The following is a 72,089-nucleotide window of genomic DNA, read 5'->3' on the forward strand; positions in this document are numbered from 1 at the left end:
CAACTATCTAAGAATAACAAAAAATGACAGTGGTTTCCTCTCCATCAACACGCACAGGAAACAACAGATAACAACATTTCTTATTATGGAAAGTCCTAAAGTACTGATCTTTTTGCTAAAAAAATTGTTGCCTCAGAGGCTAACCGTGTGAAAACTAGGCCAAGAAATCGATGGCACGTGATGCAAGTCATAGTGTTGGTTTGGAAAGAACTAAGGAGCTTCTCGGTTTAAATGCTCTTGAGATTGTGGAACTATTGTTGCAAATTCAAAACTATGTTTGAGGGAGATAAAATATGCCAAATGGTGAGTAGATCTCAAAAAAGTTATGTGAAATAAAAAAAAAATCATCTGATTTGGATACTCGAGTCAAAAAATTATGGCCTTTCAAAGTTTTACGGTGACGTGACTATCTATGTGGCACTGATATGACATCAGTTCTGTCAGTCAGTACCAGGACGTATTTGACTGCATTTGTTTGAAAAAAACTTATTCAATCAACTTTAACTCAACAATTCTTTTGTCCAAACAGTCTTACAAGAATGCTTTAGCCTAACATGGGACTTCCTTAATATGAAAAGTGATCTAAAGATATCTTTATTTAAAAAAAAATACAATATAATAAAAACTGTAATTGATATACCTAAGAATATTATCACAAGTAATTTCAAATATCTTAACTAATTGAATCCAGTACAAAATTAATTGATCAATTGTCTGTTCAAGCACACCCAATTTATATTCTTATCGAACTACGGGTGCTTTAATGGATGAAAGAATGGGCTTATGAGAAACTTAGGTCAAATACGTGGAAGATCTGACAAACACATTAGGTCAAATACGTGCAAGATCTGACAAACACATAAATAAATGGGGGACACGGTCGTAAAAATGAAGAGGAACAGGAGTCTTCATGGTTTCAAGTTTCCATGTTCCTCAATCAAACATAACAAGAAAGAAAATATTTGGCGAGAAATTGGCTTAACGAGACGAGACGTTAAATTGGGTAATAAATAGACAGCAAAGAGTCAAGAGTCAAGACACCTACAGTGACAACTATCCTAACTCATACGTATTATCTCTATTCTCTATTACTACCATCTCCCCCGCCGTTAACCCACCGCCAGAGTGTCGCTTCCGCCGTTAAGACGGAGCTGATGATAATATGTCAGAACGGTCGACTGAAAATGACCGTCAATAAAGTTTTGGGCTACGTGCATTTTACCCCTAAGTGGCCGGTGACCATTTTGTCACGTTTTGGCAAAAAAATTATCAGAATGCCACGCGAACAGTAAAATTTCTCAAACTGCCACGCGGCATAATTCGCTACACAGTGTAGCGAATTATGCATGCAAATAATTCGTTATAGCGAAATATGTCACGTCAGAACCAAAAAGTACCATGTGTCAAAATTGTTGAAATTCGCTACCCTATGTAGCGAATTTCAACATTTTGACACATGGCACTTTTTGGTTCTGTGCATTCTGACGTGGCATATTTCGCTACACTGTGTAGCGAATTACTTGCATACATAATTCGCTACACTGTGTAGCGAATTATGTCGCATGGCAGTTTGAGAAATTTTACTGTTCGCGTGACATTCTGATATTTTTTTTGCCAAAACGTGACATTTTGGTAACTGTCCCTGAGTGGCCCACCTTGAGGTCCCACGCCGGCCACGCGTCTTTGTCCCCCTATCAACGGTGACGATGTATCCGAGACAATGCTCGTAATAGTAGACGACAATTGTGGCACGACCTCCGTACGACTTTGGGTCCCAAATGGTGACTCTGTACTCCCGTTGTACTTACAGTGTTTCTTAAATTAAATCAAATTGAAAATCAAAGAAAATAAATAAAAATATATGAATTGAAATAATACAGAATTTTACTTCATTTCAAAAAGGGAGTACCCATTCTCCGAGAGAATTTATTCTGGTTTGAGATCACTATTTTTTAGGTGATTTTTTAGTGTAAATGAGAAGGTAAAATTAGAAAAGAAGAAAAATAACAGAAGTAAAAAAAAGAAAAAATTAGTGTTGTGAGAGAGAGCACCAAATAATTAAGTGGTTCTGGAACATAAAAAATATTTCCACATTCTGCACCTTAAAAAATTTCGCTCAAAAGAACATCACGACTTCATCTTGGAACAGTGACCAAAGTGCCACTGTTGGCCAAAAAATTTACCAGACTGCCACGCCAACAGAAATTTTGCCAAAATGCCACGTGGAATATTACGCTACACTATGTAGCGAAATATGTGTACAAAAAATTCGCTACACACTCTGCATGCTTGTTTATTCTTCTAACTTACGAAGTTTGTTTTGGCAACGGGGTATATGTTGACATAATATTTAATAGTACATAATTCTATGGAAATGGATTGTTCATTTTAGGATTTTATAGAAATTATTGACTACTCTCAAGGATTGACAACATAATTATTGTAGGAGTTACTTCAGAATTTTCAATTATGCTCGGTGCATCTATGGATGTTTTAATCATGATTGTTTGTTGATTCTCTAATTTATTTATGTTCGATTGTGATCGTTCTATTATAATAACTTAGTTGACTCTTGATTATTATTATTTTTATATTAAATTGAAGTTTTCTTCTTTCTTTTTTCTTATTTATATTCTTTTGTTTTTTTTAATGCATTTAAAACTTTCTTTAAATTTTTTTTTGAAGACTCTATACCCGAACCCCCGCCACTAAATGTGCAGACATAAACAAAATTTTCTAGGTCTGCCATTGACTCTTGCTGACGCTGGAATTCCTTGTAGATACACCACCTCATATACCCAATTTCGGCAATTAACTCACGTAAAGGAATCCCAAAGCATGTAACATTTAGGAGACGTTTGGTAGATGATAATTTTTTTTTACATGGGAATCACGATTCCTGAAAATATGGTGGTAAAGTGAGTTTTTCGGGATTATTACCAAAAAGCTGTTTGGTAGGACAAAATATTACAAAGAAAATTGGATAAGTTTTCTAAGTGTATGTTTGGTTGATGGTAAAATATTGCTAGGAATAATGTAACATCTCGTGTATACCCGGTTTGTTTACATGTCATCGTATTAAGCCACACTTAATTAAAATGCGGAATAAACTTTTTCTTTTCAATTATGAAGTCATTAATATTATCCAAGTTGGTTACTTAATCACCTTCAAAATATTGCCTGTATGTAATTGCTAGTAGATAACTATCTACATTGAATAACCTCATAAAATAAATAAGTGAGTATCTAAGTCACAGATCTACAACACGTAGTCCGGACTATAATCCTGATACATTAATACAACTCGAATCCAAATAAGGCATAGTCAAATCAATGTGGCATGGACAACCCACATGCTCATCAAATAAGACAACAAAACCCAACAACAGTCTCAACAATAACAACATGACAATAAATATAAAGCAGGTCAGCATCCAAGCATAATCCAAACATATCAAAATCTCAACTCAGCTCCGGCCTCCTGCCACCCGAGGTCTCAACCCCCGAGTTACCTGAACCTGAAATATGTGCCCCAAACGTGGGGTGAGATCTCTAAACAGAAATCTCAGCAAGACAAGGGGTCCTCAAGGATTTCTCCATCCCAAGCTCACTTACATATGCAATATAAGTTCAAAAGTAGTAATATAATATAAGTTCCGAAATCAGTGCAATGCATCATATAATCATGTCATGTGTGTCAACTATTCTACTGGCCAGAGAAATGCAGGACTTAAATACGTCTATTGCCTACATTTAGTGTAAGTCACTGCTTACACCCACCCACAGAATCACCCTATGGGATGTCTCATACATACACAGGCTTACTGTCTAGGTGGAACAACACATGCATATGATAAGCAGTTGCACAATAATAGCTCAATAGCATCACAAAATCAATACAGGAAAACACATCATGCATATAAATCATCCCCCAATGGGGTATGGTGGAACCAACAATGGCTAAACCGAGGACACGGAAGCTTACCTCTAAGCAATCAATCCAATCCAAGGTCCACACCAGCTCAAAGTCCACACACAGCACAATCACAATCCAAGCTCAAAATAGCAAAGAGGGATGCTCTTGGAGCTCTCTATGAAGCTCCCAAGATTCTAACTTCACTATGCACGAAAATGATACACTAAGAAGGGTCTTTTCTCTTCAAAGATCACACCTTAAAGCTCCAACACTCAAGAAAATGGTTCCCACACCTAGGTTCATGAACTATGCCCCCCAACACTCCTCAAAACAGAACCTAAGAGCTTTTCCTCCTACCCAAGTCTCAACCACACTCAACCATGGTGTTTAGATGAAGAAACAATGGGGAAAAGTGGTCACTTGGAGGTTTTTCTTTAGAGAAATGAAGGTGGAAAGAGGGGAAGACACCAAGTCAGAAATGGGAGGCACAAGGGTCACGTAGAAAGGTTGAGTATCAGCCTAGAGTTATGTGCCCTTTAGTATTTATAGGCGGTTAATGATTAATCACACTGTATTAGCACTAATACCTACGCTTAGCATTTTAATCCCAAACTTAGGATCCTGAACCTAGCCATTTTTCTAGGATTTTTCATTTTTTTTATTTTTATTTTTCGCAGTACTTTTCCGATACGTACTTTTACATAGCCAGTATCAGTTATGGCACCAGTTCTCATTATTTTGACTCCAAACTCGTTATACAAGTCCTATATATTATTCTAGTAATATATACACACTTTTCATAATTTTCTGGGATACTTCATCGGTACGCATTTATACCGTGAAGCAGAACCGATATCTGCACTTTTCGTCAGAAAAGCGACTTTCAAGATATTTAATCACTTATCATAATTATTTAAGCATTATCATAATTATTAGGGTCGAAGCTGAGACACGTGAAACACGTCGCAGATGTTGGCCAAGTTCGGAGGCAAGGCAAGCCGGTAGGCAACAGGCCCTACCCTACCAAGGATCTGGTATGGCCCTATGAATCTCGGGCTAAGCTTCCTCACTCCGAGTGCCCAACCAACACCGGTGACAGGTGAAAGTCTCACAAACACGTGCTCACCTTCACTGAACTCCAATGGTCGATGTTTGACATCGTAGTAACTCTTATGGCAATTCTACGCCTGCTTTAGCTTTTTCCTGATCATCTGGATCTGCTAGGTGGTATCTCAGACAAAGTCCAAGCCAAAAAGCTCATTATCTCCAACCTCAGACCAGCAGGTAGGAGTCCGGCACCTCCTATCATACAACGCCTCGTAGGGTGCCATGCCCAGGCTAGCATGGAAACTGTTGTTGTACGAAAACTCAACCAATGGCAGGTACCTATCCCATGCTAAACCCTGCTCCAAAGTGCAAGCCCTTTACATGTCCCCCAATGTCTGGGTGGCCCGCTCAGTCTGTCCGTTAGTCTGAGGGTGATAGGTTGTACTCAGTCTCAACTGAGTACCAAAAGCTTCCTGCAGCGCCTCTCAGAACCGAGATGTGAACTTCGGGTCCCTATCACTGATGATACTCTCGGACACCCCATGGAGCCTCATAATCTCGAGAACATACAGTCTGGCCAACTGCTCAGTAGTGAAGCTCACCTTCACCGGAAGAAAATTGGCAAATTTCGTCAATCTGTCCACAATGACCCAGATAGAGTCACAGCCAGCCTGAGTCTTTGGCAGTCCCATTACGAAGTCCATGGAAATGCTTTTCCATTTCCATTCTGGAATCTCAAGAGGTTGAAGCTTACCAGACGGCTTCTGGTGTTCTATCTTCACCTTCTAGAAAATCAAACACTTGGACAGATACACAACTATGTCCTTCTTCATGCCCGGCCACCAGAAATTTCTCTTCAAGTCCTGATACATCTTTGTAGCACTAGGGTGTATAGTGAATTGGCCCTTATGGGCCTCTGCCATAACCTCTTTGGTCAAAGGACCTCGAGGAACCACAATCCTCTTCTGGAAAGTCAACAGACCATTCTCATTCCAAGACACACCATCTTGGTTCTTCACATAGTCAAGGCACTCTCCCTGCACCCGCGCCTCTTTGATCTTCTCCATCAATTCATTGATAACATCTGCTGTTTCTATCTCAAGAAGTGAACCCCCAAATAGAGAGGTCACTGTCAGATCTCGAAACTTCTCAATGACATCAATATTACCAATCATCAAACTGGATAGACTCACGGATTCTCGATTCAAAGCATCCGCTACCACATTGGCCTTGCCAGGGTGGTACTTCAACTCAAAGTAGTAGTCCTTCAGAAACTCCATCCATCTCCTTTGTCTCATGTTTAGCTCCTTCTGGTCAAACAGATATTTCAAGCTCTTGTGGTCACTGAACACGACAAACTTCATGCCAAACAGATAATGCCTCCAAATCTTGAAAGCAAAGACAATAGCAGCCAACTCCAAATCGTGAGTCGGGTAGTTCTTCTCATGAGGCTTCAACTGCCTCAAAGCATAAGCAACGACTCTACCAGACTGCATCAACACACAGCCCAGTCCCTTCCCTGAGGCATCTCAGTACAGCTCAAACTGCTCCACAGGATCAGGAAGGATCAACACTGGTGCAGTTGTCAATCTCTCCTTCAACTCCTGAAAGCACTTCTCACACTCGTGAGTCCACACAAATGGAGTCTCCTTCCGGGTAAGGCGAGTCAATGGTAGAACCATCATGGAGAATCCCTTAATGAATCTCCGGTAGTAACCAACCAAACCCAGGAAACTCCTAACCTCAGTAACCGTCTTGGGCCTCTCCCAATCTAACACGGCCTCAATCTTGTTGGGATCCACAGCAACTCCCTCAGCAAAAATCACATGCCTTAGAAACTTCACAGAATTGAGCCAAAACTCACATTCCGAAGGCTTAGCATAATGCTTTTTCTCCTTCAGCACTTGCAACACAATCCTCAAGTGTTCAGCATGTTCCTCCTCCGTCTTGGAGTAAATCAAGATATCGTCAATGAAGACGATCACAAACTGATCCAGGTACGGCTGGAAGATCCGGTTCATGTAATCCATGAACACTGTGGGTGCATTGGTGAGTCCAAACGGGATCACCAAGTACTCAAAGTGACCGTATCTCGAACGAAACGCGGTCTTAGGGACATCTGTTAGGTCAAAGCTTGTTGGGTGGAAAATATATTATGTTGTAGAACGTTCCTCAGTTCATTAAGAGAAAACACACTTGCTCTCTTAATTTTAACCCAAGTGCGCAAGTGCACGCATCAAATAATGAATGGGAGTATTAATGCTCAGATTATCATTCCAACGAGAATAGAACTCTAATTAATGCCTTATACTATTTTACAAAGAATGAAAATGAAAAGAAAAGTTAGTAATTGACCAGTTTGGTCAAACGTTCCTTACTGTCTTGACAAAGTTCCTCAAGGACAATAAGTTTAATCTGACAGCAAACAGTTCATCGCTTTGTTATGTATGTTATCCTTCTTGTTGAGAGAAGGAGCAACAATATTCATGATAGGTTTATAGATACAAGATTAAATAAAGAAAACTACTACAAACAGTAATAACAGTAATTAAGAGACAACAGGGTGGATGGTTTTAAAATAGTTTTAACAGAAGGAACGAATCCACTGCTCCATTCTTAAATAGTTAGTTTCTCTACTCAAGACTCAACATTTTTGTATCTGTTCTAGTCTCTTTACTGCCAACTCTGATTCCTCAGCTTATGGACTAGATGGCTCACAAATTCCTATGGCTCCCTTGACTCCAACAGGTACTGGGTACAGGACCTTTGAGTGAACGAGGTGATCCCTTATTCCTAAGGCAACCAGCAGTATTATTTCCACAAGACTGCCTTCCTCCTCTAGTTAAGCTGTCTGAAATCCCTTTCTTATGGAAGTTCCTTTCTCAGTATGTGTTTAATTTCCATTGATACACAACGAATATAGCTCACTTAACCAGAGAAACGCAAAAGCTGTAATACAAGAGTTTTGAAAATAATTCTTTAAGAACTTTGCAGTTTTTCCATTTCACAGATAGTTTAGCCCATGGCTACTAGTTTAAACATGATTATTCCAAACTGAAGTCCCATAGACTCGAGATTCAGTTCAGAGATAACGAATGGAAAGGAGAGAAATAACACTTGTATTTGAATGAAAACAACTTGATTACAACAAAATGGAAAGTGGAGAATATGGTTGCTGCTCGTGAGGAGTCTCAAGTGGGTGATACAGAATGAAGAAGAAGTGTTGTCACTTAACTAAAGTTAAAACTATACAACTACAAAGAAAACTATAAAATAAACTAAGTGATCTCTTCTTAAGGAAATCGATGGTTGTCTTCGTGCTGGAACGTCTTATTTATAGGCAGAAGAGTGAATGGCAAGCTTGTAAATCCCTTGGAGTTTTTTTCTTGACTGCATGAAAGGGGAAGTGTGAACAGTGCTTTGAGGGGCGCAAGTGGCTGGATGGGACAATTATTGTTGAGATTTGTCTTTCCTTCAGATCTCCCACATGCCTTGCTTTCCTTTTCAGCCAATAGGAACCGTTTATTCCCTGGTGTGCACATTTCTCCTTGGTTGATTGCTGCCCACTTGTGCTTAATTGGAAACTTCTTTTCAACATTTCCTGAAAAGTGGTCAGAAAGATTGAGTAAGTGAAGCAGGTGTATTTAATGTTCCAAATCCGTTCCTCTTTATCTATTTTTCAAAAGATTACATCATCATCTGTTCCCCACTGTGTTTTTGTAGAAAAGATATAACACATGTGCTTTTAATGCTAAAGTTGCTCATCAGATGAGGGAACAGATGGTATTTTGCCATCAAAATGGGCTTAGATGGGAATGAAATCTCATCCCATCAAACACCCCAAAACTAAACTATTGGTTGTCCTCAAAAAGCTCAGAAATAGTGGCTTAAGCTACTCAATTTCAAAGAATAGCTCAACATCAGAAACTTGAACCAATAAGCAATCATGATCTTTTCAAAGATTGAACTACTTTCCACAGGTGTTAAGTAGAAAGAATTTGTTCCAAGGTAAGTGAAGATTGTTGATCTTATGTCTCACTATCACTCAGGGCTTGGTGTTTCTCTATCCATTCCTGGATGTGATTCTTCAAACTTGCTTATCTGCTGCTTTCCTAAGAAAAGCATGTGTCTTTCATTTCAATAGGATTTTTTGTGAGAAGACTGATAGAAAGGTTTAAAATGGAATGGTCACAGGTCTTGGGCCATGGAACATTTTTCAATTTTTCTGTTTTAGAGCTGGATTTTTCTGTTTTGAGGGAACATCTTATCTTTTTTGTACCTTCCTTTATTCCTTTGGAGGAATCTTGTCTGGTATCTTCTTCTGAATTCTTTTGAATGGTTGTTCCCATTTTTCTTTGTTTTCTTTCTTTTTGTCCTTTTTGCTCATTTTGGATTTGTTCCTTGCCCCTTTTTGTTGACCTAGGGATGAGGATGAATGTGTGGGGTTGTGCTGTGGTATGAATAGGAATGGAAGTGTTTGTTTGATTGTGAGGGGGTGAGTGTTTGAGGATTGATCCTTGTTAGTTGAATTCACCTGTTCTTCAGCAGTACTTACAGCATCAAGGAAAGTTTAGAAGTTTCATTGTGGTGACACCTCGGGAATGCTCTCATGAGTAAGTGTATGGCTTTTTCGTTCCTCACTAGTTTTAGCTCACACAGATCAGCATTCCTAAAAAATCTGAAGATTAAATTCACTTCTCTTTTCCTATTTCAAGCATTCAAAATAAAAATAAGAATGATTACTCATTGACTTTGTGTTTCATGCCATTGGGTATTCAAATTTTACAGCCATAATACTATAATTGAAATGTATGCTCCAAACAGTTTGAACAAAAAAGATTTTTCTATTTCAAAAAGGAATTAAATTTTACACTAGGGAACATAAAAGAAAATAAATAGAAAGTGCAGAAAAAGAAATAAAACAAAACAAATAGGAGGGTTTTCTCCTTCTCAATGGGGACATATTTTGTCTAATGTGCTATCCTTCCTAGCACTTGTCTCAGCCTCTCCAGTAGTATCAGTTTCCTCCTGTGTAGGTGGTCTCCTTCTGAGCTGATCTCTCAATCTCCTTACTTCAACTTTAGGGAGCCATTTCTCAGCATCCTTCAGTAGATCACTGATTACTGCCACGAGGTGTTCAATGGTGGATCTCATCATTATCCTACCATTATGAATATGCACAAGCTGCCCTTCGACATCCAACATCCTCATTTCCAACTGATAAATTCTCCTCTCCAGGTACGTTCCAAAGGTCTTGAGAGCTTTTTTGGTTTCTTTTCGTTCTTCATAATTTTTGAGGAGAAGTTTCCTAAGCTGCAGTTCAGCTCTAGTGTTGTACAGGGAGTGAGCATGTATCAGGGAATCAGCTGCTTTTCTGATTTTGTCCCTGACAGCTTGCAAAGTTGGTGTAGAAGGAGCAGCACTAATGCCTTTAATGCTGGCTTTGATAGTGCTGAGAAGTTGTTCTCTCTCTGTTTTCTTTTGTCACTGGAATTGATTGAAAGCAGAAGAGAGTTTCTCCATTCCATTCCTAAGAGCCTTCAGCTCTTCAGTGGTATCAGTCATGTTAATATGAGGAACGGATGGAGCCTCAGGCAGTAGCTTTTCCATCTTTTTCCCCATCATCTCAAAAAACTCAGCAATCCCTATATGGGATTTCCTCCTTGCTGCCAAGGGGATTGCTGGGATGGGGGAGGCTGGCTTCTTCTTCTTGTTGTTGTTAGAAGCTGATGGCTTTGCAGCAGCTGTTTTCCTGGCCACTACCTCTTGTGTGTTTGAGGTAGAGGGAACTGTCACAGTTTGTTCCTCCCTTAGTTGAGGAACTTCCAATCCCTCCTCTTCTGCTAGAGCTCTAGTAAGGGCCTCATCCCCAAAAGTATCAGGACGGATAACAGGGTAAGAGAGAGGGCCTCCCAGACTGATTTTCCAGGGAGCAGTTGGCTTTTTCTTTTTAGGGGATTCAACAAGAATCCCCTTTCCTTTATCGAGTTTCTTTTGTGGCTGAGCCTCTAGCTCAGCCACCTGTTCTTCTGCAGTAGGGGCTGCATCTGTTTCTTCAATTCTCTCTCCTTCTTATCGCCTAGGAGAGGGTTGTTGTGTTCTTGGTGGACGTGAGGAATGAGCAGGTGATGGTGGAGGGGACGAAACGTTAGAAGACTCAGAAGTAGCAGAGCTACTTGGGGATGCCTTCTTTTCAGCAGGTCTTGACGTTCCTCCTTTCTTCAGCCTTTTGGCAATGGGCTCATTGTCCTCACTATCCTCTTCCTGGTTAGAGAGGGTGATGGGTTTCTCAGAGGATGCTCCCTCTGGTCTCTTGGTGCTGCTGAAGGGTCTCTTCCGCCTCTGACTGGAACGGTTTAGGTTAGAAACGTGGGAGAGAGGGAAATAGGGTAGAAGCAGTTGCATTAATGGCTGAGGAGACGTTTGCTTTATCAGGGCACGTTTTCATAATTTGCAATGAGTACAAATTTGATATGGCTGCGCATATGTACATGACTCAGCAGGGACAGGTGTCCCTGTCACTCTTATCTCCTAAGCCAGGGAACGTTCCCTTTGTCTCTTCCTTATATTTCTAAAAGAGAATTAACCTACTAATGTCCTAATGACTATTTAATAAAATGCAAAACTATTTAGCAAAGGAAGTAAGAATATAAAGAAATAACCAATTAGTATTTACTATAATTATTATATATTAAAACACACATATATATATGAAAGAAAATTTTCTCTTCTCTTTATATATAAATATATATATATATATATATATATATATATATTTTTTTTATATGGGGATGTGTGGTTATTGAACCACCCCAAAACTACGTCCCTGGAATGGAACGTATTTCACTTGTTTGGATTGGAGGTGAACATCAGACGTTCCCTCCACTTTTGGGAGTTGTTTGGTTAAGGTTAACCACCCCAAAACTTTGCTCTTTGTTAAAGGGCAAAGGTATCCACTGGGTTTCCTCCCAGTCAGCGCTTAGTTTAATGTCTTTAGCTAGACATGTTACTTACCTCTCAGGTTTCTGGAGAAGATGTTGAGGGAACCTCAGTGTCCCCTGGCAAATGTCCTGGTGTCCTGGTGTTGAGGCTAGGAGCTATCTGTCCTAGGTGGGATTCAATATTGCTGACCACAACATCGTTCCTGGTGACATATTCTTTGACATAGCTTTCAAGGGTATTGATGTGTTGGTCTTTTGTAAGGAACGGAGCATAATGGGTTCTTCTTTGTGGTTTATATGCTTCTTTTCCACTGCTTCTGCCTTGTTGATGCTGCTGCTGCTGGTTGTTGTATGGTTTCTGGTTCATGGGTGGTCTCCATTGTGGATTATGGTTCTGATCCTTCACTATGGTTCCTTCAGGATTTTGGTTGTTGTTGCTTCCTGCATTCTGAGTGTCTCTGGCCTGGGTGAAGTTTCTGTTCCCAAAATTTCCTGTATAACACATCAAGGCAGTAGATGGATAGTCTGTTGAATCATGAAGGTCACCACAGGCTGAGTATGGTTCACTCTCAGTTGCTGGGAGTTGTAAGACTTCCATCCTTGGTTGCTCTTGATCAGCTTTCAGATTCTTCACCTCATTCATCAGTGTGGCCAGTTGGGATTCCATGGCAGTTTGTTTGTCTAATTCTAGCATGCCTGGCTTCCTCACTGGATTCACCTGTCTAGTGGCCATTGGAGACATCTTTTTGCAGTGCCTTATATGATTTCATACCTGGATTCAAGGGTTCCTGTAAAGAAATATCCTCCTACAGCAACGTCTAAATGTGATTGAGAAGTATAATCAATGCCTTCATAGAAAGATTGTAACACTCCACAACTTTTCACCCCATGGTTTGGACATTTTCTGATGATGTCCTTGTAACTCTCCCAAGCTTCATAAAGATTTTATCCATAAAACATTCTAAAGTTAGAGAGTTCTACCCTAACATCAGCTTGACGAGACATAGAGAGAAACCTTTCTATGAACTTGTTAGAGAGTTCCTCCCAGGAGTGTATGGATCATTTCATCCATGTTTTTGCTTTTGAGCCTAGGGAATGAGGGAACAGCCTCATTCTCATACCCTCCTCTGTCACACCCTCAGCTTTGAATTTATCACGAATGTCTTGATAGTTTGTGAGGTGTGTGTAAGGATCTTCTGCAGGGAGTCCATGAAAGACTCCAGATTCCCTTATCATGTGGAATATGATGGGTTTAAATTCAAAATTGGGAGCTACAGGAGGGAGGATTACTCCCCTTTCTGGTCTGTTCCTGAAAGGAGCAGCCAAAGCTCTAAAGTTCTGTTCATGAGGGATTCCTTCATTGTTATTGTTATGATCAGCCATGTTTTCAAAAATATTCTCCCTGAGATTTCTTCTTCTTCTATGTAAAGTGCGTTCTGGCTCATGATCAAAGAAGAATTCAGGTATTTCAGTAGAGTGGTGAAAATTTGTTTCAGACTCTTCACTCATAAACCATAAAACAGATAGTATGAATCAACAAAATATGTGACAAAAATGAAAATGAATTATATAGAGCATGTATGTACTTAAAACAGTAATAAGGACAATGTTTAGTGTATCTATCATCGGCAACGACGCCAAAAACTTGTTGGGTGGAAAATATATTATGCTGTAGAACGTTCCTCAGTTCATTAAAAGAAAACACATTTGCTCTCTTAATTTCAACCCAAGTGCGCTAGTGCATGCATCAAGTAATAAATGGGAGTATTAACGCCCAGATTATCGTTCCCACGAGGATAGAACTCTAATTAATGACTTATATTATTTTACAAAGAATGAAAATGAAAAGAAAAATTAGTAATTGACCAGTTTGGTCAAACATTCCTTACTGTCTTAACAACGTTCCTCAAGGACAGTAAGTTCAATATGACAGCAAACAGTTAATCGTTTCGTTATGTATGTTATCCTTGTTGTTGAGGGAAGGAACAACAATATTCATGAGAGGTTTATAGATACAAGATTAAATAAAGAAAACTACTACAAACAATAATAATAGTAATTAAGAGACAGCAGGGTGGATGGTTTTAAAACAGTTTTAACAGAAGGAATATATCCACTGCACCATTCTTAAATAGTTAGTTTCTCTACTCAAGACTCAACACTTTTGTATCTGTTCCAGTCTCTTTACTGTCAACTCTGATTCCTCAGCTCATGGACTAGATGGCTCACAAGTTTCCATATTCCTATGGCTCACCTTGTTTAGCCGCTTGTAGTCGGTGCACAATCGCATAGTCCCATCTTTCTTTTTTACAAAGATGACCAGTGCTCCCCATGGAGACACACTCGGTCGAATGAAGTCTTTCGCCGAAAGATCCTCAATGTGCTTATTCAGCTCAGCCAACTCTGGTGGCGTCATCTGATATGGAGCTAATGAAATAGGCCCCACACCAGGCAACAAATCTATGGAGAACTCTATCTCCCTTTGTGGTGGAAACTCAGGAATCTCCTCAGGAAACACTTCGAGGAATTCCCTCTCCAAAGGAATGCCAGTGATATTCTCCTGTTCCCCACTCACCAAACCTCCCAACATGACATATCCAAATATCCCTGCTCTCAAGGCTCTCCTAGCCTGCAGCACTGAAATATAAGGCGAGGAACTGGCTGTGGAGTCACACAGAGACATCACCACTCGCTTGGCACAATAGTCAATCATAACACAGTTCTTGGACAACCAATCCATGCCAAGGATGATCTCCAAGTTAGCCATCGTCAACCCAATCAGATCTACCAAAAAATCACGGCCATCCCACTGAAACACGACATCTCGATGTACAATGGAGGTATCACACTTTTCTCCGGTGGCAGTGGTCACCCGCAACGGTGGAGAAAGCACAGCACTGGGCAACTCAAGGCCCACAACAATCGGGGTAGCAATGAAAGAATGCGTAGCCCCAGAGTCAAACAAAACATCAACAGCAGAATCACCAATGGAAACAGTACCTCTGACAAGGTTCGGAGCTCGGTCCGACTGCTACCGATCCAAGGTGTACACACGACCGGTAGCAGGTGGCACGACAGGTGCCGCTGTAGGTGGAAAGGGAACCATCTGAAGTGGAACTGCCTGAACCGCTGCAGCTCTCGCCGTCGATGACAGACACTCCCTGGAGTAGTGGCCCTCCTTGCCATACTGAAAAACATATAATCTGGCCGGTAGCACACGGCCCCACATGAACCTTCCCACATCCTGTGCATCTGGGAGCAGGAGGTCTCGCTGTACTCCCCTGAGTGGAAGTCCTCTTAAACTGATTTGGCACTTGCCTAGCCACCAACTGCTTTCCTTTACCTCTTCCCCCAAACTTCCTGTCTCTCCAGGAAGTGGAACTACCAGTTCCCTTCACATCAGCAACCTTGGCCCTCTTGGCCTTACTCACAATACAGACATCCTCGATGTCCCGACACTGTTGTACCAGTGTCCCAAAATCTCTCGATGCAGCTCCAGCAATGCGATTAGCTATCTCCTTGTTAAGTTCCCTACGGAACTTAGCAGCCAAGAACGTCGTAGTGGGCATAACAATCCTGAAATGTGAAAACTTGACCAGTTCATTGAACTTAGCCAAGTACTCGTCAACTGACATCGAGCCCTGCACAAGCCTGTCAAACTCTCCCTGCTTCCTCTTCTGAGCATCATAAGGAAAGTATCTGCCTAAAAAGCAGTCCTCAAAGAATGGCCTCGTCATGACATGACCCTGCACATCAAAAACATGAGAGGTGTTCATCCACCATTCATGTGCATCGCCCTCCAGCATATATGTGGCGAACATCAACTTCTGCGGGTCAGTGCACTGCATGACTCTAAAGATCCTATCCAGCGCCCCTAGCCATCGCAGCAGCAATAGGATCATAAGATCCATCAAAAAAGGGTGGCTTATGCTTGCGAAAAGCATTAAACCGGCGATCAATCACATCACGATCCTCAGTAGGCTCCAAGTAGGGTTCCATCACCCCGGTAAGAGGAGTGGCACCCTCAACGTGACTCAGGCTATCGTCCTGAAGACTGGGTGAAGGCGGCGACGGTGGTGGTGGTGGAGGAAACTGAACCTCATTGCAGCCATCCCTCATCTCCTCCAACATGACCCTCATCATGGTCATGTTCGTCAGCCGGTTTGCCTCAAGAACATCTTCTGTGGCTTTCTGGTTCGCCTCTCGAATGATGTCCATCATCGCCTGGTTGGCCAATCTAGCAGCCTTCTGATCGGCTGGTCTAGCCGCCTGCATCTCAGCTAATGTAGTCAGGACCGGGTCGGGTTGACCCTCACTAGTCTCACGGTTCCTCCGCGGTAATACCATGACTCTGCACAAGTTACACAAAGAATGAGTTGATCAGGTCCACGCAATGTGATCACACATGCACCATCATAGAAAAACCCAATAGAGAGAACACACCAGACAACAAAACATCCTAAGTTATTGCAATACATACAGGCTTTTCCCTAGAAAGTGCTCTGATACCATAAAATGTAACGCCCCGTGTATACCTGGTTTGTTTACATGTCATCGTATTAAGCCACGCTTAATTAAAATGTGGAATAAACTTTTTCTTTTCAATTATTACGTCATTAATATTAGCCAAGTTGGTTACTTAATCACTTTCAAAATATTGCCTGTATGTAATTGCAAGTAGACAACTATCTACACTGAATAACCTCATAAGATAAACAAGTGAGTATCTAAGTCACAGATCTACAACACGTAGTCCGGACTATAATCCTGATACATTAATACAACTCGAATCCAAATAAGGCATAGTCAAATGAATGTGGCATGGACAACCCACATGCTCATTAAATAAGGCAATAAAGCCCAACAGCAGTCTCAACAACAACAACATGACAATAAATATAAAGCAGGTCGGCATCCAAGCATAATCCTAACATATCATTATAAAGCAAAATCTCAACTCAGCTCCGGCATCCTGCCACCCGAGGTCTCAACCCCCGAGTTACCAGAAATTGAAATATGTGCGCTAAACGTGGGGTGAGATCTCTAAACAGAAATCTCAATAAGACAAGGGGTCCTCAAGGATTCCTCCACCCCAAGCTCACTTACATGTGCAATATAAGTTCAAAAGCAGTAATATAATAAAAGTTCCAAAATCAGTGCAATACAACATATAATCATGTCATGTGTGTCAACTATTCTACTGGCCAGAGAAATGCAGGAACTAAATACGTCAATTGCCTACACTTAGTGCAAGTCACTACTTTCACCCACCCACAGAATCACCCTATGGCATGTGTCATACATGCACAGGCTTACCGTCTAGGTGGAACAACGCATGCATATTATAAGCAGTTGCACAATAATAGCTCAACAGCATCACAAAATCAATACATGAAAACATATCATGCATATAAACCATCTCCCCATGGGGTAATGTGGAACCAACAATGGCTAAACCGAGGACACGAAAGCTTACCTCTAAGCAATCAATCCAATCCAAGGTCCACACTAGCTCAAAGTCCACACATAGCACAATCACAATCCAAGCTCAAAACAGCAAAGAGGGATGCTCTTGGAGCTCTCTATGAAGCTCCCAAGATTCTGACTTCGCTATGCACGAAAATGATACACTAAGAAAAGTCCTTTCTCTTCAAAGATCTCACCTTGAAGCTCCAACACTCAAGGAAATGGTTCCCACAACAAGGTTCATGAACTCATCCCCCCAACACTCCTCAAAGCAGATCACACCTTGTTGTTGTCATGCACTTAACCAGTTCCCTCTAACACCGTGGGAGAAGCAGAGTTGGAAGCTTCAAAACAGGGCACAACTATTGCAAATTTCAAGTATGCTTTGTCTTGGATACTCTATCTACTTAGACAGCCAAAATTCTCCAGCTGACTCACAAAATAAAACACCAAAATTGCTTGTTACGCTCATGAGGTCATATAGAAATGTTTGATGTTAGTGCTAGTGTTAGTTAGGTGTAAAGGGCAATGTAATAGTATTAGAAGTCTGTTAAGCAGTTACAACTACAAGCAAGAGTTACGTTAGTTAGTTAGGCCCAAGTGTGTATATAAAAGAGAAAACAATTGTGTAAAAGGGATATCTGGAGAATAATAATCAATTTGCTCATTTTGTTTCTTTATGTTTTCTTGGATACTACTCTATTCGTCCCTGTTTTCCTTCTTTTATAGTGCAGATTCTTGATTTCTTTTATCATTGGTGCTTTCACCATGAACCTTCATCTTTGTCGAATGTAGCAAGTGATTCGAGATGAAAACAAGAATGAAGCAAGGTTGCAGCGAAGATCAAAATTTATTCTCCAATATCAAGAACTATTGCAGCAAATTCACGCTGCAATTTTGGGTATTGACACATCCTTGATCCTTCCAGCTCCCATTCAGGAACTACCAACGAACCACCCACCTAAGATGATAATACACAGGAATCGGAGCATCGAAAGATTATAACACCTCGCATTTATAAATCATATATTAATATATTAAATGAAGATTAAAGGGAAGGATTAGTGAAAATCCTAGAAATTAGGCTAAAATACAAAGAAAGGGTAAAACGGTAATTAGCCAAAAACGCAACCTAGGAATGAAAAATTGAGTAGAAAGTCTCAAATGATGAAAATAACCCTGAAAATAGATTCAGAATGAAAAATTGAGTGGATAGGCAAGTTTCAGAAAATTCAGTGAATAGTACTTTTACTAGGTAAAAATATCGTGGTACGATTGCACCGTAAAACGTGCCGATTGAGATTTGAGCTCTAGGTTTGGATATAAGTTATAAATGGTGTATAGGACTAGGAAATATGATTTCTGATGAAATTTTACATACATTAGTATGTTTGGGGAAGCGTACCTACGGCGCGCGTAACAGCTTAAAACTGCAGTTTCTCCGAACGTTCAGAAAACTCAAGATTCATCTGATCAAGGATAATTAAAGGACAATGGTTAATGTTAAAAATTAAAGTTTCTAAATAGGTTATGGATTTATGGACGTTTAGTGGAATCGGAGGGAAATTCGAATTAGTTTGAAATCGCGTGAGGTGGCGGTGGGGCCCACCTCACTCAAAATCACTTAAGACACATAAGCATAGGTACTATTCATCATCACCTTCTCTCCTCACCTTCATCAAACCCGCGGCCCTCCCCCTCCCAAAGCCCCATTTTCATTTCAAACTTCATTCTCCTCTAACTCCATCAATAACTAACTGAATCAAGTGATTTTTGACTTGAAATTTGTTGGAAATCACCTCCCAAACACATTGGTGGTATTCTTGAGCCATGAAACCCACTATATTTTGAGAAAAAAACCCCCCAAACCCGCGACCCTTTGGTGGAGATTTGTGTTCATGGAGTTACTAGGAGCTCCAATGGTTTAGTATGTCTTGGAGGAGTCTTAGGCCAAGCTATTGAGTAAGTTTCATCACTTTACATTGGTTGGGTTGTTGATTGGGACTCATGAACCCTAAGCGCATTTTGTATAATTTGTGTTGTTAGAGAGCTCAAATGGAAAATGTGTATTAGATAAATATGTCTTAGAATGATGTGTTGGAGCTATAAATGCAATAAAAATTATTGAGAAAATGTGCTCATAACTTAGGAAATTTTGGATGAAATATCATGACTTTGTGTTGGAGATTGTTGTTAGGAATGTGTAATTGGATTGTTGTATGGTTGTATGATGAAATAATAGGATTGCATGATGTGTGGAGTAGTTGAATTGGATGGAATAATCCTTGGTATATGGCTTGGTGCAATTCGGTCATAATGGGTAGAATGAGGAATGTGATGTTGTGGAATTGTATGATTGGTATAATGTGTTGTTAAATGGTAATTAGAAGGGTTGTGTGATGGTTGGAAGCTTGGAAAAGCAATGGAAAAATATTGGATGGTGTTGGATTATGTATTGAACCTAGAGCGAATTAATTGGCAAAATGATGTTTGAATGATGTAGGATGCAAATTGGCACCTAAAATGACATTGGGGTAACCTTAGGATGCTTAAGGAAAATGAAAAGAAAATAAAGAAAAATATTTTGTAATTTTGCACTACAATGGCCGAACCTACCATGGTGTAGGGGGGGAATTTGACGTTTTTGGATTTTGATAGAATTATCGTGTGTTGATGATCTGTACATGGTCATTGTAGGTTGCCGTACATGGATTTGAACCCCGAACCGTGAGCTCGGTTGGTTGCCCTTGGTCCCGGACCAAGTGGGATTGTGGTGAGTATTTTGGAATCATGCTTGTTGAATTAATAACTTGCATGTGGTTGAATGAATGGAAATTAATCGGGAATGTCCTATGTGTAGGCATTTCTGTTGGTTAACTAGCTCGGGAAATATATTGCATTGGAGCTACGTGGAGAGGATTATACAGGTAACCTCTTGGTACTGGGGCTTGATCCCCTTGTGTGTTCCACCATGCCCGTTGAGGGTAACGGTAGGAAGTATATGCAAATAATATAGGATAACATGATCATGCATATTGTATGTGTGTTGGTACATAAGATGTATTGTGTCTCTAGCCAGTAGACTGTTTGCCTTCGGGCGTTACGGACTTCCACTGGATAGGTCTCTGTGAGGGAGTTCCAGTTGACCTGGAGTCGTGGTGAGTGATCCGGATAGGAGTACACTAGGAAGTCTCGGGTGGTTATGGATGGAGCGTGCCTTGGTTTGATGTTCTGGGAACACGCCTTGGTTTGAAACCCGTAGGCTTATATGCCGAGCCAATAAGCTAGACGTTGCGTGGTTTTGGCATTGACCATTCCAGGTTCGTCGTATTTTGTATCCCTATGCTCCCCTATTTCACTAAATCTCTTGTTTTAACCCATTTTCAGATGTTATATTATATTATTTATATGCATCGAAATGAGCTATTGGACGGAGTATTCTCCAGAACCTCTGGGTTACTGAGATATATTTGTATATCCCACCCCACTTTGGGGGCTTTATTTCAGGAGGTAGCAGTGGAGTTGGAGCGGCGGGCAAGAAGCCCGCAGGATGATTCAGACATAGGATTCTGTTTATTTTGCATTTTGGTGGCCATTGGGCCTAGGCTAGACTTAGGTCATAAACAATGCATAGGATTAGGAGATGATTGTCATTTTGTTCATGACGTATTTTGTCTAAGTTTAGTCTTGATTTATCATGTTTATTTTGGAGTATTTATTATGTTTTACTTGGAGGTTATGGTTTGTAAATTGTAATATGTCATTTGGAGGATTTGTAATTTGTACATGAAGACCTGATGTGACACCCTTCCCTGTATGCATCCAAGGGAAGTGTCTGCTAAAAATCGAATAAAGTCGCAACATTATCGAATAAAATTCTTTTTCCGTAAAAACATTTTGATGTCACAATTAAAAATCTTGTCTGGAAACGGGCTTTATAAAATCATACAGCTCGTTAATTTTTAAAATGGCTTTTGTTGCGCAACTCTGATTTTTAATGGAAACAGCGTGTATTGCAAGAATCAAGTAAATTCGAACTCTCAAGATTACAAAAACTTTCTTTGCTACGAAGAAACTAGACATCTGGGGCTTTACGGTCATAAAAATTTTATATATCAATTGGAGGTCTGTAGCCCCAGAAACAGAACTCGCAAAGTACTCGAAATTTCAGTGTATTTTTCCAAAAACCTCCTGACTTGCAAAAATTATAATAAATCGGGTTTACAAGCTTTGGACATATAATTTGAAAATACACAACTGGGGCTTTACGTACATATAAATTATACCTCATTCGGAGGTCTGTAGCCCTAGAACGAGAACTCGCAAGGTGCTCGCTAAAACAGTTCAAAAATCCGAATTTAAATACAACAGAAATTTGTTTGACAATTTAGATACCAGAATCACATAAGTATCAAATGAGATATAAAAATCACGCCACAACTCCTTTCAAAACAGAATATGCATCATAGCATGCCATTCTTTAAGATACTACATCAAGGTCAAATAGTCAGCACAATCAGCAGGAACAGCGAGTAAACAGCAAGGTTGCCAAACAGCATAACTTAAACAGAATTTGTCATGTGATCATGTCATCAAACACTTCTTCGCCTTCCTGCAATTTTATAAAAATTGAGCCCCAGAAGGGGTGAGAAACATCCCAGTAGTGTGGCAGAAAATCCAGCAATGCAACAATGTTAACTTAAATACCGAATTTCCAAAATTGTCACATCATCAAATAGTTCCAGAACAGAATCCAAAATATAATCAAAGTGCGTATATAACGCCAGAAAACTAATCATAGTGCGTATATAACGCCAGAGTACTAATCAGAGTGCGTATATAACGCCAGAGTAATGTACGCTCATAGCACTGCAGTGCACGTACTACTAACTAACACCGTGGATATTCCATTTTGGCTCCATCATAGGGGAATTCCAACTGTGACCTATGCGGACTGAAGCCAAGTGTCCCATACCCTGGTACCGGAGGGATGCCTATATGATGCGTGCTCAAACATATGCTTACTTTTATTATATACTTCGGTTTACAAAACTGACTGCATAATGTTGTATGGTATGATATGTTTTGTTTCGCACACACATGTCCAAATGCAGTTTTATGATGTTCATGCGTATGACTAAATATCAGAATCATAATTTATATATAACTATGACAACAAAAATTTGAAGCATAGTATAAATCCAAAAAGAAATTCCAACCGTTCTTATTCCAAATCAATCATCATATCCAAACAGAAATTCCAAGAGTTCTTATTCCAAATCAAATTATAATTACCTTCAAACAGATCAGAACAGAACATGAGAGCAACAAATCAAAAATTCGAGTACTAAATTAACAGTCACAAAAGGGTAATCCACCGAACACACACCTCGATGCTTACAGACTTTTAACCAGATATTTTCAAATAGTCCACATTTTAGGATCTTGCGCACCTAACAAACATAGGTACCAAGTCAGAATTTATTACATATACTTCCTATACACCACATAGCTTTCCCATTCTCCTAATTCCTTGATTTACAATCGAATTCCTAGGCTCATAACTTAGTAAGCTTTCAGACCTAAGGGTGCATTACCAATGGTTATCAATTAACAACATCCAAGGTTTCCTTTGCAAGCAGATTCGGTTTTTGAAACCGTGAACTAGGTACTTCCTTTTTTGCTTGCCATAACATCATCCGTATGATTTAGGAGTGGTTTATCTAGATTTTAACATGCTGTCTATAATGTTATTAACACATACAAGGCTTGATTCAAAACAGATTTCATGGTTCTCTCCCTAATTAATTTTTCTGTCTTGAAAATAATTTTACCAAACGTTAACCATGATAAAAAAAATCAAAGTTTCTAAGACATGCATTTACGGTTTTCAGGCCAACAATTAGAGGGCTTCTATTTTCATTTATCATACCACTTCCTACAAGGCTTAGGTGCACTAAAGGCTCAAAGAATGCTGCCTATATCAATTATAAATGTTTACAAGACTTATCAATTTCCCCTAATCCAAGAAACAATCCTTAATTCCACAAAATTACCTTTCAAGCTCCAAAACTCGGGTTTTCTTGCTTGCACCCAAAAATTCAAAATTGTAAGGCTGAACAGAAAAAGAAAGGAAAAGAATTAACCAACTAATACTCTCCTAAGTTACATGTAAAGGCCGAAGCATTGGGTGGAAGGGGAGTTTTGATTGCTCAACAAAATAACAGTGAAGCTATTTCCCAAGCCCCTAAATCGGATTCTGTAGGAATGCATACATCAATAGTCAAGGTTTTTACGGTTTGAACAGAATTAAGGGAAGGATTACAAAACAGAAATTACTTCCTAGAACCTACAAGCTAGCCGAAGCAGTGCATAAGAGGAGAAAGGAAAAATGGAACTCAACTTACCAGCTCACTAGCACACAAAAGACCATCATCGACCAAGGAACAGTCCTACACTTTTCCCTTTGCTCCAAAAAGACCGGTTCCAGCTACATGCAAGGGAAAGGGGAATTCGTTCAGCGCTGTACCAAGTGCATGCAGTGGAAAAATTCAATTAAGACCTACGCAAGTATTAGGGAACAAGAAGACAACAAAAGAAACATCTCACCTCCTTGATGGATGTATACAGCCGAACAAAGAAGGGGAAGAAGAGGATGAGTATGCTTGGGTCTTTGCTATCTCCTTATGGACAAGGATGAGCAAGCCATTTTCTTGGAGTATTCCTTTGTTATGCGCATAGAAAACATGAGAGTAAAGTGGGGCTGAGTTTGATTCAAAAGGAATAAGAAGAAGAAGTCAACATGTTTCTCCTTCATGTTGCGCATAGGTGGGAAGAAGTTGTCATAAATCTGATCCAAAGGTACAAGAAAAGTAAGATAGCTTTTGCCCTTATTGGGCGCTAGGTGGTGAGGGCTGCCATTGACCAATAGAATTTCATGCATGCAGATTTTCTGAGAGATAAACTAAAGGTTCAAGGATAGGAGAGATTTGGGCTGAAACAAGTCCTTCCACAATGGCCTTGGGCTATCGCCCCACAAAGGAAAAAGGGTCTCAAAGTGAATGTCCAACAACTTACCTATCTCATGTACAACCTACTACTTATTATTTTATATGCCTTCTAAGTATTAACTAAGGTTTTCATACTTTATGATTTTTAATCCAACGCATGCATTCACCTCCACTATGGCATTTTAATTAACTTCATAATGGTTCACTTATCACATGTAATATATATTAATTATTATTTCATGTTCCCACTAGTTAGTACTAGGGTTCCTACCTACATTGTAATTAAATGTAATACTACCCCTTTTTAACTAGTGTCTTGAATATGTTAAAATATACACATATACTCGCTTATAATAGCAACAAAGATAATTTTCCTAACTTAAATTAATTCCACTCTAAACATAAATTTAATTCGAATTTCCAGCATGCTTCACACCCCTAATTGCAAGTTATGTAATTTCCTAATTATGCGGGATGTTACACTCTCCCCACCAAATTTGAAGTTTGTCCCCAAACTTCGTCCTACCATTCCGATAACTACATAAGTCATATGCCAAACACAATTGCATTCGTGCAAGACGTTACATTCAGCTAAGCATCTATAAAAGTCATTATAAATTCAGAATCTTACAAACAAACTGGACCTTACCTGTTCATTAGATAATATGTGACAAAATTTTAATCGTACAGAAGGAATAAAAAATTTTCCTAGCTTAATCATAATAAACAAATTTCTGGTTTCTCTTTAAACAACGTCAAAGACCACACTGTAATAAAGATGAAGTACAATCCGACCAAAAACTCCAGTTATCCTTAAATCATAATGAGGCTCACGTTTTTGTTACATAATTAGTTGTTAAACTAGACAAATCCATTTACAAAACACTTCTTCACTATATAACTTTATACTTGATGGTTGATAGAAAAGAAACAGGTACCTAAGTCTCTCCTGTCAGGATCTTTATAAAGACCCAAAGAATCTTAGTCTAGTGCCTAAACAAGAAATGAATCTGGTTCCGTGCCTGTATACATTTGTGATTATCGCTTAACATTATTGTTTATTTTTCTTGTTTCTTATGTGTGTCCACATCAATAACATGCCATCCTCTTATTTATTCACCTGCTATACTTGCCATACTGACAATGCATGTCATTACCTACTAGATGACTCTAGAGTTTTATGCATGATTGGTTGAGAGTTAACAATTCAGTTTACAAGGTTACTTCACAATTGATCCCACGGACAAATTTTTTCAATCTCGAATTAGACAATTTTAAAATGACTAAATATACCTGCCTATTACTTGTGCAAACAGGGGGCTAATTAACTAGGACCTTCAATTACACTTAATTTATCTTCGCAGTTTACATGTTACAAATTAGAATTTCACCCACTTCCTACTTACTCCTTACATATAAGAGAATTCAACTCAATAAACACTTCACCACTAATTACCTGATTTGACAAACATCACGAGTAGAATTCCACAACTTAATAGTCTACAGAAAATCGAGTAAATAAAACAGAACGCATCAGATTCCAAATTACAACGTAGAAGGGTCTTCATAAAATCACAAAATTTCATCACGAGCAGAATTCCAGTAAATGTTCTTATTTCCTAAAGACCTTAATCCATAACTATTGAGGTATAAAAATTTAACGGCATCAATTAAGTGGGTAACACCCTATTCGACTCTATCTTACGGAAAGAAGGAATTACATTGATGAGTAGTGCTTTTGCCTAGCGTTCATGGTTTAGGAGTCACCTCTAATTAAACGCGAAGTACCTGATTACAGTAAGAGAAGAGGAGGGACATATAATGAAATCTGTGTGTTTGTAAACTCTATCAAGGAAGCTGAATTATAAGAACACGAGTTGGGACACAGAGCTTCTGGGGTACTAACTCCTAATTGCCATAATTACATGAGATGTTAAGCCTGTTCGCTTATTCTATAGTTACTGTCTAATATTTTCCTAAAATCATATGTAACCAAGTCTATTCTTTTACAACGTACTCAACAAAACCAAAGTACCAAGCAGTCACATATACAGCTAATCAATTCTATCCTGCTTTTCACACATATCATGTTAAGTGGTACCTCTCATACAATTCGTCAAAACACCCATATGAGGAAACTTCCTCGAGCTTTCCGCTGTCTAGGTACCTCAGATGTAATTGACTCTACTGATCAGAGGATCCATTAACCATGATATGAACTTCTCAATCATTAATACACATTGCAATTCCTAAACAGCTACCAAAAGCACTCCACCAACAATACCATACCATTTACCTCAAATTAGGTTCAGATACACTCCATAACACATCCCACGCTTTAAATCCAGCTTTCAATATAAAAGAGAATTCACAAAATCAAGTGCTCAAAACAGAATTTAACACAACCAGATTCACAACATAGAAAAGTCTCCCTGAAGTAGTTAGATCAGAACATGACTCACACATTCAGATTACATAACAAAATGGATTTCTTGAGCACAGTACACAAACTGAATTTAACTAGATGTCACTACTCCGGAGATTGCATACTAGACGGTTAAAATAAATCAAACGTTTCATAAACTCAAATTCTTACACTCGACCAACAACCTAATTTCAATTATTTTTCTTCATTTGGTATACCTGACAAACCAACACCAAAACAAAAGTTTTCATGTATCCAATTTATCAAACAGACACCACTCACTCTTAATACAACTTAAACACCAATTCATTACTACGTACCATCATATGGTTCTACAAAATTTAGTTTGCTTGTTCCAATTATTCAAGTCATTCCCTAGATTAATTTCCCACATAATTTCAAGCATAGGCACCAAAACTACCATCCAAACACTTTTCATTAATTAAATCTCGGTGCTTGACAATTTGATACTGCCGTGTTACCAAGGAATGTGTTGGCCAGACCCATTCCTAGTAACAGCTGGAATATCATCTCATCAAACACTGGGAGTCGTCAAATTCCATACTTCATTATTTATTCATCGTTCAGGTATTAATTAATTACAATCTACCACACATCAGACTTCTCTCTTGAGGAGGTTTTTGTGCCTCATAAATACTAATTCTACTTTCGTAATGCTAAACAATGAGTGGATCCTACTCACTGCATGGCATACGCGACAACAGACTTAAGATTGAGACACGATTCCCACTTCAAGACAGAATCTCAAATAATCAATTACACAATTAGACAATTCAAACATTTCAATTCAACTGCAACATAGTACAATCAGACAACTCTTGCACAATTTAGTGACAGCAACCATTCAAGTCAAATATTTCAAAGCAGTGCATGGACATCACAACCGATCAGGGCATATGATAAAACAGTACATAATATTCAACACCCGAACCACTTTCAATAACATCAACAGCAAGATAAGTCAATCCAATTGAGCTGATCAAATTCAACTACTTAACCATACTATCCGCATCACTGCATCACTAACCTCTACACATCATGTCGACAGTAAGTTAAATTCATACAATACAGCCTACACTTCAAAAAATCAAACAGTACTTCACACCATTCTCAGGACTCAAAACTGCTCCAAGTAAGTTAATTTTATACTGCTGTAAGTAAACAATACCACAAGATGATTTCAATTTAGCTCAGGATAACTCTAACATTTTTAATTATACTAACTTTCCCAATTTAAAAGAACAATTCAGCACGTGCCAATTATGCTTCAGACAGTCCAATAATTTTATTCTAAGATTCAGCAGCCAGCAAACAATTCCACAGTTAGATTCAGACAGCAACGACTCAGCAAACATATACAAACAATAACCAATGCAGAAATAATACACAAACACCTTGAATCAAAACTGCTCTGATACCATTTAGTGTGACACCCTCCCCTGTATGCATCCAAGGGAAGTGTCTGCTAAAAACTGATTAGAGTCGCAACATTATCGAATAAAATTATTTTTCCATAAAAACATTTTGATGTCACAATTAAAAATCTTGTCTGGAAACGGACTTTATAAAATCATACAGCTCGTTAATTTTTAAAAGGGCTTTTGCTGCGCAACTCTGATTTTTCATGGAAACAGCCTGTATTGTAAGAATCATGTAAATTCGAAATCTCAAGCTTACAAAAAATTTCTTTGCTACGAAGAAACTAGACATCTGGGGCTTTACGGTCATATAAATTATATATCAATTGGAGGTCTGTAGGCCCAGAAATAGAACTCGCAAAGTACTCGAAATTTCAGTGTATTTTTCCAAAAACCTCATGACTTGCAAAAATTATAATAAATCGGGTTTACAAGCTTTAGACATAATCTTTATATAATTTGAAAACAGACAACTGGGGCTCTACGTACATATAAATTATACCTCATTCGGAGGTCTGTAGCCCTAGAACGAGAACTCGCAAGGTGCTTGCTAAAACAGTTCAAAAATCCGAATTTAAATACAGCAGAAATTTGTTTGACAATTTAGATACCAGAATCACATAAGTATCAAACGAGATATAAAAATCATGCCACAACTCTTTTCAAAACAGAATATGCATCATAGCATGCCATTCTTCAAGATACTATATCAAGGTCAAATAGTCAGCACACAATTAGCAGGAACAGCGAGTAAATAGCAAGGTTGCCAAACAGCATAACTTAAACAGAATTTGTCATGTGATCATGTCATCAAACACTTCTCGCCTTCCTGCAATTTTATAAAAATTGAGCCCCAGAAGGGGTGAGAAACATCCAGTAATGTGGCAGAAAATCCAGCAATGCAACAATGTTAACTTAAATACCGAATTTCCAAAATTGTCACATCATCAAATAGTTCCAGAACAGAATCCAAAATATAATCAAAGTGCGTATATAACGCCAGAATACTAATCATAGTACGTATATAACGCCAGAGTACTAATCAGAGTGCGTATATAACGCCAGAGTAATGTACGCTCATAGCATTACAGTGCACGTACTACTAACTAAGACAGTGGATATTCCATTCTGGCTCCATCAGAGGGGAATTCCAACTGTGACCTATGCGGACTGAAGCCAAGTGTCCCATACCCTGGTATCGGAGGGATGCCTATATGATGCGTGCTCAAACATATGCTTACTTTTATTATATACTTCGGTTTCCAAAACTGAATGCATAATGTTGTATGCTATGATATGTTTTGTTTCGCACATACATGTCCAAATGCAGTTTTATGATGTTCATGCGTATGACTAAATATCAGAATCATAATTCAATATAACTATGACAACAGAAATTCAAAGCATAGTATAAATCCAAACAGAAATTCCAACCGTTCTTATTCCAAATCAATCATCATATCCAAACAGAAATTCCAAGAGTTCTTATTCCAAATCAAATTATAATTACCTTCAAACAGAATCAGAACAGAACATGAGAGCAACAAATTAAAAATTCGAGTACTAAATTAACAGTCACAAAGGGGTAATCCACCGAACACTTACCTCGGGGCTTACAGACTTTTAACCAGATATCACCAAATAGTCCATATTTTAGGATCTTGCGCACCTAACAAACGTAGGTACCAAGTCAGAATTTATTACATATACTTCCTATACACCACATAGCTTTCCCATTCTCCTAATTCCTTGATTTACAATCGAATTCCAAGGCTCATAACTTAGTAAATTTTTAGACCTAAGGGTGCATTACCAATGGTTATCAATTGACAACATCCAAGGTTTCCTTTGCAAGCAGATTCGGTTTTTGAAACCGTGAACTAGGTACTTCCTTTTTCGCTTGCCATAACATCATCCGTATGATTTAGGAGTGGTTTATCTAGATTTTAACATGCTTTCTATAATGTTATTAACACATAAAAGGCTTGATTCAAAACAGATTTCATGGTTCTCTCCCTGATTAATTTTTCTGTCTTGATAATAATTTTACCAAACGTTAACCATGATAAAAAAAAATCAAAGTTTCTAAGACATGCATTTATGGTTTTCAGGCCAACAATTAGAGGGCTTCTATTTTCAATTATCATACCACTTCCTACAAGGCTTAGGTGCGCTAAAGGCTCAAAGAATGCTGCCTATATCAATTATAAATGTTTACAAGACTTAACAATTACCTTTCAAGCTCCAAAACTCGGGTTTTCTTGCTTGCACCCAAAAATTCAAAATTGTAAGGCTGAACAGAAAAAGAAAGGAAAAGAATTAACCAACTAATACTCTCCTAAGTTACATGTAAAGGCCGAAGCATTGGGTGGAAGGGGAGTTTTGATTGCTCAACAAAATAACAGTGAAGCTATTTCCCAAGCCCCTAAATCGGATTCTGTAGGAATGCATACATCAATGGTCAAGGTTTTTACGGTTTGAACAGAATTAAGGGAAGGATTACAAAACAGAAATTACTTCCTAGAACCTACAAGCTAGCCGAAGCAGTGCATAAGAGGAGAGGAAAAATGGAACTCAACTTACCAGCTCACTAGCACACAAAAGACCATCATCGACCAAGGAACAGTCCTACACTTTTCCCTTTGCTCCAAAAAGACCGGTTCCAGCTACATGCAAGGGAAAGGGGAATTCGTTCAGCACTGTACCAAGTGCATGCAGTGGAAACATTCAATTAAGACCGACCCAAGTATTAGGGAACAAGAAGACAACAAAAGAAACATCTCACCTCCTTGATGGATGTATACAGCCGAACAAAGAAGGGGAAGAAGAGGATGAGTATGCTTGGCACTTTGCTATCTCCTTATGGACTCACGGTTAGAGGGAGAGATGATGTGGAAGAAGATTCCAGCAATGTTTGTGGTATGCCTCAAGGAGGAGTTACGGTTGTGAGAGGGGCATGAGTGAAGCTTAGTGTGATTCTGATTCAAGGATGAGCAAGCCATTTTCTTGGAGTATTCCTTTGTTATTGCGCATAGAAAACATGAGAGTAAAGTGGGGCTGAGTTTGATTCAAATGGAATAAGAAGAAGAAGTCAACATGTTTCTCCTTCATGTTGTGCATAGGTGGGAAGAAGTTGTCATAAATCTGATCCAAAGGTACAAGAAAAGTAAGACAGCTTTTGCCCTTATTGGGCGCTAGGTGGTGAGGGCTGCCATTAACCAATAGAATTTCATACATGCAAAATTTGTGAGAGATTAACTAAAGGTTCAAGGATAGGAGAGATTTGGGCTGAAACAAGTCCTTCCACAATGGCCTTGGGCCATCGCTCCACAAAGGAAAAAGGGTCTCAAAGTGAATGTCCAACAACTTACCTATCTCATGTACAACCTACTACTTATTATTTTATATGCCTTCTAAATATTAATTAAGGCTTTCATACTTTATGATTTTTAATCCAAGGCATGCATTCACCTCCATTATGGCATTTTAATTAACTTCCTAATGGTTCACTTATCACATGTAATATATATTAATTATTATTTCAAGTTCCCACTAGTTATTACTAGGGTTCCTACCTACATTGTAATTAAATGTAATACTATCCCTTTTTAACTAGTGTCTTGAATCTATTAAAATATACACATATACTCGCTTATAATAGCAACAAAGATAATTTTCCTAACTTAAATTAATTCCACTCTAAACATAAATTTAATTCGAATTTCCAGCATGCTTCACACCCCTAATTGCAAGTTATGTAATTTCCTAATTATGCGGGATGTTATACCTGATGTAATATTGAAGTATGTAATATGATGAAAGGGCAATAGGCCTATTCTAGGGTTGATTTATGTTTTATGTTGCAAGAAGCATAAAAATGAATATTGTGATTGAAATTGATTAAATTGAGGAAGTAAGCATGAATGATGTATAATGATTAACTTGGATATAAACTGTGTGGGTTGTAAAAGCACCAAGGCATTGCTGGTCCTTGTGTGACACCCAATGTTTATTAGGTACAATTTGAGGTCATAGAACACTTTTGCAAACTTTGGGATTATTGGAATAACAAAGGAAACTCTGGCGAATTTTCTAGAAATTGGCATAAATTAGGTGAACTTTGGGAGAGTATATCTCCCTCCACAGAGGTCCGATAGGGAAGTTCCATACTCCGTTTTGAAGCTTCAGATGTCCTCTATCACGTGTCAAAATTTGAGGAAATTCTGGGTTGGGAGTCGGCCTGTATAAGTCTAAGAACTCGGACTGCCCATGTTGCCACTGCACATGAGGAAGTTCTGGAGCGAGATTGGGAAAATTATTTCCGCTTCGTTTCTTGGTCCAATTAGATGTATGATATGTCAAATTGAAGCTTGAGGTGTCTAGTTTATGGTATAAAATTTGAGAGCAATTGGTTGAGTGGAATTTCCAGAATAATTGATTGAGCGAAGGTTGTTTGGAGCTGTTTTGGGGTTGGCTGGTAGATTTACTTGTCCAACTTCAAACGGCAATTTTCGGAGCAAACGAGAACTTTATGACTCGTGTGGTAGCTTCCTAGAAAGTTAATTGAGTCTAGAATAACATACTAAAATATGGGAGGCTTGTAGAATGTGATTTGTCTGCAGAAAATTAAAGACTGAATCATGTTCGGGTAGGTGGAAAATGTAAAAGTCAGATTTTAGCTAAGTGGGTTTATGGGAACCCCTTAGTGAATTGAGAGATGTAATATATGTTATAAAAGTAGTTTAAATAATTATTGCGCAAAGAGTTTACAGTTACGGTCACAGTTTTTATTTATTACACTTTTTATTGTTTTAAATGCTCGCATAATAAACGGAAAAAGTTTACTCGCATTTTTATAATGAATTGCTGTGATTGTAACAACGCTTAATTTCATAATTAATGTTAACAATACCGGTGTACAATGAGCTGTTACATTTTTTGGTATCAAAGCAGTTTTGTTAGGGAACTCTGATAATGCATAACTATATTTTGTGTTGCATAGCTATCTGTGAACTGTTTATGATTAATGTATATGTGATTCCTCAGTGTGGGTCTGATCAGCTCATTCCTTTGTGTTACATGTTCAGATATCATAAGTAGGGCACGAGGTCGCCGGGGAACTCGAGGTGCAGGACCTTTAGCATCAGATCCTATTACTGTAGTTCTGAATGCTCTGCAGGAAGAGACTGCTGCAAATAGAACAATGACCGAGAACCTGATGAAAAATAATCAGGATATGATGCATGCCTTCATGAATGAGATAAGGGCAGATAGGACTCGGCACAAGAGGGATGATTCTCCTCCGCATACAGCTACGGTTACTCCTACCCGTACACATCTGTTACACCTCATCAGGAGGGGAGTGGGGCTAGTCGTCATTCTGAGGAGGCTAGTCGCCATACTACTGATCCTACTTATATCCCAGAGCCTTCTGTGGATCCTACTGTTGTTGCTCAGTCTTCTGGGGTTGCTGGGCAGGTATTTGTTGGTACTGATGAGTAGAGGCTCGTATCTTATAGAAAACACAAACCGCCTGCATTTCAGGGGTCAAGGGACCCGAAAGTAGTTACTACCTGGCTGATGGGGATGGAGAAAATATTTCAGGTTATGAGGTGCCAGGATCCCCAGAGACTACTTTATTATGTCTACATGCTTGAGGGGGATGCCCACGAGTGGTGGTACAATGCATCTCGCCCGTTTACTATTCAGGGGGAATAATTAACTTGGGCATTATTTGAAAGGTTATTTCATGAAGAGTATTTTCCCAGGGATGTTCGGGAAGCCAAGCAGGGTGAATTTGATAAATTGGTACAGGGTACCATGTCTATTGATACTTATTTGGCCAAGTTTAATGAATTGGTCAAGTTCGCAAATTATGGGGGTGTTTTGCCTACCTCGGAATTCTTGTCTGCTAAATTTCAGAGAGGTTTGAATGAGAAGATTGCCAAGAGGATGTCTAATACTGCTGTTAGAAATTTTGCTGATTTAGTGACCCAGTGCAAGAGGGTTGAAACTATTTATGGTAGGTATCTGAAGTCTAGTTCTTCGAGAGAGCAGGATAATAGGAGGACATCTGGTCCTTCTGGAAATAATAACAGAGGTGGCTACCATCAGAATAATAATAGAGGTAGGGGGTTGCAGGTAAGGCAGCCTCCAGGTCAATTCAAGAGGGGTGGTGGTCAGAGGAGTGGGTTCAATGATAGAAATTCTCTTCCGCATTGTGATAAGTGTAAGAGGTATCATCGAGGTCCTTGTAGTGCGGCTCCGAATTCTTGTTTCAAGTGTGGTAAGGTTGGGCATTTTGCCAGAGAGTGTTATAGTAATACTGGGCAGGCTGCGAATCTGTAGGCCTTGCCATCTGCTCCTATGGTTGGGCGTGTTTATACTACTAATGCGCAGCAGACAGAGAAGGCACCTAATCTGGTTAAAGGTACAATTTTTATCTCCAATATTGATTTGTCTGCTTTATTTGATTCGGGAGTGACGCATTCGTTCGTGGCGGAATATGTTGCTAAGAGGTTGGGGTTAAGAGTATCACAGATGATTCCCCCCATGCGTATTACTACTGCTACAAGAAAGGTTAGTGATTCCTCCTTTATTTGTAAAGAGGTTGGGTTTATCTACGAAGGCAGGGGTTACACTATTGATTTGATTATCTTACCCCTCGCCTCTGTTAATTTGATATTGGGTATGGATTGGTTGTCTCAAAATTGCGCAATGATTGATTGCTGTGGCAAGAGGTTGATATTATCTCACGAGAAGCCCTCGGTTTGTCCGTCTCCTTTTCTGTCTGTCTATCAAACCATTAAAGCCTTGAAGGCTGGTGATCTGGGTTATGTTTTCTTGGGTGGATTGGTGGGTGATAAGGAGATAGAGATTTCTAGTATTCCGGTGGTTAATGAATTTGTGGATGTTTTTCCTGATGAGATATCGGAATTCCCACCTGAGAGAGAGAGATTGAGTTCTCTATTGAATTGTTGCCTGGTGTGGGGCCTATCTCTTTGGTTCCATACCGGATGTCGCCACTGGAGTTGGCTGAGTTAAAGAAACATATTGAGGAGCTATCTGCAAAGAATTTTATCAGACCGAGTGTGTCTCCGTGGGGAGCACTAGTTATATTTGTGAAAAAGAAGAATGGAAGCATGAGGTTGTGTACTGACTACCGGCAGTTGAATAAAGTTACAGTTAAGAACAGATACCCATTGTCGCGTATTGATGATTTGCTGGATCAGTTGAGGGGTTCCTGTGTATTTTCCAAAATTGATCTCCGGTCCGGATACCACCAGATCCGGATTAAGCCGGAGCATGTGCCTAAAATGGCATTCCGTTCTAGATACGGACACTACGAGTGTCAGGTGATTCCTTTTGGGCTTACTAATGCCCCTGCGGTGTTCGTGGACTATATGAATCACATTTTTAAACCGTATTTGGACCAGTTTGTAATTGTATTCATCGATGACATCTTAATTTATTCCAAAAGTGAAGAGGAGCATACGGAGCATCTGAGGACTGTGTTGCAGATATTTAAGGATAAAAACTTGTATGCAAAGCTGTCTAAGTGTGAATTTTGGTTATCTGAGGTACAATTTCTGGGTCATGTTATTTCCGCTAGGGGTGTTGCAGTGAATCCAAACAAGATTCATGTTGTAATTGACTGGGAACGACCGAAGACTGTGACTGAGATCCGGAGCTTTCTGGGTCTTGCTGGGTATTATCGTAGATTTAGAGAGGGGTTTTCCACAATGGTACTGCCGTTGACCCGATTGACACGAAATGATACTCCTTTTGTGTGAACCCAAGAATGTGAGAAATATTGTCTGGCTCTTAAACAGAAGTTGACTACTGCTCCTGTGTTGACTCTTCCCGATCCGGAAGGTGAGTTTGAATTATACTGTGATGCTTCAAAGAAAGGTTTGGGGAGTGTGTTGATGCAAGAGAGGAGAGTGGTTGCTTATGCTTCTAGACAATTGAAGCCTCATGAGGAAAATTATCTAACGCACGACTTGGAGCTTGCTGCTATTGTATTTGCCTTAAAAATCTGGAGGCATTTTCTGTATGGGATGAAATTTGCTTTGTTCAGTGATCACAAGAGTTTGAAATATTTGTTTAATCAGAAAGAGCTGAATATGAGACAACGAAGATGGGTGGAATTCTTAAAAGATTATGATTTTGAACTGAAATACCATCCGGGTAAAGCTACTGTGGTAGCAGATGCCTTGAGTAGGAAGTCTGTCAGCGTGTCCCAGCTGATGTTTTGGGATAATGAAGTGATTGAGCAATTATGTGATTTGAAATTGATGGATGTCTTTGCAGGTAGGATGGATGAATTTGAGTGCTTACGGATTGAAAATGAATTACATGAGAAAATCAAAGAAACTCAGATACGGAACAACAGTATCAAGTATTTGAAAGGACATAGGGGCATATCTTTGAATGAACAGAGATTATTAATGTATCAGGGCAGGATTGTTGTGCCCAAGGGGTTAGCAGAGGAGGTAATGGTTGAGGCCCATAAGGGTCAGTATTCTGTCCACCCAGGTGCCACAAAAATGTATCAAGATCTAAAAACTAAGTTCTGGTGGCCTGGGATGAAGAAGGATGTTGCTGAGTATGTAACAAGGTGCTTAATTTGTCAGAAAGTCAAGATAGAACATCAGAAACCTGCTGGTTTACTTCAGCCATTGGATATACCAGAGTGGAAATGGGAGAGCATCTCTATGGATTTCGTTGTTGGTTTGCCTCGGACTCAGGCTGGTCACGATTCAATTTGGGTTATAGTGGACAGGCTTACAAAGTCTGCACATTTTCTGCCAGTGCGAGTGGACTTCTCTACGGAGAAAGTAGCAAAATTGTATATGAAAGAGATTGTAAGGCTCCACGGGATACCGGTTAGCATTGTTAGTGATCGGGACCCGAAATTTACTTCTCGCTTTTGGGGAGCCTTGCAGCAGGATTTTGGCACTCAGCTCAGGCTGAGCACTGTGTATCATTTGCAGACTGATGGTCAGACTAAGAGGACCACTCAGACACTTGAGGATATGCTGAGAGGTTGCACATTGGAGCAGGGCACAGCTTGGGACAGGTACTTGTCATTGGTGGAATTTTCTTATAATAACAGTTTTCATTCCAGTCTGGGCATGGCACCGTATGAGGCATTGTATGGACAGAGATGTCGTACTCCTACTTGTTGGACTGAGGTAGGTGATAAAGACAAATTTGGGCCAGATTTTATGCAAGAAACTACATCACAGATTAAAATGATCAGAGAGAAACTTAAATAGGCACAGAATCGGCAGAAAAGTTATTATGATAATAGACACAGACCGCTAGAATTCGAGGAAGGTGATCATGTATTTGTGCGGTTATCTCTAGTTACGGGTGTTGGTCGTGCATTGGGCGTGAGGAAGCTGAGTCCTCGGTTTATTGCGCCGTATCAGATAATGAAAAGAGTGTGAGTGGCCTTTCAGCTTGCCTTGCCCCCACAGTTGTCGAATTTGCACGATGTGTTTCATGTATCGCAGCTGCAACGTTATATTCTGGATGAATCACATGTGGCGATACTGGATGATATTGAGATTCGAGAGAATTTGAAGACTCTTGTTGGTCCTATTGATGTCCTTGACCGCAGTGAGAAGAGGCTGAGAAGTAAAAAAATTCTGATGCTAAAGATTCAATGGGAAAGACGTACACCTGAGGAGGCTACTTGGGAGCGGGAGGATGAGATTCTCCAGCTGTATCCTAAGTTAGCGAACAGTTATGATTTAATTTTGCGGACAAAATTTCAAAAATGAGGGGTGAATATAACACCTCGCATTTCTAAATCATATAATATATTAAATGAGTATTAAAGGGAAGGATTAGTGAAAATCCTGGAAATTAGGCTAAAATACAAAGAAAGGGTAAAACAGTAATTAGCCACACACGCAACCTAGGAAGGTAAATTTGAGTGGAAGGTCTCAAATGATGAAAATAACCCTTAAAATGGATTCAGAATGAAAAATTGAGTGGATAGGCAAGTTTTAGGAAATTCAGTGAATAATGTTTTTACTAGGTAAAAATACTGCAATACGATTGCACCGTAAAATGCGTCGATTGAGTTTTGAGCTCTAAGTTTGGATGTAAGTTATAAATGGTGTATAGGACTAGGAAATATGATTTCTGATGAAGTTTGGGGAAGCATGCCTACGGCGCGCGTAACAGCTTAAAATTGCAGTTTCTCCGAACGACCGGAAAACTCAGGATTCATCTGATCAAGGGTAATTAAAAGACAGTGGTTAATGTTAAAAATTAGAGTTTCTAAATAGGTTATGAATTTACGGACGTTTAGTGGAATCGAAGGAAAATTCGAATTAGTTTGAAATCGCATGAGGTGGCGGTGGTGTGACACCCTCCCCTGTATGCATCCAGGAGAGTTGTCTGCTAAGCGGATTAGAGTCGTAATGTTACGAATAACTTCTGAAATTTTGTTTTTAGGCCTCGTTAAAATTTTGTATTCAGATCTGGTCAAAAGAAATTAAAACAGTGTGAAAACTTAGTGAAATACATGGCTTGCTGAAATAATCATTTTCCTGAAAACCTGTCTTCGTGCAAAAATCATAATAAATCTTGCTTTCAGAATTTCATTGTAAACTTTATATAATCAGAAACTAGACACGTGGGGCTTCGCGCGCATATAAATTATAAGCAATTCGGAGGTCTGTAGCCCCACTAAATATAACTTGCAAAGTGCTCGCAAAACAGTTTATAAAACTGCATTCAAAACCTTAAGAAATAGTTTTCGCAAAACGTTTCCAGAATTTTTCCAAAGTCCTAACTGATCATAAAAATATTAAAACAGTAGCCAAATCCTGCTTCTAACAGTAACCCAAACTTCACAAAATGTTACAATATTACAGTCATCCAACAGACAACAGTTAACAGCAGAAATCCAAACAGCAGCAGGTAACAACAAAAATCCAAATAATAACGTCATCAAATGCTTTTCCGTCCTCTTGCAATTTTGTAAAAATTGAGCCCCAAAAGGGGTGAGAAAAATCCCAGTAGTGTGATAGCAAAACCAATAATGCAACAATATTAAACTAGACACATAATTCCAAAACAGTCGCATCAACAGTAAAATTTCGTATAGCTGCTAATCATCATCTTATTGCGTATATAACGCCATGGTCATGTACATTCATAATAGTCATGTTAGTGCGTATATAACGCCATTTCCTTGTACATTCATAGCACCGTCGTGCACGTACTAACATACACAGTGGATATTCCATGATGGCTCCTCAAAGGTGAATTCCAACTGTGGCCTATGCGGACGGAAGCCAAGTGTCCCATACCCTGGTACCGAAGGGATGCCTATATGATGCGTGCTCAAACGTATGCATATTTATATAAATATTCTAATCCATGAGCAGCATGAAATTTGTGCATGTATGCCATGATATGCTTTACACACAAACAAGAAACAAATGAATTATGAGGTGTATATGCATGACTAGATCATTATCATAATAGCGTATATTTCAGGCTGCCACTTAAAAATTCCAGCTCATAATAAAACTTCCATCATGACAAGTCCATAGTCAGAATATTCGTATAATATTTAACAACATAATCATCAGGCACATGTGAGCAACATTTCACAACTCTACACACTAGTTAATAGTCACATTAGGTAATACCACCTAACACTTACCTCACGTGTCACAAAAATTTACCAGGCAGCAGCGAAAATAGTCCAAGGTCCTAAGCATTTTGCGCACCTAGTATATCAACGTACAAATCAGAATCGTTTTCCATATTAATTCTTATACGCAGCAATGTTTTCACTCCTTTCTACCCCAAAATCCCAATCGGTTTTTCCATGGTTTCTTTTACCAACAAAATTCCGATTTCAAAACTAATTTAAACAGCAAGAAAATTCAAGTCTATTATACATGCAGTATCGATTTAAGCTAGTACTAAGTGCACAACATTTAATCGATTACGTAGTCTCCCTTACAAGACCTATAGTGCGCTAGAGAGAGTCGTCGAACAAGCTGTCCAATTATTTTATTACATGCAAAGCTATGTCCGTTAATCTAGTTTCATAAAATAGTCTAACCAGTAATGGGGGTCATTTCCTAAACTCCAAGAACGATTCTAGGACATGCATACAGCAAGAGTTTACGGCTGGAGCGAAATTAAAGGAGAGATTACAAATCAGAAATTGTAACTTCCTATAACTTGCATGAATTTAACTCAACATGCCAACTAGGTCGAACCATAAAGGGATGAGAAATGGTTGGAGATGACTTACAGTTTCTTGGCTCTTCACACCAATGCTTCCAATCGGCCAAAGAGTCGACCTTCCTCCCCAACGTTCCAAGAACTCTAGCTCACGCACATGTAACGGAGGAGCTGACTCAACAGAACAGAACCTCATTCAGTCAAAATAATCATCCACGAGAACCGATTGGCGTGTGTGTAGAGAGGAATAAGGAGAATAGAAAACACTCACCTCTTTGAAAGAGGTCTTCGGCCAGCAAAGAAAAGAAGAAGAAACGTTGAACTATCCTTGCTTCCTGCTCATGGAGCTCTAGGTTACAAGATAGGAGAAGAGGAAAAATGGAGTATTCTAATGACAACTAGGTTGGTGGGGTTCTATGAAGGTGGTGACGGTTTTAGCAAAGATGAATGGGATAGTTTGTCATTTTTCATGGTGTCTCTACCCTACCAAAGTTACGGTTTTTAGGTGGAAGGAGGAGATGGAATGGCTGAGTTCTTTGTTTTGATTTAGTAAAATTAGTCCTCAACTTATTCTCCCACACATTCAGCGCCTAGGGGAGAAGGATGAGTGTTTGAGCTGATTTAAAAAGCCATTAAGATTCAGAAATGTACTAGACTCCCTCCCCTTCCAGCGCACAAGGAAGTGTTAAAGAGGGTGTGGGATTTCTGCCCCAATGGAGTCACATGCAAACTGATCGCACCTCTCATAATGGTTGCATGTTTAGAAAGCTGAGCACACTTGACTAAGTTCACAAGAAATCATAATTTCTACCCAACCAAGTAACATGCAATCTGACTCACACTCCTCCCATTGGCTGCATGTTACAAAAGCAAAACTGAATGCTAAACTAGGTCCACAATCAATCAGATTGCTTCCCTCCCTTCCTAGCGCATGGAGCAATGGAAAGCCAAGTGGCTAAATTTTTGCCATGTGTAGATCACTAACCAATCAAGGGCAGCTCCTGAAGGATTCTTAAGATGAGGTTAGGATAGATAAAAGATTGGGTTGAACCTAAAATGCTTCTTAGGGCCTCTAGGCCTTCGGCCATCACATGAAAAGGGACCAAAAATTATGAGTCCAATTGTTCCATTGCTTTATGAGTTAGCCCACTAGTTTATTAATTTCCAAGTCACCTACGTATTATAAGGCTTCCTATTTGTTACACTTAAATCGTTCCTATATTTTTAACAAAAGTTTCAAATGCCTAAAATAAATAATCACCGTAATTGTAATTCGAATAATTCCCTAAATCAAATTAGTTCCAATATAGAGAAAATAGTTATATAATTTGGAAGAAAAAGCATATATTAACATATAATTCGAAATTCAGACATGCATCCATATTCTTCATAACAATTATATATTTTTCCTAATTATGTGGGATGTTACAGGTGGGGCCCACCTCACTCAAAATCACTTTAGAAACATAAGCATAGGTATTATTCATCATCACATTCTCTCCTCACCTTTATCAAACTCGCGGCCCTCCCCTTCCCAAAGCCTCATTTTCATTTCAAACTTCATTCTCCTCTAACTCCATCAATACCTAACTGAATCAAGTGATTTTTGACTTGAAATTTGTTGGAAATCACCTCCCAAACACATTGGTGGTAGTCTTGAGCCATGAAATCCACTATATTTTGAGAGAGAAAACCCCCAAACCCGCGGCCTTTTGGTGGAGATTTGTGTTCATGGAGTTGCTAGGAGCTCCAATGGTTTAGTATGTCTTGGAGGAGTTTTAGGCCAAGTTATTGAGTAAGTTTCATCACTTTACATTGGTTGGATTGTTGATTGGGATTCATGAACCCTAAGTGCATTTTGTATGATTTGTGTTATTAAAGAGCTCAAATGGAAAATGTGTATTATATAAATATGTCTTAGAATGATGTGTTTGAGCTATAAAAGCAATAAAAATTATTGAGAAAATGTGCTCATAACTTAGGAAAATTTGTATGAAATGTCATGACTTTGTTTTGGAGATTGTTATTAGGGTTGTGTAATTGGATTGTTGTATGGTTGTATGATGTAATAATAGGATTGTATGATGTGTGGAGTAGTTGAATTGGATGGAATAATCCTTGGTATATGGCTTGGTGCAATTCGGTCATAATGGGTAGAATGAGGAATATGATGTTGTGGAATTGTATGATTGGTATAATGTGTTGTTAAATGGTAATTAGAAGGGTTGTGTGATGGTTGGCAGCTTGGAAAAGCAATGGAAAAGTATTGGATGGTGTTGGAATATGTATTGGACCTAGAGCGAATTAATTGGCAAAATGATGTTTGAATGATGTAGGATGCAAATTGTCACCTAAAATGACATTGGGGTAACCTTGGGATGCTTAAGAAAAATGAAAAGAAAATAAAGAAAAATATTTTGTAATTTTGCACTACAATGGCCGAACCTACCATGGTGTAAGTGAGGAATTTGATGTTTTTGGATTTTGATAGAATTACCGTGTGTTGATGATCTGTACATGGTCATTGTAGGTTGCCGTACATAGATTTGAACCCCGAACCGTGAGCTCGGTGGGTTGCACTTGGTCCCAGACCAAGTGGGATTGTGGTGAGTATTTTGGAACCATGCTTGTTGAATTAATAACTTGCATATGGTTGAATGAATGGAAATTAATTGGGAATGTCCTATGTGTAGGCGTTTCTGTTGTGTAACTAGCTCAGAAAATATATTGCATTGGAGCTACATGGAGAGGATTATACAGGTAACCTCTTGGTATTGGGGCTTGATCTCCTTGTGTGTTCCACCATGCCCGTTGAGGATAATGGTAGGAAGTATATGTAAATAATATAGGATAACATGATCATGCATATTGTATGTGTGTTGGTACATAAGATGTACCGTGTCTCTGGCCAGTAGACTGTTTTCCTTCGGGCGTTACGGACTTCCACTGGATAGGTCTCCGTGAGGGAGTTCCAGTTGACCTGGGGTCGTGGTGTGTGATCCGGATAGGAGCACACTAGGAAGTCTCTGGTGGATATGGATGGAGGGTTCCTTGGTTTGATGTTCTGGGAACACGCCTTGGTTGAAACCCATAGGCTTATATGTCAAGCCAATAGGCTGGATGTTGCGTGGTTTTGGCATCGACCATTCCAGCTTTGTCGTATTTTGTATCCCTATGCTCCCCTATTTCACTAAATCCCTTGTTTTATCCCATTTTCAGATGTTATGTTATATTATTTATATGCATCGAAATGAGCCATTGGGCATAGTATTCTCCAGAACCTCTGGGTTACTGAGATATATTCGTATATCTCACCCCACTTTGGGGGCTTTATTTCAGGAGGTAGCAGTGGAGTTGGAGCGGCGGGCAAGAAGCCCACAGGATGATTCAGACATAGGATTCTGTTTATTTTGTATTTTGGTGGCCATTGGGCCTAGGATAGACTTAGGTCATGAACAATGCATATGATTAGGAGATGATTATCATTTTGTTCATGATGTATTTTGTCTAAGTTTAGTCTTGATTTATCATGTTTATTTTGGAGTATTTATTATGTTTTACTTGGAGGTTATGGTTTGTGAATTGTAATATGTCATTTGGAGGATTTGTAATTTGTACATGAAGACCTAATGTAATATTGAAGTATGTAATATGATGAAAGGGAAATAGGCCTATTATAGGGTTGATTTATGTTTTATGTTGCAAGAAGCATAAAAATGAATATTGTGATTGGAATTGATTAAATTGAGGAAGTAAGCATGAATGATGTATAATGATTAACTTGGATATAAACTATGTGGGTTGTAAGAGCACCAAGCCATTGATGGTCCTTCTGTGCCACCCAATGATTATTAGGTACAATTTGGGGTCATAGAACACTTTTGCAAACTTGGGGATTATTGGAAAAACAAAGAAAACTCTGGCGAATTTTCTAGAAATTGGCATAAATTAGGTGAACTTTGGGAGAGCATATCTCCCTCCATAGAGGTCCGATAGGGACGTTACATACGCCGTTTTGAATCTTGAGATCTCCTCTATCACGTGTCAAAATATGAGGAAATTCTGGGTTGGGAGTCGGCCTGTAGAAGTCTAAGAACACGGACTACCCATGTTGCCGCTGCACATGAGGCAGTTCTGGAGCGAGATTGGGAAAATTATTTTTGCTTCATTTCTTGATCCAATTATGTGTATAATATGTAAAATTTAAGCTTGAGGTGTCTAGTATATGGTATAAAAATTTGATAGCAATTGGTTGAGTGGAATTTCCAGAATAATTGATTGAGCGAAGACTGTTTGGAGCTGTTTTGGGGTTGGCTGACGGATTTACTTGTCCAACTTCAAACGGCAATTTCCAGAGCAAACGAGAACTTTATGACTCGTGTGATAGCTTCCTAGAAATTTAATGGAGTCTAGAATAACATACTAAAATATGGGAGGCTTGTAGAATGCGGTTTGTCCGCAGAAAATTAAAGACCGAACCATATTCGGGTAGGTAGAAAACGTAAAAGTGAGATTTTAGCTAAGTGGGTTTATGAGAACCCCTTAGTGACTTGAGAGATGTAATATATGTTATAAAATTAGTTTAAATAATTATTCCGCAAAGAGTTTACAGTTACGGTCACAACTTTTATTTATTATGCTTTTTATTGTTTTAAATGGTCGCGTATTAAACGGAAAAAGTTTACTCGCATTTTTATAATGAATTGTTGTGATTGTAACTGCTCTTAATATCATAATTAATGTTAACAATATAGGTGTACAACGGGCTATTACAAAGATCAACACCATCTGGGTACTGACGCTTTGAGAGCAAGATCAACGCCATCTTCGTTGGATCAAAAACTTCCGAACAAGTTCGCAAGAATGGAGTTGTCAAATTTCAAAGGCACAAAACTTCATACCAGGAGACCTAACACGGTACGAAGTGAATTGCAATCATCATAATATTGCTCACAACCATCTCAACCACTATTTGGGTCTAGAGGCTTCTTCACCCACCATGAACCCAAAGTGTTCGACGAAAGTACACACAAAAACCATCTGGGTACTGATGCTTTGAGAGAAAAATCAATGTTAGTCTTTGTTGGATCAAAGATCTATGCAGGTTCCTCCAAGAAATTCTGATGTTCTTTCAAAAGAGAGTTGTGCCTCTGTTCTTGGTGCTTTAAAAAATTCCCCACCTGGTTCAAAGGGAAATGATGCATAGAAGCCTCTTTTCCAACCCGACGGCCCCCACATTATAACATCTCACATAATTGAAAATGCATAATTATGATTGAATTATGGATTAGAGGGTTTAATTGGTGAAAATCTTGAGTTTCGGGTGAAAATACATTCAAAGGGCAAAATGGTAATTTGACAATTACTGAACCCTAAATGGGCGTTAAAACGCGCTTACACCGAAGAAAAATGATAAGTCCCCTGTTGGAGAGCGTTGTAACGTGCAAATGAGCGTTACAACGCGCAAAGGATACCTGTGGTGGGCGTTATAACGCGCAGTTGGGCGTTATAATGCGCTATAGTGTATTTCCTTCGGGCCTCGAGTGTTTTAACGCGCTATTGAGCGTTTTAACGCGCTACCAGAAAGAAAAATGGGTTCGATGAGCGCGTTGTAATGCTCTGGAGAGCGTTAAAACGCGCTACCCAAAATCAGCTCAAACATAGTTTAGTAAAATTTGCATAACTTGAGCTACGGTGTTGAAAATTGAGCGCAGTTTGAACCCACGCGTAGCTAACGAAGAGAGCTATAACATAATAAGAGATTAGAATCATAAGGGAAGTGTGGAATTAATTGCGTAGTAAGAAAAAGAGTGAATACACTAGTGCTGAACATGAATAAAATAAGTTTTTAGCTTCATTGGTTTATGGGAACCACTTAGCATCTTTAAACGTAAGTTGTATGGTATTAAGTTATAGTATTCGTATTTCCGCAATAAGTTTTGAGTTAGGATCACAATTAGTAAAATGTCTAATACGATTATTTTAAAAGTACAAATGATATTAAAAAGAAAAAGTTTACCCGTAATTTAATTAACTCAATTACTGTGATTGTAACTGCGCTTAATACCATATGCAATGATAACATTACCAGTACGTAACGGGCTGTTACATAAATCATCAACTAGACTTAAGCAAAATATGACATGAGCAAAGATGACAATATGTATAATCCTAAATCAATATACAATGTTCATGCCCTAAGTCTAGCCTATGCCAAAGTGGCCTCAAAATGCAAAAATCCTCCAATCTCCAAGTGCTCATCATGTGGGCCTCTTGCCCACAGCTCCAGTACCACTGCAACTACGTGAAATAATGCCCCAAACACGAGATGAGATATACGAATATATCTCAGTAACCCAGAGGTTCTGGAGATCACTCCGCCCAATGGCTCACTAAGGTGTAAATCAATAATGCACTATAACAACCAAAACAGGATAAAGTAAGGGATTTAGTGAAGTAGGGATGCATAGGGAATAAAAATACGATGAATCTGAAATGGTCGAAGCCAAAATCACGCAACATCCGGCCCATTGGCCTCAACATATAGCCTACGGGTTCTGGTCCAAGGAAGTGTTCCAACTGGAACTCCCTAACGGAGACCTATCCAGTGGAAGTTCGTAACGCCCGAAGGCAACTATCTACTGGCCAAAGACACGGTACATCCTATGTACCCAATATACATACATATATGCATGAGCATGTTATAACACATTATCAACATACACCTCCAACTACTACCCCCAAGGGGCATGATGGAGCATATACAAGGTTAACCCTAGTACCAAAGGATTACCTTATTGAAGCTCCCAAGCTAGGCAGCTCCAATGCAAGTTTTACCGTAACTTCTTCCACTCAGAAATGCCCAAATCCTTTTGGTCAATCCTCAAGGATAACGTCCGTGGGAGGCAACCTACAACGATCACACATAGGATCATCAATCCACCTGTAAACCAAGTTAAAACACAACATCAATTCATGCTCATCCAACCAAAATTTTCCTAATATTCTTATACTTAACCATCATAATCTAAGTATCACAAGCTTTCCAACGATATATCATAAGCCTTATTTTGATAAGTACAGCCCAAGATACGTCTGCTGTAAGTAGTAAACTGAAAACCCAACGTCACTAGAACAGGGTCGCAGACTATTTATTTATTCTGGAATGATCTACCACCCAGTTTATTATGTAATTTTTATAAAAAATACTAGACATCTTAATCTTTAATTTGACACAAGAATCGTTCTGTTTCGTTAAGTAACGAAGGAGATATGAATTTCGCAAACTCACTGTTGCTTGCTGTAAAACTGAAACGAGAACGAACAATGCCCCTAATTCTTTTTGAAAACTGTAACGTGAGCTCATAAAATTCTCATATTTTAGGACAAGAAACTAGACGTCCTAAGCTTCAATTTGGTACCTCACAAACGCCATTTGGTTAAGAATTGATTGAGATATGATTTTTCTAAAACTAAGGTCACTACTACGTAAAATTCTGACAACACTTAAAACCTTTACATCCATACATTTTTTTTACACCATAAAATGTCAAAGTAATTTAAACTTTGTTCTCTCATCACCATAGCACATAACATACCTTAATCTTTCATGACAAACTCTAAAACAATCTCATAGCCTAATTTAAAGCTCAATGGCCTAAACCTACATAACAAAAGGAATTTCATGCATTAATGCAACTTCTAATCAATGAACCATAATCTTACCACTAAAAACATATTATTAACTTAACATAACATCATTAAAATCATCTCCATGTATCTTATTCATGCTAGGCTGAATTTTTCATTTAAAGTTCATCAATTTTCTTATAAACTAGTTACCATTTTCTTCACTTAAATCCTAATAAAATCATTCCAATTTCATGATTCCTCTTAGGCAATACATCAGACACTTGATATACATAATCAAACACATAATTTACCTATTTTATCACATGATGACCGCTTTGTCTAGTTTAAGGTTTAATGAATTCTCTTTCAATTTTTTTATCACTTGAACCTTCATCAATACAAATAATATCTTTTATTTCATTTAGCCATATTATCAAACACTTGGTGTGCTTATTTTTACACACAAAATTTGGACCATATAGAATCCATTAAACTCATCCCTTTGGAGATTTCAATCATTCAACCAAAACTTCATCAATTAATCCCACTTAAGGACTTGAAAACAATCAATATTTCATCATACTATAACATAAATAACATGATATTAACTTCACAAACTCAGCCCCCAATTTCATAAACCTAATAATAAATCCATGTAATTTAACTAAGGAAAGGTAGTTTAATTACCTTAAACACCACTAGAAGACTACTACTTCGATTTTACTTCAAAAAGGCATGAAAATCCATCATCACACCAAGAGGACAGCTTGATATGCGCATGGAGAAGAGAAGAAAAGCATCTTCATATGATCTCTTCAAGAAGGAAAAAACACAAGATTTTACTCTTCATTCACTAAGGAATCTTTTTTCTCAATGGAGCTAGATGATTTAAACACTAGAATAACATGTTCTCTCATCACCCTTCCCTCCAAGCATGCCTCGATTTTGAAGAAGACAAGTGCAGGTTTTTCGTTCCTTTTCTCTTTTGATGATCGTCCAAGTGATGCACTAAAAGATAAATCCTCTTTATTGACTTACAAGGCTATTTTCCAAAGGTGGTGGGTTCTTATTGGCTAACATAATAGCACTCTAAATCCCCCCCACTTTGTGCGCTGATGAGGGAACATAAAAGGGTCAGATTTTTTTTATTTAATTACTACCAACAAGTATTAATAACTTACACTACAAAAAGATATGTCATTTGTGGGGGTTATTTTCTAGAGGTTTATAAAACCCCCAATAATTATTTATATTGTGGCATTTTAAGGAAAAACCACACTGTATTTCGATTTCTTGTTATCTTTTGTAGTTTTGTGGCAGGTTTTGACCCCTAAAATATGTATAATTTTAATTTTTTAAAAATTTCTAACACTACAAGAAAACATCATTCTCCACATTCGTTGATCACATTTATAAAGAATATCGCTAAAATATAAAAAATCCCAAAATCTGCTACGTATTAATAGTTGGGGGAAGGATATTGTAACAACCAAGTTCTATTACTATCATGTTACTACCAATCAATCTCACTGTTAGATCGATTATGTTGATCCAACGGTTATATTTATTTTCATCTTTGTATAGTTATGATTCCCCATATTTAAAATGAAAGCATTAAATATGAAAAATCATAATCATACAAAGGTGTCAAAATAAATATAAAGTATTAAATTTGGGAAATCATGGCCATACAAAGATGGAAATAAATATAACCGTGGGATCAACATAATCGATCTAACAATGAGATTGATTGGTAGTAACATGGTAGTAAGTTGTTACAATATCCTTTCCGTAATAGTTGTAACAAAATTATTAGCTTTTTTTATTTATCTCTTCTTATTTATTAAGGGTGTGCATGACAATCATTCTATTTCCTAACACTGTTTCTGAAAAGAAACAATTCTTTTCTATTTCTGTGCCTTGGAACAGTTTTTGAGAAAAAAATGTGTTTGATAACATGTTCTATTTTTATTCCGAGAATGAGAATTGTGTTTGATAACATAACAAATAATATAATAAAAAATAATTTCTATTAAATATAAAAAAAATTTGGATCATCACTTTTATTTTCATATGGTGTGGTTGTGGTGGTGGTGGCGACGGCGGCAGTATTGTAGCGGTGGTGGCAGTGACATGGTGATGATAGTGGTGGTTATGACGGCAGTGGCTGCGGCGATGGTGGTAGTGGTGGGGATGGTGGTGGTGGAGGTGACGACAATGGCTGCGACAATGGTGGTAGAGATGGTGGTTGATAGCGGCAACAATGGTAGCGGTGGAATTTTTGGTGAATTCTTCCCTTTAGCTCATTGTATGTAGTGCCCCGTTTGATTTTCAACATTTTCGTTTTTCCTTCAAATTGAACACCATTGGAGCCTTCATAATGTTTTCCATCACAGTAGATCATTGTTACATACATGTTTGGACTTGTTCTCATCTTTCACACGAATTTGGGAGTAGGGTTCTAAAATTGGGGGTTTGGGTTCGGATTTTAGGGGTTTGGAGTTGTGCAATGACAATGATTTCACAATATTAAGGCTTTAGGGATGGTGGGATGAGATTGATTGTGATTGCAAGGATTACACATGACAAAGGAGAGAGATATTGGTTTACACAACGTTAATATTTGAAATGAGACTCAGAACTTGCAAAATATAGGATTTCTGACGACATTTAATCAACTAAATTGTGATGTAGTCGATTAAAAATTCCGAAATTTAATCGATCAAGAGGGATAATCGACTAAATTTTGTGTCAATGAAATTTCTAAATTTTGACCATTTAATCGACTAAACCTTCAAGTTAGTGATTAAAGAAGGGCAGGTTGGTGGATAGTTCTGGATGAGGAGAAAATTGGTTATTAATTAATTAATGAGGGGCAAAAGAATCAAGAACCCAGGAATTAATAGCATTTCTTTGTGACACTAGACTACTAATTACTTTTTTTATCCCCACCCCTGCTCACCCCATGGGTGTCTTAATTCCATCACATTACACAATACAAATATGATACAAATTTTATTTATATCAGAATCTTTGACATAAACACAATCTACAAATTTTACGAGTTGACATGACACGATACGAATAACACGTAAACTATGAATCAAAACGGTAATTGAAAAAATACTCCTGGTAGGAATTGCTTCTGTTAAACATTGTACTACTATGTATCTGCAGATAGAAACTACAAAAAATGATTAAGCAATACTTATAAAAAAAATAAAAAATAAAAAAAAATAAAAACTCTTCTTATATAATAGTGTATAGATTGGGTTTCCCTCACGTTGATGTTGGTTAGATTTGGTCGCAGTAGTGCATCGTCTGTTTATTGATAATTTGGAGAGAGAGAAAATTATAGTGGGGTGATGGATGTTTTGCTTTATGTAAAATAGATAACTTCGATTCTAGGTGGGAACATAGAAACAGCAAAATATCCAAAGCCTAAATTTGCCGTAGTTTTGACAGATCAAGACTAACCTTTGACTTTAAGAATGAAAGGTGTTGAAATCTGAAATAAAATTTGATTTGATCATTTAGCTAAACTATATTTCATGGTGTAAAGAACTTTAGGATACACCATCTCAAAAGCTAGCTCAAGGGGTGGGAGTGCTCAAGATCTTATAAAGGCCATATTAGTTGCCCACACAATTAATGTGGGACTATATATCTCAATACGCCCCCTCACGCAAGAGCCATTTAGGCTAGAAATGTGGAAATTGCACAGGTCCAATTTTGGTTTATCTTTTTGTACTTTTTATTTTAATTCCACTTGAAAGTAGGAGGTCGTGAGAATCGCTCTGATACCATGTAAAGAACCTTGAGTGAGATTAGTCAAGAGTGGAGGATGCATAAGAGTGACTACACGTTGAGATTTAAAAAAAAAAAAGAAAAAAAAAAGACGAACATATGTAATATAAAAATCGTATATAGAGGTGACTGCGAGATCTTAAACAGCATTCAATATTTGCGTTAGCATCACGGCTTTTATATAGAATAGAGGGGAAAATAAACAAACAAAATGTTACTTGGATTTGTTGTTGTCATGTGTATAGATAGGGGACCAAATGGGTGACAACTGACAAGATGAGTTACCCATTCATGTTATTATGTGTATGGTATTTATATTTAATGATTCTCTTATATCTTTATCTTCCATTCGTGCACGTTTGACTTTTATATAAGGGATTTGTATTTATCATATCACATGACACAAAAAAGTTTTCTACACATACAATATTTTGTGGGACCTGCATTTCTTAAAGCAAAAAAAAATTAAAAAAAATTAAGGCACGCAAAACGAATCTCTATAACATTACTCAATCAATTTTCCTAGAACATAACTCTTATAAAACCTTTTATATAAATATGAAAGAAAGGCCCTTTTCCATAAAAGGAAAAAAAATTGTGAATCTCTTCCTTTTCTCATTGAAGTGTCTATTTATTATGATCATGAGACCGTCAAAATGAATTTTAGGGAAAAAAATGTTTTATGTATATGTTATATGTATAACTAATATTTACAATTTTAAGGTACATTTTTCCAAAAGAAAGTTTTTTATTTTGTGTATGTTTTTTTATATAGTGTTACAGCAAAGAAAGGCGATATATTATTAAAACTCGCAATCTCTTCAGAAGGAATAACTATTGTTCTAAAAACGAAAATGTCATTTTCCAGCGTAAATCAAATCAAATGATGGGGAATTACGTAAAGCTGGGTAGCAGTAGCGTGAGAAATTTTGCCAACAAAACGACATGATTAAACTGAGGGTAAAACTGAATTCTTAACACAGGAGTAAAAAATAAAAGAGTAACACGAAAATTTTAACAATTTGTGAGTTTTATTCGATGAGCACTGATGGCTGAAGCAACCCACCATGGACTAGTCAAATTCAACAGTGTCCGTCAAAACTTTGGGGAGGAAGACAACAGTTTTCAAATACTAGAGGTTGAAAAAAGCTGAAAGTGCTTCTGGACAAATAGTGCCAATAGGAATTTTTATTTTTATTTTAGTAAACGTGCCAATAGGAAATTTGACTATAAATAATTGAAGGTTCTATAACCTGTTTTGAAGAGAGGGAAAACAAATATATAATGGAGGAAAATTTTGTAAATGAAAACAAGATAAACCGGGCCCAAATTAATTGAATTCCAAAAGTGCCCAAATCTGACATGTCCAAGACTCGAAATAGCTATTTGAATTAAAATGGTAGGGTCGGAGCCCACAGCCCCCTACAAAATTTCTCGCCGAAATCCACGGGCCAGAGACATTCTCTATAATGTGATATATATCGAAGCATCGCAAGGAGGGGCACATCAACTGTTGATAAGTAGGGTTTAATTTTTATTTTTATTTTATATATATATATATATATATATATATATATATATATATATATATATATAAGATTTATATACGATCATATGAAGGGAAGAAAGAAAAAGAGAAAAAATATATATAATATTTGATAAAAAAAATGATAATTTGATTGATTTTACTTACTGAAAAAATTTATTTACTTAAAAAAATAAAATAAGTATAACTTAGGACTTAATGTTTCTCATATTATAAAAGATAAAATTATCTTCTATATACAAATAAAAATATGTGGAGCCCATATTTTGTCTTTCTCTCTCTTCTCCTCACATGACTCTACACATTTTTTTATATATATAAGAGATAATTTTATCTCGTACAACATGAGACATTAAACCTTATAAGTTATTGCACTCTTGCTTATAGTCTAGAGAATAGGAACTATGATTAGATAGTGTGCTTACTCCAAGAAATTTTTTTAGGAAACATGATCCAAATAACATAACCCTTTCCGAATATAACAATAATAAAGACATGAATTAAATTGAAATAAGAATACTCTTATATTTCTCTAACATATTTTCTCATGGCTTATCCAAGAGTCTTTGAACTTGAAATATGAATATTATAAAGATTTATTTATTTTTCCATCTTGTGTTAACTTAATTTCACTGAAAAATAGGACAGTTAGAATCAAACTCGTGACTCTTGATCACATATATTTTAATATTATATAAAACAATTAATTCAATCCAACAGCTCAAATTAGTAAGCGAGTGATGAGTTTCAATGATTTTATACTATATCTATATAACATGATTAGAATTAGGGTTTTGGAAGGAGATCTTGTCAACTGTATGGTTCTATAAAATTTCATAAATGGAGTCTCATTCATCCAACATAACATACTAGAAAGCTAGTGATTTCTCGTTTGCAAGATTCTCGTTATCTCATCAATCATCATCCAAATGACACTTCCTTTCCTTCAATTAGAGGTAACAATTTTCAACACAACCCGCTAACACGATATGAACACGACACGGAAAATTCATTTTAGGTCGACCCGTTTAAAATTCTTATCGTGTTCGTGTTGGCAAAAATTGACCCCAAACAATTCGTATCATGTTCATGTCAACTCGCAAACCCGAAATTGACCCGCGTTAATTTTCTTATAGGTTATTCGTGTCGTATCATGTTATGTCATAAACAGGTTATTCATATCTTATCATGTTGTGTCAACCTGCATAATAAGTAACACGGTTTGGGGTTGATAGGCTATTTGTGTCATATTGTGTCATGTCAACCTGCATAGTAAGCGACTCATTATGAGTTTGCAGATTATTTGTGCCATGCCAAAAAATAAGTGGGTCTTGTTCGTGTTAAAGGTTTTAACCGATTTTCAAATTCATATAGTATTTGTATTGAGTGTATTCATATTTGTATCGAATTTGTGTCATGTTGACCCAAATTGTCACCCCTACCTTCAATAGAAGAAAATCAGTTATACATAAAATTAGAAAATGCATGTGAGACCAAATGGTGGTAGCTTAGTTGGTGCATGTGAGCTAAACAGATAGGGTGAGAGCATGTGTTCGAATCTTCCCAGTATCACCTTTGAGAGAGATTTAAAGCCTTAATCCTGGACTCGTCCCGAATCGGATTAATTGCGAAACAATGAACCGATTGGAATATTTCCAAAAAAGAAAAAAAAATGCATGTGAGGGCAAGAAGATCCAACTACGGAGAATGGAATAGGAGTTAAAGCATGGCATGCGCATAGTCTATTTGAGAGGATTGTTTAGATATAAATGAAAGATTATTCTTTTTTCATCTTTTATCTAAATGTATTCTCTCATCACCATTAATTAATAGACCATTGGATCTTCTCGCATAACCTTATTTTAGAGAGACATTATATAAAAAAAATATTATTTTTCATTTTACGTTGTGCAGATTTAATTTCATTAGAAAAAAAGTGAGACGATGAGGATAAGGATCAAACTTGTGACCCCGTAGTCATGTACATGTAAAAAATTAATTCAACCAAAAATTTTAAATTGAAAAGTGAAGCCCGTAAATATTTTTTATATTTCTCTAATACTATACATCACATATTACTACATAACGGTGTGGTCAAATCAAAGCACAAGGGATTGGGTGGGACCAAAAAGGAAGGGGTGCCTTCACTCCAATCGAGTGAGCCTAATGGGTTAAGCCCATGTTGGTGGCATTAGATATTCAATAATGATAATTCAGTTGGCGTATAAAAATTGAGCAAGTAAAAGTAAGAATATATGTTCGATTATCTCAATATCATATTTAGAAAAGATTTAAAGCCTTAATAGTATAATCACCCCGAACAATATTATCTGTCGTGGAAGATAATTATGGTTTATTAAAAAAAAAAAAAAAGTCAAACAAAGTATCTTCTCCAATCTTAAGGATTGTGAAAGATGCAAAAAATTGAAAAACTCCATATTTATAAGAATATCCCCTCAACTATAATGGGACATTGACCATATTGTCACTCCTTTAATAAATATTTACCTGATTGTCACTTCTGGAAAAAATTTTGCCAAAATGCCACGCCTGAATCCCGCTGGTCTGACAAGCGGGAATGGACTGGACACGTGTCAGCGTCTGAATGGTGAACCATTCTTGCTGGGCTGCCCAGCTAGAATGACAGAATGCTGACACGTGGCAAAAGTACAGACATCCAGAGAATGCATGTGCTTTTGCCACATGTCAGCATTCTGGCATTCTAGCTGAGCAGCCCAGCGAGAATGGTTCACCATTCAGACACTGACACGTATCCAGTCCATTCCCGCTTGTTAGACCAGCGGGATTCAGACGTGGCATTTTGACAAATTTTTTTTCAAAAATGACAATCAGATAAAATTTTGCCTAAAAAGTGACATTACCGTCATTGTCCCAACTATAATCTGATTTGGCTTGCACTTGGGTACATGGTCTGAGTCTAAAGCTTATATTTGCGCAGAAACATCACAGATAGATAGATCTTGTAAGCAAACAAGCTAGCCTTGAAATTCTTTAGAGAGAGAGAGAGATGTGGACAAGTACCAGAAGACCTAATGGGAACCCCTCAGCCCCACCGTCCCATGTGCATGTGAACATGTTCCCATCAAATTACCTGTTCACTCAAGCCATCACTATCAACGGGTAACGTTGTCACTCGATTTTGTTTGAGTGCATGCCTCAGTTTTGGCGTTCTTGTATTGTATTCGCATTTCCTATTCAAGAATTAAGACCACTTGACCTGGAAAAGAGTATATTTTCAATTTATTTATTCTTTTTGACATTTTTCTAACGGTTGATCGATTAATTAACTAATTCTATCGAGTCACGGTGGTAAGAAAATTTCAACCAAATTTTTACCACAATTCCATATGAAAATTTAAATTCTAAATCACATTAACCCGAAACAATTCCGTATCATTTGATCCGTGATACAATTTGGTGCGCTGGGTTGCTGGCACACAATTGATATTGAACTTGATTATTATTTATGGTTAAGACCTGTAGTTAGTTGTAGGTTTGTTTCTCGTGCACTTTTTTCAACGAGGTCACATAACCCAGAATACAGTTTCATATTTCAAAACCACTTATCGAGGATTCTAACATTGGAACAGTGGGGCCACTGTTGAAAAAATATATATCAAAATGTCACGTTGAGAGTAAATTTTGCTAAAATATTATGTGGCATATTTCGTTACACTGTGTAGCAAAATATGTGTGCAAATAATTCGCTACACGGTGTAGCGAAATATGCCGCGTCAGAATGCACAGAACTAAAAATGCCACGTGTCAGACAGGAAAAATTTCGCTACACTCTGTAGCGAAATTCTCCCTATTTGACAAGTGGCATTTTTGGTTCTGACGTGGCATATTTCGTTACACCGTGTAGCGAATTATTTGTACACGTATTTCACTACACAATGTAACGAAATATGCCACGTGGTATATTGACAAAATTTACTATTAACATAATATTTTAGTGTTTTTTTTTTTTTTTTTTTCCAAGAGTAACACTTTGGTCGCTGTTTCCCTGACATTTGCATCCAGAAGAAGCGAAAGGACAGCTAAATAGTCAATGGACGGCTCTGTTTATATACCTTATAGGTAGCTAGTCTTGTAGTTGTAGGGCCTACAACGTTACTGGACGGCTGGACCAAAGCTTGAATCACACGCTGACACTAAGACGAAAAGTTCAATAATTGCCTAGCAATGCTAACTAGAGACTAACCAATTCATATGCATGGCGATTGGGGTTATAGCTAGCGGCCAAAATTGGTATTATTCATGTGCTGGCCCCATGAATCAATTTTTGTACAAATTGGTTGGATTGATCGGGATTGTGTAATGCGTTTAATTGAACGGTTAAATTGTGCCCTATTTATGTGCCGAGGAACTCGCTCATCGTGCAAACACATAATCATAACGCGAGCATACATAGCGTTCCTGATCGACTCGAATTGTCCAAAGATAAGGTACTCGATGATGCTTGTCTTTGATGTCAAGCTGATTTGTCGACTTTTGAATTAATCAGTATTCGTTTGGAAAAATCCACTTTGGTTTGGACAGGGTGGTCCTGGCATGTTAATTGAAATAAGGAACAGGAGGAAGAACCATTGTTATATAAATGTTCAAGAATACTCTCTGAAATGAACTCTCCCAACTTTACTTAAAAGTCTAAAATATATAATATTTGAATAGTTCCCTTTTATATATTTTTTTCCTGATTAATTTTTATTCTAGTTTTCAATCACAACATAAAAACATATGAATAACCAGAGTTTACAATTGTTAGAAAACTCATAAATCATAAAGGATGACTTAAATAATAAATATTGAATTTAACAATTAATGTCTTTGTAATTGTTATTATTTTGCGAGAAGGAGTAGCTCTATTATCTAAAATAAGTATTCGTGCCATATTAAAAGGTGTAAAAACATTTCGTAAGAAAAAAATAAATATTAATTCTTATTTTTTATATGTTTTAAACATATTACATTAAATTTAATGTATTAATAAAATATTAAGTGATTTCGAAACTATGATCTTTTGACAACAAAATAAGAATATGAAAGTTAGAAACTTTAGCACCATCATTGTCGCACAATGATATGCCTACATGGGGGAAAAATAAAAAAATTTCTGAAAGCGGAATGCATAGACAATCTATGCCCTAATGTGATTTAGAAAGAAAACGCTCATTGAAACACGAGAGGATTTAGAATTACCTTATTCCGATCTCTTGTAGGCTTCAAAAGGATGATGCCCTCTAATGATAGTCCACACAGCTATCTCCAATGTCGCAGCAGAGAACTCTTCTCCTTGATCCTCCTTGTCCTTAATTGCTTGCTAGGCGAATGAAGGCTAGATGATTTACAAGTGTTTGATTAATTTTCTTAAGACTATGATTGTTGTCTTGAGATTAGGTGTGGGGCGAAAATGGAGAAGAATAGGTGATGATTTGTTTTCAAAAAACACGGAGGAGCTTCTCTTGTAGAGAGGGGCGAATTTTCAGTCTCTTGAGCCCTTTGAAAAGATGCTTGCTTTCTTATATCTTCACAAGTGATCTTTAAAGATTCTTAATTTAAAAAATCAGAATATTAAATTTAAAAACAAATCTTCAAAGATATTGAAAGATTGAGTAGTTTGAGAGAATATCTCTTCCACCAATTTTGCTAAAAATTCGAAATCAACATCTCTCCAGAGGCTCCAAAATTTCGAAAAATTCCAAGAGCTGAAAATATGAAATTCAAGTGTTGAAATTTTGAATTAGATTCTAGAAGAACCATCTTCAAAATTTCGAAATTCATCACCATGATATTCTCCATTTTGTAGCTCCAACAGTATTGTTTCAATTCTAAATTCAAACAAAACTGATCAGAAAATCTATATCCAATCTCCATTAGATATCAATCAACAACCCAATCTCATGAGTTCAAATTTCAAATTCAAATTTTAAACTTTTCAAACTTTAAATTCAAAATTTAAACTTCATTGTTATCCTAGTTCGTAATTCAAATTTGAAATTCAAAATTTCAAAATTCAAATTTCAAAATTTAAATTTCGAATTTTGTAATTTAAATTTGAATTCGAATTTCAAAATTCAAAATTTCAAAATTCCAATTTCAAATTTGTCCAAAACTTATTTTGGTCAAATCAACTTTTGACTTTCTAGGATCCATGGCCCAAAGACCCTGCTGGGCCTAACTAAACATTTAATCCCATTAGCAAGAAACAATTTCGCTCTAAAGGGCCAAATGTGGCGCATGTTTTTTATTGGGCTTGGAATCCAATTCCAACCCAATTCAACTCATAGTCTTGATAAAACCCGATAACTTATTATTGGCCCAAACCTGCTTGAAACAAGGAATAACCTTTGTGTGTGACCCATTAGGCCCAATTAGTCACTGACATAAATGAACTTGGACCAATTAAACTTTTTTAACAGGCTCAATTCATTTATTGACCACATAAGACACTAGCAATGCTCTGCGGCCCCAGAACTAACTGAGTTGACCAAGTGATCTACCTTTCTAATTTGGATACCGTGTCGGAATCATACCTCATATCGTCATTCACATTTAGTCGAGAGCAAGGAAATAATATCATCTCTCTTGTTGACTAAATATAGCTATTCACAGAACTAGGAATCTTTTTCTATTGACTCTAAGATTGATCATGACTCCTCATGATCACTTACTATGCATAGATTCCCGAGTCAATCAGAAGTCATCCAAGTCCCACCGGTCTTGTGAACGACTAATCCCTTATAGGGGACTATGAGTCCTCTCGGCATGTCCATCTAGACTCATGTATTCAAGTTATACCCAAGAGTACACTGTTCTCCCCATGTTTCAGGCGGATAGAGTTGTACAGTCAAAGTATAACCCTAGGACATAGTGTTCGATGATATCCTTAAGTCTAGGACAATCCGCACTACCAAATGATGAGAGACTAAACAAATCCTATGATACTTAGTGAAATCCTTGTGGAGTCTCTCGGCGGGTCAGTTCAGTGCTATCTGTTCCTGAACAGATCCACCTACGACATCAGCTAAGGTATCACCATACCTGCATACCATGAGGTCCCTACCTTGTATCCCCATACAAGTAGAAGATGTCGTACTAGTCTTATTGAGATCACCAATGCCCTCTCTTGGTGATTCAAGACTAGGAACATACTTTAGGCAATAGACATGTGGTGTCCTCGAGTCCTCATGATCATGATTCCTATCATAGATCCTCACATGAACACCTGTTCTATTCCTGAGGCTTTTATCTTTAATAGCATATTAACCTAATATTAAGGCGAGACAAAATATGAAAAAGATAAAATTTGCTCATATATTAAATAAATCATGAAATATAAGTAGTAAAAGGTGTTCATCTGATGTAACAGATTGTCTCTAGGACACCTATATACTAACAGAATAAACAACCTTACTTTTCATCTTGATCTTCGTATATCTGATAGTTTTGATTTATTAAATTATATTCATTAATTAATTATTAATTCTTAATAAATTATAATTGTCATACGCATAAAAATAAATAATTAAGATAAGGTGAAAGACTTTTATTCTTATACAATATATATATATATATATATATATATATATATATATATATATATATATATATATTCTTAATCACACCATAAAATAAACACTCTGACCTTCATTCTCATGTAGTGCATCACCTTATCATAAGAAATGAGCTTGCCTCTCACATATGTGTGGGGCGCATTGGGAGGTGACACATCGTATACTAGAGGAATCTTCCACCCCCTGTATATAAGCCTAATTCTCTCTAAGAGAGAGGATTCATACTTCTTCACCAATATTGCTTCCAAGTTTTTGCACACAACCCTTAACACACACCTCCCCTCTACTCGACCTCACCTGATGCATGCACGCTCGCTCCAAGCTTGCTATATTATTGTTCCCCATACTTGATTATCCCTAGCCCACAATACTGATCGTTTCATGTGTGCATGATAATCAATCCATTCTCTCGCTCTGTTTCTTGAGAGAAATTATTTTTGTGCTTATTAGGATAAGTTTTGAGGGAAAGGATATTGTGACAACCAAGTTGTGTTACTACCAAGTGACTACCAATCAAACTCACCGTTAGATCAATTATGTTGATCCAACGGTTATATTTATTTCTATCTTTGTATGGTCATGATTCCCCATATTTAAAGTGAAAGCATTAAATATGAAAAATCATAACCATACAAAGGTGAAAATAAATATAAAGTATTAAATTTGGGAAATCATGACTATACAAAGATGGAAATAAATATAATCGTTGGATCAACATAATCTATCTAACGGTAAGATTGATTGGTAGTCACTTGGTAGTAACACAACTTGGTTGTCACAATATCCTTCCCCAAGTTTTGCATAAAAATAATATGTTTGATAATACAATTTATTTCTATTCTCACTAAGAGAGAATATATATTTAATAAATAGTGTTTTAATATTGATAACACATTTTATGATGTATGCATTTAATAAATATTGTGTCAAGTAACAAAAAACAGAAAAGAAAATTATTTATTATTTCTGTCAATTTGTATTCCTAGGTTATTCTAAAATAGAAAAAATATTCTTTTTGATCATTTATGTTCCTAAATTAAAAATAAGAAAAAAAATGTTTTGCGAACGCGCGTGTTTATATAAAAGTTTTTATCAATTTTTTTTTGGTAAACTATCAAATATTATTTTTAATATATATAAGTGTTTATATATATATATATATATATATATATATATAAACACTTTCCGATCGAGCTACTTTTTATTTATCTGATTTTCTCTTCTTACGTCATCTACAAAATTAATATCATACATATGTAACATTAAACAACAAATTGCCACCCACAAAAGTCCAATCAAGATATCCATATACATTTACATGTACAAAGACTGATTGAAGACCGAATGGTTAGCTTGTAAAGTATAAAAAATTTATAAATAATTAGGTGACATTGTAATTCAGCTTAAATTCAATTAAATGTTTGGCGTGATGTTCCATCTAAAACTCAGATTTCTCTTCCGTGGTAGATCTTTATGTCGGTCACTAATTAGGCAAATACAAGGAAACTCACAAGATGAAAAGTATAATCAGTTGGTAACCCAATTGGTAAAATTGCATGCATGTCTAAACATCGTGTTTTGAGCCTTAAGTAATACTTTTAGTAACAAACTAACTACAGATTTCATGTACATGTACTTCTCATTAAACAGGTCTGTCAACTAGATTTATTGTGACTCTTCAGTTTTTTTATATGTGATTTCTCCGAGTACCTATGTATCCACTCTCATCATCAACTATAGACTCATAAACTTTTTTACATAACATAAAGGTTTGATTGAGAATATTATTTTCTTAATTTTTGTTTATTTGGGAAAATATCTCTCACATCTTTATATTTATTTTATGCGAGACTTTTACGAGATTCTTTATTTATATGTATGTCATTTATGCGTCCATACATGTATCACTTAAGACTAATTCTATAAATTTATTTTGTAGTATTGTAGTTACACGGTGCTTGATTTAATTCATGTATATTTATTAATTTACTTCTTAAATCAATTAAAAGTGTTATGGACCCATATAAGGGGCCCATTAAGTGATAGGCCCAACAAGGGACAATTCAAGATTTCAATCAGTAATAATCATGGACAGATATCCATCAAAGATACTAATTCTAATACGACAGCATAGCAAGCAGGCCTGGTGAAAGAACCTGCACCGTTAATTAAGGAAGTTAAGTAATTAATTATGTGAAATTAGGAAATAATTCCATAATTGAACCTAATAATTATTATGAGGCTTAAATAATTATGGTAAGTGAGTAAGAATGCTGAAAGTCACTTTTCTGACGAAAAGTGCAGATACCGGGTAAACGCTAATACAATGCGATTAAGACGTAAGTGGGTATAAATGCTTAGTGCACAGAACCCTAGGCCATATTGCAGCCTCCTACGTGACCCCATTTGCTGAAGCTTGCCACCTCCATCAGCCACCACCTTCCTCCCTTCACTTGTGAGCCAAGAGACCACCTTTCCTCTTGGTTCCTTCATCAAACCTCCTTGTGTGTGTGAAGTAAAGCCTTGGGAGTGGTTTAGAGAGCTTGTTTCTGAACCTTGGGTCTCTATTTGGGGAGTTCTTGGGGCTGTGGTTCTGAGTTCTTGGGTAAGCCTTACCACCCTTGAACATGAGTTTTCTTAGTTAAAAAAGAAGCCTTGATGCATGTAATGAGCAAAAGATAATAACTTAAGGTTGGGTAAGCTTAAACACACCTAGAAATGCATGTGTTAGCTTCTGTAATCGATAAAAATGGAACCTTTGGATTGATATCTCGCGAAAATGCAGAATCTGAGTTCTGCCGCGAAATATCCGGATATTGGGTTGGAAATATCCGGATATTGATATCCGGATATGGATATCCGGATATGGGGTTCAGAATATCCGGATATTGCCAAATAGATATCCGGATATGCCCCCGACATATATCCGGATATTCTGGGTTTTCGAAGAACAGAAGTTGTTCTGTTAATACAAAATGATATTTATGGGTTTGTGGACCCATGATGGGTTATGTTGAACCTCTGTAATAATTAGTTAAGTCATAATCAAGGGATTAAGGGCTTGTGGCTTTGTGAGAAGCCTTAAGACATAGAACGCAAAGGAAAAACGTTGTCTTTATGTATATGCTTGTGAGCTATAGTTATTGACATGATTGCTGCTCCAAAACAGATTATGATTTTGCTGTGTGTGGACCTTGAGCTTGTGTGGACTCTTGGCTTGGATTGTTAGCTTGCAAGGTAAGCTTTCGTGTCCTCGGTTTAGCCATTGTTTGTTCCACCATGTCCCATGGGGGGATGGTTATATGCATGATGTGTTTTCATTTATTGTTTTGCTGAAATGCTATTGAACTGTTAAGCGCAAATGCTATATAATATGTATGTGGTGTTCCACCTAGACAGGAAGCCATGGGGTGGTCCTGTGGGTGGGTACAACATGGGCTGGTATTTATGTGGGTAATAGACGTATTCCTGCATTTCCCTGATCAGTAGAATAGTTATAACACACATGACATGAATATCTGTTGCATTGCACTGATTTTGGAACTTATACTGTTGAACTGCTTTTGAACTTATATTGCACATGTAAGTGAGCTTGGGGTGGAAGATCCTTGAGGATCCCTTGTCTTACTGAGATTTCTTGTTTAGAGATCTCACCCCACTTTTGGGGACGCTTATTTCAGGTTTAGGTAACTTGGGGGCTGATGTCTCTGGCGGTAGGAGGCCGGAGCTTAGTTGATTATTTATGTTGTATGCTGACATGACTGGACATTGGATACTGTTTATGTTTTCTGTCATTATTACGATATTTGAATTGAGACTATGTTGGGCTTGTTGCCTTATTTGGTGAGCATGGGGTTTGTCCATGCCGCTTTGATGTTAGTACCTTTTAGCTTGAGTTGTATAAACTATTAGGGTTGTCCGGTCTACGTGTTGTAGTTACGTGACTAGAGACACATTCATGCTATTTATATATTGAGGTATTTCAGTTAGCTATCTTTTGCAATTTACATACAGGCAATGTTTTATGAAATGAATTAAGTAATTCAACTTGGCTAATGATAATGACGTCATAATTGAAAAGAAAAAGATATTCCGCATTTTTATATTAAGCGTGGCTTAATACAATGACATATTAACAAACCGGGTTAACACGAGGTGTTACATTTTATGGTATCAGAGCACTTTCTAGGGAAAAACCTGTATATATTGCAATAACGTAGGATGTTTGGTTGCGAGTCTGTCTTGTGTGTTCTCTCTGTTGGATTTTGCTATGATAATGCATATGTGACCACATTGCGTGGGCCTGACCAACTCATTCTTTGTGTAACTTGTGCAGAGTCATGGTACTATCTAGGAGGAACCGTGAGACCGCTGAGGATCATCCGGATCCTGTCTTGGCTGCATTGGCTGAGATGCAGGAGGCTCGACTAGCCGACCAGGAGGCCATGAGAATGGCAAACCAGGCTATGCTGGACGCCGTGAGAGAGGCGAACAGGAAAGCCACTGAGGATGTTTTGGAGGCGAACCGCCTGGCGAACATGACTATGATGAGGGTCATGTTGGAGGAGATAAGGGCCGGTCCTACTGTTGGTCAGTTCCCTCCGCCACCACCTCCACCGCCACCACCACCTCCACCTCCACCTCCACCTCCACCTAGTCTGCAGGATGAGAGCCAGAGCCATGTTGAGGGCACTGGTCATACTACTGGGGTGATGGAACCCTATGTGGAGCTTGCTAAAGATCGCGATACTGTAGACCGCCGACTTAATGCTTTCCTAAGCATAAGCCACCTTCCTTCGATGGGTCGCTTGATCCCATTGTGGCTGCGAGATGGCTGCAGGCATTGGAGAAGATCTCTCGGGTTATGCAGTGTACTGACCCGCAGAAGCTGATGTTCGCCACATACATGCTGGAGGGCGATGCCCATGAGTGGTGGAAGAACACCTCTCGTGCTTATGAGATGCAGGCTCATGTTATGACATGGCCATTCTTCGAGGACTGCTTTTTGGGCAGGCACTTCTCTTATGATGCACAGGAGAGGAAGCAGGGAGAGTTTGATAGATTGGTGCAGGGCTCGATGTCTGTTGACGAGTACCTGGCCAAGTTCAATGAGCTTGTGAAGTTCGCCCACTTTCGGGTGGCGGTGCCCACTCCGACCTTTTTGGCTGCTAAGTTCCGCAGGGAACTTAGTGAGGTAATTGCAGAGCATATTGCTGGAGCTGCATCGAGAGATTTTGGTACACTGATACAGCAGTGTAAGGACATTGAGGATGTCTGCATTACGAGTAAGGCCAAGAGGGCCAACATTGCTGAGACGAAGGGAACTGGTAGTTCCACTTCTTGGAGAGATAGGAAGTTTGTCGAAAATGGCAAGGGGAAGCAGTTGGCGGCTATGAAAGCGCCAAATCAGTTCAAGAGGACTACGACTCAGGGGAATACAGCGAGACCTGCTACTCCCAGATGCTCGGGATGTGGGAAGGTTCATCTGGGGCCGTGTGCTACGGGTCAGACTATATGTTTCCAGTGTGGCAAGGAGGGCCACTATGCTAGAGAGTGTCCGTCGTCGACGGCGAGAGCTGCAGCAGTTCGAGCAGTTCCATTGCAGATGGTTCCCCTTCCACCTACAGTGGCACCTGTTGTGCCACCTGCCACAGGGCGAGTTTACACCTTGGATCGGCAGCAGTCGGACCGAGTTCCGAACCTTGTCAGAGGTACTGTTTCTATTGGTGGATCTTCTGTTGATGTATTGTTTGACTCCAGGGCTACGCATTCCTTCATTGCTACCCCGATTGCTGTTGGGCTTGAGTTTCCCATGTCTGTGCTTTCTCCACCGTTGCGGGTGACTACCGCCATCGGAGAAAAATGTGATTCTACCACTGTTCATCGCGATATAGCGTTTCAGTGGGATGGCCGCAAGTTCTCGGTAGATCTGATAGGATTGCCGATGGCTAATTTGGAGATTATTCTGGGCATGGATTGGTTGTCCAGGAATTGTGTGATGATTGATTGTTGTGCCAAGCGAGTGGTGATGTCTCCGTGTGACTCCACAGCCAGTTCCTCGCCGTATATATCATTACTGTAGGCTAGGAGAGCCTTGAGGGCATGGGCCTTCGGATCTGTAATGTTGGGAGGTTTGGTGAGTGGGGCACAGGAGGATATTACTGGCATTCCTGTAGTGAGGGAATTCCTCGAGATATTTCCTGAGGACATCCCTGAGTTTCCGCCGCAGAGGGAGATAGAGTTCTCCATTGACTTATTTCCTGGTGTGGGGCCCGTTTCGTTGGCTCCATATCGGATGTCGCCACCAGAGTTGGCAGAGCTGAAAAAACATATTGAGGACCTTTCAGGGAAGGGTTTCATTCGTCCGAGTGTGTCTCCATGGGGAGCACCGGTCATTTTTGTGAAAAAGAAAGACGGGACTATGCGATTGTGCACCGATTACAGGCAGTTGAACAAGGTGACAATCAACAAAAAGTATCCCCTTTCGCGCATTGATGATCTGTTGGATCAACTGAAGGGTGCTTGTGTGTATTCGAAGATCGATCTCCGGTCCGGATACCATCAGATTTGGGTGAAGTCGGAGGATGTCCCGAAGACCGCGTTTCGTTCGAGATACGGTCACTATGAGTATTTGGTGATTCCTTTTGGACTCACCAATGCACCCGCAGTGTTCATGGATTACATGAACAAGATCTTCCAGCCGTACCTGGATCAGTTTGTGATCATCTTCATTGACGATATTTTGATTTACTCCAAGACGGAGAAGGAACATGCTGAGCACTTGAAGATTTTGTTGCAAGTGCTGAAAGAGAAAAAGCTTTATGCTAAGCCTTCCAAATGTGGGTTTTGGCACAAGTCCGTAAAGTTTTTGGGACATGTGATTTCTGCTGAGGGAGTCGCAGTGGATCCTAACAAGAATGAGGCCGTGCTAGATTGGGGGCGACCCAAGACGGTAACCGAAGTGAGGAGTTTTCTAGGTTTGACAGGGTATTACCGGAGGTTCATCAAGGGATTTTCCATGCTGGTTCTGCCATTGACTCGCCTTACCCGCAAGGAGACTCCAATTGTGTGGACTCACGAGTGTGAGGAATGTTTCCAGGAGTTAAAGGAGAGACTGACTACCGCACCTGTGTTGGTCCTTCCTAATCTTGCTAAGGAAGTTGAGTTGTATACCGACGCCTCTGAAAAGGGGCTCGGATTTATGTTGATGCTGTTAGGCAAGGTGATTGGCTATGCTTCGAGGCAGTTGAAGCCTCATGAGGAGAACTATCCGACTCATGATTTGGAGTTGGCTGCTATTGTGTTTGATTTCAAGATTTGGAGGCATCATCTCTATGGCATGAAGTTTGCTGTGTTCAGCGATCACAAGAGCTTGAACTATTTGTTTGATCAGAAGGAGCTGAACATGAGACAGAGAAGATAGATGGAGTATCTAAAGGACTACGACTTTAAGTTGAAGTACCATCCTGGCAAGGCCAATGTGGTAGCTGATGCTCTAAGTCAAAAATTCGTAAGTCTATCCAGTTTGACCATGGGTGATTATGATATCTTCGAGCAGTTTCGAGATCTGATAGTGACCTCGTTGTTTGGGGCTGCACTACTCGAAATGGAAACCGTGCAAGTTGAGAATGAGCTCATGGAGAAGATCAAAGAGGCGCAAGTGTAGAGAGAGTGCCTAGATTATGTGAAGAACCAGGACAGTGTATCTTGGAATGAGGATGGACTGTTGACCTTCCAGAAGAGGATTGTGGTTCCTCGAGGTCCCTTGACTGTTGAGGTGATGACATAGGCTCATAAGGGCCAGTTTACTGCCCACCTTGGTGCTACAAAGATATACCAGGACTTGAAAAGGAACTATTGGTGGCCGGGCATGAAGAAGGACATAGTTGTGTTTGTGTCTAAGTGCCTGATTTGCCAGAAGATGAAGATAGAACACCAGAAGCCGTCTGGTAAACTTCAACCTCTTGAGATTCTGGAATGGAAATGGGAGAGCATTTCCATGGACTTCGTGGTGGGTTTGCCGAAGACTCAGGCTGGTTGTGACTCTATCTGGGTCATTGTGGATAGATAGACGAAGTCTGCCCACTTTCTTCCGGTGAAGGTGAGCTTCACTATTGAGCAGTTGGCCAGACTATATGTTCGCGAGATCGTGAGGCTTCATAGGGTGCCCGAGAGTATCATTAGTGATAGGGACCCGAAGTTCACATCTTGGTTCTGGGAGGTGCTACAGGAGGCTTTTGGTACGCAGTTGAGATTGAGTACAGCCTATCACCCTCAGACTGACGGACAGACTGAGTGGACCATCCAGACATTGGAGGACATGTTGAGGGCTTGAACCTTGGAGCAGGGTTCAGCATGGGATAGGTATCTTCCATTGGTTGAATTTTCGTACAACAACAGTTTCCATGCTAGCCTGGGCATGGCACCCTACGAGGCGTTGTATGGTAGGAGGTGTCAGACTCCTACCTACTGGTCTGAGGTTGGAGATAAGGAGTTGTTTGACTTGGACTTTGTCCAAGATATCACCCTGCAGATCCAGTTGATCAGAGAAAAGTTGAAGCAGGCGCAGAATCGCCAGAAGAGTTACTATGATGTGAGGGTTAGTAGTATTTTTCAAAAGAAAGAGTTATTGTTCTCTAGGAACGTGTTGAATTAATTTTCTTTTTATTTTTCTAGTTTAGAAATTCGTGAATTGGAACTTTATTTGGTTTTAGAACAACAAAATTTTGTAATCTGTATCAGTTATCAAAATGTAATCTAGAAGTAAGAAAATGATTTATGAATATTAAAAGACTTCTGGGTATATCAAAAAATCATGGACGACACCAAAACTTTTTGCATTTCTGCAAATTTCGTACATTGCTGCAGCAAGTCTATCTCAATTTCTGAAGTACTACGACAAGTTTAGTTGAAACTTCCCAGAATCAACATTAAGGTTCAAGAAGATCTTTTCCCAAAGTTTCTTGAAACTTTATAGAAGATTTATCAGAAATCACCCTTGATTATCCCTAATCAAGAGGTTCATTTAATACTTAACAAAAATGCATTTTCCAATTTATTTTTGTTGAATTACCCAAGTTTCATTCCCATGAATTACTCGAGTTTTAAAAGTGAAAGAATTAAACGAATGAGATAAAGAAATCGTAACTAAGAACATAAAAAATTATTCATCCAATCATTTTGATAACCCAGAAAAGAAAAGAAATTAGAAACCCATATTCAGAAATATTGCAAATTTAAAAAGTAAAGAAACATGCATTACCAATATTCAGTAAAGAAAACACAAAGTAAAATTTTACAAATCGGTTCTTCAAGAATCAAAGTTCCTAAACTAGAGCTAGGAAGAAAACATGCAGAAGTATGAAAACAATAGCTCGCATGCAGATCCGTGATTCCTTTCGTTGAAGGTGCGTTGTCAATGCACTTCGAGTGCAAGAATTGAAGAACAAGCATTCAACTTTCAGGGAATTTCTCAACACTCAGATTCAAAGAAAAAGATTACAAAAGATTCAAAACGTAAAACTGAAAACTAAAAAAAACGAAAGTTCTCTCCCCGTGGCCCTAATGACTCAGACTCCTATTTAGCTAGAAACTAAAGAGCTCCAAGAAATTGCATTGCTGTCCATCCATATTTTTGTCCATCCAATGGTTCAGATTTGATCTCACTTTCAAAGAGTTGATCATATGGCTCTCTAACTGTAGTAAAAATAGTAAAAGAGAATAGTAAATCATCAAATTATCTCTTTCTCTCTCTTTTACCTTATTGGGCTGATTGGTACTCATTTGGCCCATTACCATGCACTTATATCCAGCCTTCAACTCAAATATTGTAAAAACAAAGCCATTAAAATAATCATAATTTATAGCCAACAAAATACCCCAAACTTAGTTAATTGTCTGCCCTCAAGTAATCAGACAAACTTCACTCATAACTTAGCCTGTTAGCTAAAAAAATAAATAGTTACATATCAACACAGATTTAATTTCAATAACTCAGTTAAATTAATCAACCATCTATGCAAACATCACACTTCTTAAAGCATTAACCAGGCTTAATGTCAACCAATTCCTACATCAAATTAATCATCCAACTCCAGTCAATCAACAATTACGTAAACATTTAATGAAAAATTTATGCTCATTCATTCTGTTGCAACCCTTAACTTAAAATGATTCAATTGACATTCCTGAATTCCTTTCCAGATATATTTAATCAATCACACTCTCTCCTCCTTTTTCTTTTTTTCAATAAGGAAGTTCACTCATTATCATCATGCATGAATGCTTCCAACCTACACTACCATTTAGAAACTTGAAGTCCAATATGCTACCTCCATCAAAGGGTCTTTAAGGCTTGTAATGAGGCATGGGTAGGATCTTTGTTTTTCTGGTCACTTGGCTAATTAAGCTAACCCTTTAGTGTCTAACTAATCCTCTTTAGCTCTTTCTGATTTTTGCCTAAACAAGACAAAGGAAAATTAGTGACTCTCTTCTCCCTTTTGTATAACTTCTTTCTCTTTTTTATTGATCACTTTCACAACATTTTTTTTTACTTTTGCCTTTTTCCTCTCCTTTTTTTTACGGCAAGCTCAAAGATCCCTTTTTTTAACAAAGAACTCTTTTTATAACATCACTTGTTCCCCTTTTTCTTCGATTTTTTTTTTACCTCCTGATCCTCTTTTCTTTTTCTTTCCCCTTTTTTTTACAACCAATTTCCTTTTGCCTTATTTAGTTTACTGTATTTCTAAGCTAATGAGAATTAACTAAATACTAAGATAGCTATATAGGGTGGACAAGGAATTTGGCTTATAATATCAAGGTACATGATCAGAAAAGAAAGGTCTCAGGCTCAAATATAGGGACCAAGGGATATAATCAAAGGTTAAGGCTTTTGGCTCTAGCTACATATTCAGAAACAATGCCCCAATCACACAGAAATAGCATATTAGTCATCCAAACAGAGTGCAGCATTCAAAACACCAATACACAATGACCACTCACAAAAGAATAGAGTGTTTAGGTTCAAATATCTCACAT

At 38.1% G+C, this 72,089-nt stretch overlaps 1 long non-coding RNA gene across 3 annotated transcripts; it reads right to left on the reverse strand.

Moving 5' to 3' along the window:
• Positions 1-21,646: 21,646 nt before the first annotated feature.
• On the reverse strand, positions 21,647-49,074 carry LOC133306429 (uncharacterized). 3 transcript variants are annotated; one of them, XR_009750894.1, is made up of 4 exons: positions 48,789-49,074; positions 47,263-47,412; positions 39,937-40,003; positions 21,647-21,982 (listed from the first exon to the last, which is right to left on the reverse strand). It is a non-coding gene; the product is annotated as an uncharacterized LOC133306429 (long non-coding RNA). The 3 variants fall into 3 exon arrangements; XR_009750895.1 differs by lacking the exon at positions 21,647-21,982 and adding an exon at positions 29,879-29,913; XR_009750891.1 differs by lacking the exon at positions 39,937-40,003.
• Positions 49,075-72,089: the final 23,015 nt, after the last annotated feature.

Source organism: Gastrolobium bilobum, unplaced genomic scaffold (assembly GCF_033153095.1).
Source record: "Gastrolobium bilobum isolate Gb01-03AN ecotype WA unplaced genomic scaffold, APGP_CSIRO_Gbil_v1 utg16799, whole genome shotgun sequence".
Classification (NCBI taxonomy): Eukaryota; Viridiplantae; Streptophyta; class Magnoliopsida; order Fabales; family Fabaceae; genus Gastrolobium; species Gastrolobium bilobum.